The 72,089-nt window shown below is 41.9% G+C and overlaps 1 long non-coding RNA gene across 1 annotated transcript; it reads right to left on the reverse strand.

Moving 5' to 3' along the window:
• Positions 1-21,892: 21,892 nt before the first annotated feature.
• LOC128763133 (uncharacterized) lies at positions 21,893-22,459 on the reverse strand. Its single transcript, XR_008415632.1, has 3 exons — positions 22,226-22,459; positions 22,028-22,105; positions 21,893-21,950 (listed from the first exon to the last, which is right to left on the reverse strand). It is a non-coding gene; the product is annotated as an uncharacterized LOC128763133 (long non-coding RNA).
• Between the last annotated feature and the right edge of the window lie 49,630 nt (positions 22,460-72,089).

The following is a 72,089-nucleotide window of genomic DNA, read 5'->3' on the forward strand; positions in this document are numbered from 1 at the left end:
TTTAGACTGCCCAGCTATGTGTATTTTGATTGATTTGATTGTCTGAATAGCCATTCAGACCCAGCTGTGTGTAGAGGGGAAACTTTCTCTCCCTTGTTCTTGTCAGTGTTCTCATGTAGTCTCTTTGACAAACACACCAAAAATGAGCTCCAGAAGGTTTACAGTACATGCCTAACAAGCCCGCCAAGTATGGCATCAAAATATGGGTGGCCTGTGAAGCAAAATCTAGCTATGCCGGGAATATGCACGTATACAGTGGAAAGCTACCTGGAGGAGCAGCCGAGAAGAATCAGGGGATGCGTGTGGTGCTGGAGATGAATAAAGGGCTGCAATGTCATAAAATCACGTGACGTCACATTTACATTTACATCCTATCGCCTTGGAGATGAACTGCAGAATAGAAAGCTGAACAGCGGGAACAGTCAGAAAAAATAAGCCAGAACTTCCCAAGGAAATTCTGAAGGTGCAGGGCAGACCTCTGCATTGCTCAATATTTGCTCAAACGGAACCGACGTCGGCTTTTCCTGGAAGAACTTGGCAAAGCACTTGTCACTCCCAAGCTGCAGAGTCGAGCCAGGCCACCTCGATGCCCAGCAACTGCCGTCATTGAAAAGGTCAAGCTCACATCACCCAACCAATCTGCAATGGATGCATTGGATACAATTGTGAAGAAACGGAAAAGATGCCAGATCTGACAGTAAAACAAGTACCTGTTTTGTGAAATGCAAGAATAACATCTGTTACATTCTGTCCATTATGTGGAGAGCATTGAACAAGATGAACATTGAAAAATGGGGCAGATATGGTACCAGAGCATCCTGGACTGCTTTGACCTTCGCTGACATTGGATGCAGGCCTGTCCTGTCCACTTGATTACTCAAGAATGTTACTTTGTTTTCCATGAACTGACGCTTGCTCCGTTTCAACCACAGCCCTTTATCCTCCAACCTCTGCAGCACTTCGTTGAGTGTTTGCAGATGCTGTCATCTCTTCCTCTCAATATAATGTCCTCTAAATACACTGCCACATTTGCCATACCTTGAAGTACATTCTCCATGGTGCGTTGGAAAATAGCAGGACTGGAGTTTACTCCAAAAGGCAGACGTGTATATGTAAAAAGACCTTTGTGAGTGCTGACACTCACAAACTTCCTTGATTCCTCCTCAAGGACTATTTGCTGATATGCATGGCTCATATTGAGTTTTGTGAACTTCTGTCCCCCTGCCAGGCTTGACATCATATCCTCCATTCTTGGAATCGGATGCTGTTCGGTCGTGGAGACTTTGAAGTTCCATTTCCACTTTTCTTTTAATGGCAAATGAAACCGACCTGGGTTTGTAAAATAAGGGTGTGAGAGAGTAGAAGCATACACCAAAATGTCAAACCTGTATTGCTTTATGGTCCCCCGGAGGTAATAAAACCCCTCCCGGCCCTTTTTTATATAAAAAAAGAAATTAAAATAACAACCCCTCCCCCTTTTTATATCAAAAAGTAATTAAAATAATACCCCTCTCCCTTTTTTATATCAAAAGGAAATTAAAATAGTAACCACCCCGCTTGTTTTATGACAGGAAGGGGAATAATTAACCCTATCCTACCTTGTTTTATAACTGGAAGGAAAATAACGAAGGGAGGGGTTTGGACAGCTGTATAAATATCACCCTGTGTGCATAAATATATATATATATATATATATATATATATATATATATATATATATATATATATATATATATATATATATATATATACGTCGGCTTTTCCTGGAAGAACTTGGCAAAGCACTTGTCACTACCAAGCTGCAGAGTCGAGCCAGGCCACCTCGATGCCCAGCAACTGCCATCATTGAAAAGGTCAAGCTCACATCACCCAACCAATCTGCAATGGATGCATTGGATACAGTTGTGAAGAAACGGAAAAGATGCCAGATCTGACAGTAAAACAAGTACCTGTTTTGTGAAATGCAAGAAAATATATATATATATATATATATATATATATATATATATATATATATATATATATATATATATACATATTTTTATGTGTATATATGTATATATATTTAATATCTTTTTATATCTTATATCTTCGTATAGCATTACGTTCGAATGCTGACATAACCTGTTGAATAAAAAACATTAAGAAGCATATTCGGATCTCAGCTCATTCATTTCTCGTTTAACATGTCGGTGAAACACATCATTAAAAGAGTTTATTACAATCCTCTTCACCCCGGGAGCTATGGAGGGGTGGATCGCCTTCGCCTCCCGGTAGGACATGCCCCGAACACCTCCCCAGGGAAGCGTCCAGGATCAGATGCCCGAGCCACCTCAACTGGTTCCTCTCGATGTGGAGGAGCAGCGGCTCCACCCCGAGCTCCTCCCGGATGACCGAACTCCTCACCCTATCTCTAAGGGTGCGCCCAGCCACCGGGCGGAGGAAACTCATTTCAGCCGGTTGTATCCGCGATCTCATCCTTTCGGTCATTACCCAAAGCTCGTGACCATAGGTGAGGGTGGGAACGTAGATCGATCGGTAAATCGAGAGCTTCCTCTTGCGACTCAGCTCCCTCTTCACCACGACGGTCCGATACAGCGACCGCATCACTGCTGCCGCTGCATCGACCCGTTTATCAATCTCACGCTCCCCTTTTGCCTCACTCGAGAACAAGACCCCGAGATACTTAAATTCCACCACTTGGGGCAAGAACTCTCCACCAACCCGGAGAAAGCAAACCACCTTATTCCGGTCGAGAACCATGGCCTCAGACTTGGAGGTGCTGATCCTCATCCCGGCCGCTTCACACTCGGCTGCAAACCCCCCCAGTGCATGCTGAAGGTCCCGGTCCGATGAGGCCAGCAGAACAACATCGTCCGCAAATAGCAGAGATGAAATTCTGTGGTTCCCGAACCGGATCCCCTCCAACCCCTGGCTACGCCTAGAAATTCTGTCCATAAAAGTGATGAACAGAAGACATGCAGGCATTGGCTAGATATAACGACGATCAAAATTACTTGTTGACCGTTATCGATGTATTTTCAAAAAAGGCCTATGTACGCGTTTTAAAAAGAAAGACTGCGATTGAGACAGTGAAGGCGTTCGAATCAGTGCTGGAGGAGAGCGAGACGCCTGCAAAGCTACAGACGGATGACGGTAAATAATTTTTTTAAGAAGAGTTTCCGGGCTTTGATGGAAATTTTTCAACAGCGAGTGACGTTAAGGCCCCTGTGGTAAAGAGATTTAACCGCACTCTTAAAAATCTGATGTGGAGATATTTTACAGCTAAAAACATTACATTACACAAACGTTACATCGAGGTTTTACAGGATCTAGTAAAGAGTAATAATCACAGCTATCACAGTCGTATAAAAATGACACCGATGGAAGTAAGTAAATAAATTTTGCCTCCTGTCGAAATTTCTTTAGATTGGTGTTTGACAATCTTTACATTAGACCGTCAAAAGGTCGGCAGAAGCCAAATTTATGGAGGGCAATCATGTTAGGATATCAAAACTATGAGGTGTATTTGACAAAAAGTATTAGAGATATTTACAATAACTGAATGTATTCATCGCAACCCGCCTGTGTATAAATTGAAAGATTTCGATGGCAAACCCATCCAGGGGTCATTTTATGATCAAGAATTACAAAAAGTACAACTCGTAAAGGATAACGTATTTCACGTTGAAAAGATTCTCAAGGAACGCGCCGTTAAAGGAGAGAGACAAGTCTTTGTCCAGTGGAAGAACTGGCCTGAAAAATTCAACAGCTGGGTAAAAGCTTCAGATGTAAAATATATATAAGACGATCCTCCTTGACACCAGGCATCATATCATCATGTAGGGCTCAAAGAATGGGGCTTCTATGTGACTTTACCATCAAACGCCAGTGCAAAAGTTTTTAAAGACAACTCAATTGGTACTTTCCGCATTTAGCACAACATATCGATTTAAACGGAAAATGGGAGGTTGCTTTGACGGAGATTACATACCCTCACACGTGGCATAATATTCCAGAGGATACGTCGTCATTTTACTGGAAACCAAACCATAGAGGAGCTGACTCCAACACCAACACGGCTGCTCCGAGAGGATCAGATTCAGATGGTAACACGTCGCGGCTTCATAAAGATGAATTTCATAGAGCCATGGCGAGACTTTGGGCTCCGGATCCTGACGCCAGCGCCTCAGCTCAAGGAAAAAAGTCGGTTGGATATTACAGCTCACTTAATCAGATTACAACTGAGATGGAGCAAACTTTAAAAAAAAACCAATGAGAATATACGCTTCCTGTTTGACCGTGCACGGCAAAACATTGATCTTCAAGGAGACAGTCAGAACCTAGTGCTTTTTAACTCGCCTTTGGCTTACATGTTAGGTGTAGATCCTGCTAATTGCATCATTTATTGCGAGTTCAGAGCGCCCCATCCTGTTGATTTAAAAGTGGGGTTTTACCATCTCTACTGACGTTGTAAGACCGCAGCTTGTAGAGGATGCATATGCACCGCTTTTAAGAATGGTGGAAATCAAGGGTAGTTACTCAGATATAATCACACAGCATTTTAACCCTGCTTACTATTTACCGGTTGCCAAGAACCATATTGAAAATATTCAGACACAAATTAAACCAGATCTTAACAAACCAGTCAGTTTTACATTTGGAAAGGTGGTGTTGACTCTACACTTTAGACCTGTTACTTGAGAGGATATTATATAGCCCTTGCATCGACGTCTGGAAATTCATTGATCACCACAACACCAAAGGGATAACCAGCCTTTGCAGACCAAGTCAAAAACAAACACAATGGTTCATGCAGGCTTAAGAGACGACCCGCACAGAGTTGTACAATATTATGAAAAACAGGTGGGCGGAGAGCTACCCGGTTTTGACGGTGCCCCGGTTATGTACGGACGAGGCATCGGTTCCCTCTTCTCAAAAATGTTTCGGTTTATATCACCTTTGTTGAAAAGAGGTATCGCCATAGCGAAACCCCATCTCAAATCAGCAGTGGGTAACATAGCCACAGATATGTTCACCTGTACCATGAGAGGAATGAGCGATCAACAGAGACAGGAAGGGTCAGGAGGTATAGCTGTCTTATCACGAAGAACAAAGAGACGCCCTCCAGGACGACATGTAACACAGAGCTCTAATAAACGTACAAACAAAAAAAGAAAGAAGTCAGTTGACAGAAGCAAACGGGCCAAGAGGAAGTCCAGAGGGAGCTCTGATATACTTTAAAAAACCTTATATACAGTAACATGGCACTCCTACACCAGAAATCTGCTGAATGCACATTGGCAGAACTGGATTTATTCACGCCGCCGATGACACGGCTTTCCATCGAGGACAAAATTTACACTGAAATTGCTCCAGTAGCCGCGATCAGCGATTGAGTTTTTTATACCAGGAGACGGCGAAAAGTATCTAGACCTAAACGACACCCTTCTACTCGTGCGTGCAAGAATTACTAACGCCGATGGCACACCGCTGGCTAACGACGCAGCAGTCGGTCTCATCAATTATCCTCTAAACACAATCTTTGACCAGTGCGATGTGGTTCTGGGGGATCGGATGATTTCGCAGTCCAGTTCCACTCACCCGTACAGAGCTATGATCGAAACACTTCTCAACTTTTCAAGCTTTTCAGGGCTGAGTTCACGAGCAGGTCCAGAGAAGTACATCTTCTCAGTCCTCTGCACAGCGACATATTTTTCTGTGAGAGACTGTTATTAAACTCGGTCGATTTAAGAATTAAACTCACCAGGGCGAATGATGCCTTCTGCCTGACCGGACCTCGCAACTCCACCTTTCGTCTGAAAATCCTTGGCACCTCTCTGTTTGTGAAGAAAGTCACTGTTTCGCCAGCTGTGAGAATACGTCATGCAGCGGGTTTGTTAAAAGGAAATGCTCTCTACCCCCTCGCACGAGTCAACGTAAAAACATACTCCATTCCAGAGAACTCGAGAATATGTACCCAGGAGAGTTTATTTCTGGGTTCAAGACCTAAATCCGTGGTTTTAGGGATGGTGCGTCATGAGGCATTTTCCGGTAGGAAAGATCTCTGCCCGTTCAACATGAATATCTAGCCCTCTGTCAGGACGGTCGACAGATCCCCGCTAAAGCTTTTCAACCTCAGTTTAACAACGGTATGGCGGTCAAAGAGTTTTATAACATGATTCTAGCTACAGGAAGACATTTGAAGTATCTAAGCATTGACCGCGAAGGTTTTAACAGCGGATATTCGCTGTTTGCATTTAATCTCAATCCAGCCGATGACAACGACGCTCTCTCAGCTGTCTCAAAAGGGAATTTAAGACTGGAGATGAGATTCAGAGTTGCTTCACCAAACACCCTAACACTGATTGTGTACGCTTGTTATGATTCCATTCTGGAGATTGATGCAAAAAGACAAGTGCTGGTGGACTATTATTATAAAAGTTATGGATAGTCTCCAGTTACAGAGGCTGCTGAGAGGTCTCATGGGCGACACATTTTACGGTGTGTGGCCGTCGGATAAGTTGCCTCAATTGACACAACCCCTCAGACTGCCTGCATATTTCATCGTCAACACACATCCGGCACATAAACCAGAAGTGCACTGGCTGGCTTTAACTCTCAAAGAAGACGGGAGAACAACTTTCTTTGACTCGTTTGGAATGGGGCCCTACTTTGCACATTACCCTGAAAATATTTTAAAGTTCCTCAAGAAACATTCAGAGGTCATCAAGTACAACAATGGTCAACTACAGCACCCTCTATCGTTTGTATGTGGTCATCATTGCGTCTTCTACCTCTGTCATCGTGCTAGAGGGCTGTCTATCGGAGAAGTATTAAGTCTATACAGTGACGATAACTTAAAAAACGACCTCATGCTATACAACTTTGTGAAAGGACATCAACAATGTCTAAAAAGATGTGCACACTGTCCATGGAAACAACAAAACTGTTCTCTTCTGTATTTTAAAGACTATTGTAACGTGTGACTAATCTTATTGTGCGTGTGTGTATTTAAAAAAATCTGTAATCTCATAGTAATTCAATAAAACATTTCTTTGATGAAAAGACAATAACTGTGTACAAGACAATTATTCAGGAAACCCATCGAGGTGTTAGAGACAATTTCTTCCCTTTGGTCACTACACGCGTCAAGCGTCGTTGAGGTGTCACTTTAGGGTCCTTTGGGTCGGGAGACCAGCTCTCAGCTATACTTTTCTTTCGTAAGATAGAATTCGATTTAAGTCTCTGATATTGAGCCCTCGATTCAGGATTGGACAGCAGTGTGAGAGGCATTTTAGCTTTAATAATGTGACGAGAAACTCGGACCATCCCTCAGGTAACGAAGAACTTGTTTTCTTATACGGTAGGGAAAGGTACTTGAATATATCGATCACATGAGAGCCTTTTACAGCACTTCCTTCATACATAAATTCACCATTCATATTCCAACCACCACCGTCTTTGGATATCCTCTGGATAATGTATTCAGCATTTCTTCGAGCTTTTGACGGAAGGCTATTTAGAATATCCTTACCCAAGTCATCTGTTACAGTGGGTGTTTTTAGAACACTTTCGACACGACTGTCAGAGTCGTGGGGATGATCGCTGACTCCATCTCATTGTAAAGTCAGAGTTACTCTCCTTTGGTCTCTCTGATCCTCTTTAGTAAAGGTTAAATATCTCTGCAATCGAGCATTATACTTTTTTATCTTCTCATACGAGTTAGACTGAGAATCATTTAGAATGGTCCTCATCTTCTCATTCAATTCATCTTTGGCAGTTTCACGGATGTCGGTGGTTGGACGTCATAACTGGATAATTTGCTGAGGAAAGACGAGATACACTTTCTGGACAGTCTTCATCGTGTTTTACTTCTTTACAAGTCGTCCTATTGGAACAGCTGCCGATAGCAACGGCAACAGCTTTTTAAGAATCCTTCACGCTTCACGCACACTTTTTTATTAGCCAAGAGTCTGATGTTTTTCTTCTGTTTTTTCAGTTTTTTGAACTGAGCCTGCGACAATGGTACAGTCCCCTTCAAAACATTCAGGGCGATCTCACCGAGAGCTTGAATAAAGTCCCGAGAACTATGCATCAAAATGTCTTTACGTTTCTTTGAAGGAGCATGCTATAGTTCCTTAAGTAAACCCGCGTTTCTTTTTATACGCACTGACATAACTTAAGCAGACGTTTTTGGTATGGACACAGTGTGACGTTGATGAGGAAGTATCCCAGTCCTTAGTCTGTAGCGTTCTGGACATGAGGGTGTTAGATCAACAATTAAGTACCCGTGAGCGCCAGCTGTAACATCTTCAAAGATTTCTAGAAAGAAAGCTCTTTGAGACGGGTAAACCTGTTGAGCAACAACTTTTATCTACATTTTATCGCGAGGATTCTTAAACAATACAAAGTAATTGATATTCAGACTAATAGTACGACTATATTTACCACGATGAAATAAGTTTTGCGTAAGCATTATAACACTCATATTTTTATGATGGCTCTACTGTGTAAAAATGCCTCAGGGTTTTCAGAAGTTTCAAAAATAACATTGTCAAGAATAATCAAATGTTTTCTATCAGAAGGAAATAGATCTTCATTTTCAAAAGATTCAGCTAAACCTTCAATGAATTTGATATTTTTATTCATCTTTTGCAATTCACTGTACAAAGGTTGAAAAGAAGTATAAATCCGTACAATATTTACATTGACATCATCCATTACATTTTTTTCAAGTCCACACAATTTTCAAGTATACATTTTACAAAATGGGTCTTTCCTGACCCTGATGGTCCCACCACTAGACATGAAAATGGTGTTTTCAAATGTGGATCGAAATTAATTTCTTCGATAATGACCCCTCATCCACCCAAAACTCAGAACCCGAAAGGTTTGGTTGTCCCATCCGAAAATAATCGCCTCTTATCGTACACGACCCGGAGTTTTTTAATAACTGATCTGTTTTTTACTGCGATGTTCTTTTTATCCCTCTCAATGTTGTGTTGGCAGGTCTCAAGCACCCCATCAGGTGAATTCTGCAAATAGCCCTCTACAAGATCTCTGACGGAGTCAAAGTTTATCCGCTGACAAGATTCTTTTGTTTGCGTGATACCTTTAACTTTCATCACAACCATCTTCTGTCCTTTGGTCCTATAAGCATACGTCTTAGGACCCGCCGAAACAATGTCCTCGATGCTATCCCCATCGAGTTCATCAGTCAGATCACCGAGATAGTTGCCTAATTTTAAAGGTGTCTCGCCGTCTTTCACAACATATATCAAGCTGTCTGGGTCAACGTAGAGAACATTCTCCTGCAATTTCTCCATGTAACTGTACAACTTCAGACGAGCATAAGCAGTGGTAAAAGCTCAGATAAAAACATTGCTGCTTTTACCAGGAGGGTAGAGACCATTGTAACGCCACTGGATCACAACTTTTTTCTCATCCAGCACGTTAAAGTAGCTGACCTCGTATTTCCCTGAAAACATGAAACTGAAAAACTCGTTGGGGTCTGACACTACAGAAACCTGAGACATGTTCACTCTCTGACAAAACTTTCCCCAAAGGCTATTAAGACAAGCCTTAGCCACCTGTCTCTTTGCTGGGTTGTGACAAACCCTGCAACAGTCGTCACAAGTTACCGGGTCTGGGACCTCTGTAGGGCAAACAGGATCGTGAGCTTTGCATATGTGTTTTGATTTATCTTCATACCCCCTATGACAGCTGACGCAAAAGTAACGTGTTCCTAACAAACCTTTAGGGTTCTTCACCCCGTAATAGTGTCCCTGAAGTAGAAACAAGAATAAGGGCTCCGAACCATCAGCAAAACCGGTGGCATAATGCGCTAATGGCTGGTTTGCTGTCGTTTTATTAAACACAACAATTTTACGCCTCACTATCCGTTCAAACAGGGGTATATCTGTGAATATGATAGGTGCTTGAGAATCTAAACCAGCTTTGTTTAATAATTCCCTCCCCAACTCAACACAATCTTGATACGCACGGTTAGGATTAAGGAGACAAGAAAGGCTGATTGCGACGCAAAGCTGCTTGGTTCCATCACCACCAACTACATAGAGATGTCGTCTTTTTTTAACAAAAATTTCGGCATCCAGCGTCTTCTCGAGCTTGCGTTTCGCGCCTCCTCGAGGGATATGTACAATTCGGACCGTTAATTCAATTCTCTTACCCATAGCGATGACTCTGTCAGATTGCACTGTGTTGCTAAGGAGGTCCTCAAAAGCAGGGTAGATATTTCCACCGTCGCCTTCAACCACAACATTAACGTGTTCTTGAACATCTTCACCTACCACTTCAAGCTGAACCACATCCTCTCGATCTGCCAGTCTCTGCGCTTCAACAGCCAACTCCCTGACCTGTTGCATCCAACCTCTGTAGAAAGTAGCTAAATCAGGAGTGTCCGGTACAGCAGGACGTGTTAGCACCCTTCTTATCCTATCGGTGTTAAAAGGCTCTATGACTTCTGATTCAATACCGGTACCTCTAATACAACATCCTTCCTGAAGCGAATCACCGTCATCATCAACATTGTCATCGCTACAGTTAGAGTCAGACACATCTACCAGAGGGTCAAGAGCAGTTGTCCCTGAATCAGTCGTCTGCAGATTATCAACAAACCTTTCTAACCAATCGCCATTGTCTAAAGAGGTATCAGCCCTACCCTCACGAGATGATGCAGGAACCATATTTAAAATTCGGTTATCCTCTCTCTCGCCGAAAAAAATTGACTCCATGTTTTCATTTATACTCGGATCATAGACCTGCACTACATCCTCCTCAGACACATTCTCAAACAAGTGAGACAGAAACATACGTGTTGGTGAAGCACTCTGGTCAATGAGGTGTGGTGTAGTGTCCTGGTTGTGTGTGGATTCAGGGTCAGAACCGGAAGGAAAACCATCATGGTTGGCCATAGCGTAATAACAATAATAACAATAACAATAAAATAATAATTAAAAAACATTTAATAAACAAAACAACAGTCTCAAAACACAATCACCCGCGATGCAACAGCGACCTCAAAACACAATCACCCGCAGTGCAACAGCAACCTCAAACCGTAATCACCCAGCACTGCTTTTAAATAATGAGGATCCAAATGGACCTTACTGGGGTCGAACTTCAGTCAGATCAGTCCACGACGTCTGTTACCACCAGGTCCTTGTTGTTTTAGGAGTCTCAGAACTTCAGACACCAGCGCTTTATTCGTGACGTCCTTAAAGATGAGTTCTGTAACGATTATCATAATATTTAAGACACATGCATCCCTGCTGATTACTCGTTGAAATGGTTGTTAATCTTACCTTCACGTATATTTCTCGCCGAACGGCGGTATTTACGTGCTTGACGCGCTTGACGTGCTAGACGACGACTCTGTATTTCACTCTGATGAAGACGACGTTCAAGCGTACGTACTCTGAATTCAAGCTGTTGTTTTACAGCCGTTGCATCATGGAACGCTAATAGGGTCGGCGACACTGGAGCGTGGGGTCTGTCTTGGGTAGCTGTGACAGAGCGCTCGGGGGCAGGGGGTAGAGGCAGGGTTTGGTCAGGGGGTGATGCGGCGCAAGTCGACGTTGGTGTCCGGGGTGCTATCCGCGGGTTGTCTGTGGTTGCTGGCGGTGCTGATGGTGGCGGCGACGGTGGCTGTGGAGGTGCGGATTGCCCAGATGCCGACGTCGAGTCTTCAGTAGGGAACGATCCGGATAGTAGATCCAGAGGTACTGCGGAAACCAGCGTCGATGTCTCCCACAAAGGCCAAGACCCAGGAGGGAGAGCTGAAACAGAATTTTGACAACAATACAAATGTAAATACAATCTAGAAGCAAGACCTCGGATAGCAGTTAACAATAATTAATGATATTAATATAAACAGAGTAGTATGAAAATAACCCTAGTACAATATGAAAAAATACGACCTGCGGAAAAACAAAATTACGTAATCATATAACCGGTGTTGAGCCGTGTTGTTTTCTAGCGATGGCTATAATAAAACAACAACACGTGTAGCATACATATCAATACTCATGGACAAAACCATCATCACAACAGAAGCATATCCTAAAGAGCGTTAAAAATAAATAAATAAAAAACTCAATGTATGGACCTACTCAGGACCGTCATTTAAAGCATAAAAACAAATAGCAAATCACGAATCATTAGTGTATAAGAATACTATATATATATATATATATATATATATATATATATATATATATATATATATATATATATATATATATAGTATATAGTATAATACATAGTGTATATGTATTAAAGCACATTACAATTACCTCTAGTGGTCATCATCGTTAAAGCACAGTGTAAATAGCAATCGCGACCTCTAGTGACCGCCGTCGTTAAAGCATAGTGTTAATAGTAATTGCGACCTCTAGCGACCGGTGACGTTAAAGCATAGTGCAAATAGTAATCATGACCTCTAGTGGTCAACGTCGTTAAAGCATAGTGTAAATAGTAATCACGACCTCTAGTGGCCGCAGTCATTAAAGCATAGTGTTAATAGTAATTGCGACCTCTAGCGACCAGTGACGTTAAAGCATAGTGCAAATAGTAATCGTGACCTCTAGTGGTCATCGTCGTTAAAGCATAGCGTAAATAGTAATCGCGACCTCTAGTGGCCGGCGCCGTTAAAGCATAGTAGTAAAATCACAATGTTGTTTAGCAGTAACAGTTACCCAAACACCTTCAATAATAAAATTACGCTATCTAAAAGCATAAAGCCGGAACATAGATAAACCACATTACAGATAACAGGCACCTTGATGCTCTAACACAACGAATTGCAGACACATCATTAAACCACACACACACACACACACACACACACACACACACACACACACACACACACATAATAGCGAACATACAGCCATTCAGCTGATACTGAACGGTAGAGATGTGTTGAAAAAAAATTGGAGATTTACATCTTACCAAACGGTGGTGGTGGCGTTGAAGCGACAGGCAGAAGGTGTGGCGTGTATTTCTCAAACAAGTTCAAATTATCTGTTTAAAAGCATTTTGAAAAAATGGTGCATGAGTTGGGTAGCTGTGTCGTTTGAACTATTAGTGAAGACTAAAAAGTGTTTTCTTTCTACTGTTTTATCTTTAAGAAATGTTTCAAGAATGAAAAACTTCTTCATAAGATGTTAAATAACTTCAAAAATGTTTAAACCCAAAATAATATTGTAGCTACTAACGTGTTTTGATTATTTAGCCTACAATGCAGAAACAGTTCAAACATTGACTAATGCTGAAAACTAAAAGTATTTCTTTCTTTTTGTTTTGGTGTCCGGGGCGATGTCCGCGGCTTGTCTGTGGTTGCTGGCGGTGCTGATGGTGTCGGCGACGGTGGCTGTGGAGGTGCGGATAGCCCAGATGCCGACGTCGAGTCTTCAGCAGGGAACGGTCCGGATAGTAGATCCAGAGGTACTGAGGAAACCGGCGCCGATGTCTCCCACAAAGGCCATGACCCAGAGGGGAGAGCTGAAACAGAATACCGACAACAATACAAATGTAAATACAATCTAGAAGCAAGACCTCGGATAGCAGTTAATATGATATTAATATAAACAGAGTGTAAATGTAGGGATCTACTAAGGATCAACATTTAAAGCGTAAAAACAAATAGTAAATCACTAGTGTATACTGTCATTAAACCACATTACAATTAATAAAATCACGACCTCTAGTGGACGCCGTCTTTTAACCACATTACAGTTAGTAAAATCACGACCTCTAGTGGCCGCCGTCGTTAAAGCACATTACAATTAGTAAAATCACGACCTCTAGCGGCCGCCGTCGTTACAGCACATTACAGTTAGTAAAATCACGACCTCTAGCGGCCGCTGTCGTTAAAGCACATTACAATTAGTAAAATCACGACCTCTAGTGGCCGCCGTCATTAAAGCACATTACAATTAGTAAAATCACGACCTCTAGTGGACGCCGTCGTTAAACCACATTTCAATTGGTAAAATCACGACCTCTAGTGGCCGCCGTCGTTAAAGCACATTACAATTAGTAAAATCACGACCTCTAGCGGCCGCCGTCGTTAAACCACATTACAGTTAGTAAAATCACGACCTCTAGTGGACGCCGTCATTAAACCACATTACAGTTAGTAAAATCACGACCTCTAGCGGCCGCTGTCGTTAAAGCACATTACAATTGGTAAAATCACGACCTCTAGTGGCCGCCGTCGTTAAAGCACATTACAGTTAGTAAAATCACGACCTCTAGTGGCCGCCGTCGTTAAAGCACATTACAATTAGTAAAATCACGACCTCTAGCGGCCGCCGTCGTTAAAGCACATTGCAGTTAGTAAAATCACGACCTCCAGCGGCCGGCGTCGTTAAAGCTAATTACAGTTAGTAAAATCACGACCTCTAGCGGCCGCCGTCGTTAAAGCACATTACAATTAGTGAAATCACGACCTCTAGTGGCCGCCGTCGTTAAAGCACATTACAGTTAGTAAAATCACGACCTCTAGTGGCCGCCGTCGTTAAAGCATAGTGTAAATTAGTAATCCCGACCTCTAGTGGTCGCCATCGTTAAAGCATAGTGTGAAATAGTAATCGCGACCTCTAGTGTCCGTCGTCGTTAAAGCATAGTAGTAAAATCACAATGACGCTTAGCAGCAACAGTTACTCAAACACCTTCAATAGTAAAATGACACCGTCTAAAAGCACATAGCCGGAACATAGACAAACCGCATTACAGATAAAACACACAAACACACGCACACACACACCCACGCACGCACGTACGCGCACACACACACAAGTATTTCTTTCTTTTTGTTTTGGTATCCGGGGCGATGTCCGCGACTTGTCTGTGGTTGCTGGCGGTGCTGATGGTGTCGGCGACGGTTGCTGTGGAGGTGCGGATAGCCCAGATGCCGACGTCGAGTCTTCAGCAGGGAACGGTCGGGATAGTAGATCCAGAGGTACTGAGGAAACCGGCGTCGATGTCTCCCACAAAGGCCAAGACCCAGAGGGGAGAGCTGAAACAGAATACCGACAACAACACAAATGTAAATACAATCTAGAAGCAAGACCTCGGATAGCAGTTAATATGATATTAATATAAACAGAGTGTAAATGTAGGGATCTACTAAGGATCAACATTTAAAGCGTAAAAACAAATAGTAAATCACTAGTGTATACTCTCATTAAACCACTTTACAATAAGTAAAATCACGACCTCTAGTGGACGCCGTCGTTAAACCACATTACAGTTAGTAAAATCACGACCTCTAGTGGCCGCCGTCGTTAAACCACATTACAGTTAGTAAAATCACGACCTCTAGTGGACGCCGTCGTTAAACCACATTACAATTAGTAAAATCACGACCTCTAGCGGCCGCCGTCGTTAAACCACATTACAGTTAGTAAAATCACGACCTCTAGTGGACGCCGTCGTTAAACCACATTACAATTAGTAAAATCACGACCTCTAGTGGCCGCCGTCGTTAAAGCACATTACATTTAGTAAAATCACGACCTCTAGTGGCCGCCGTCGTTAAAGCACATTACAATTAGTAAAATCACGACCTCTAGTGGCCGCCGTCGTTAAAGCACATTACAATTAGTAAAATTACGACCTCTAGTGGCCGCCGTCGTTAAAGCACATTACAGTTAGTAAAATCACGACCTCTAGCGTCCGCTGTCGTTAAAGCACATTACAATTAGGAAAATCACGACCTCTAGTGGCCGCCCTCATTAAAGCACATTACAGTTAGTAAAATCACGACCTCTAGTGGCCGCCGTCGTTAAAGCACATTACAGTTAGTAAAATCACGACCTCTAGTGGCCGCCGTCGTTAAAGCACATTACAATTAGTAAAATCCCGACCTCTAGCGGCCGCCGTCGTTAAAGCACATTACAATTAGTAAAATCACGACCTCTAGTGGCCGCCGTCGTTAAAGCACATTACAGTTAGTAAAATCACGACCTCTATTGGCCGCCGTCGTTAAAGCACATTACAATTAGTAAAATCACGACCTCTAGCGGCCGCCGTCGTTAAAGCACATTACATTTAGTAAAATCACGACCTCTAGCGGCCGCCGTCGTTAAAGCACATTACAATTAGTAAAATCACGACCTCTAGTGGCCGCCGTCGTTAAAGCACATTACAGTTAGTAAAATCATGTCCTCTAGTGGCCGCCGTCGTTAAAGCATAGTGTAAAATAGTAATCCCGACCTCTAGTGGTCGCCGTCGTTAAGGCACAGTGTGAAATAGTAATCGCGACCTCTAGTGTCCGTCGTCGTTAAAGCATAGTAGTAAAATCACAATGACGCTTAGCAGCAACAGTTACTCAAACACCTTCAATAGTAAAATGACACCGTCTAAAAGCACATAGCCGAAACATAGACAAACCGCATTACAGATAAAACACACACACACGCACACACACACGCACGCACGCACGCACGCACGTACGCACGTACGCGCACACACACACACACACACACAATAGCGAACATACAACCATTCAACTGATACTGAACGGTAGAGATGTGTTGAAAAAAATTGAGATTCGTATCTTACCAAACGTTGGTGTTGGTGTTGGTGTTGAAGCGACAGGTAGAAGGTGTGGCGTGCTCGTTGTCTTTGTATCTGTTTTCATGTGAAAAAATAAATAAATAAATACAGCAGTGAAACGTAAACTATCACTCCAAAATGTTTTTTCCCACCTCCTATCAGCTGAGGCGTCTGGTGAGTTAAAGAATCAACGAGCGTGTGCCCTACTCCTTCGACCTCTGACTGATCGTCTGTTTTCATACGCACAGGCGTTGAATAAAACAAAAAACATAGGTAGTTAAATATAAAATACATCGACAGACTGTGGTTAAAATACTTTTTTTTTATTGAACTGAATGTTTTGCTCTCACCGTTGAACAGTTGGAGCGACCCGTTCAATGAATGATCAGCATCCACAGGGTCCGGATGACTTCCCGGTCGTGTCTGATTTCCGGGTTCCGGGTGATCTTTTCATGCACACACACACACACACACACAAGTATTTCTTTCTTTTTGTTTTGGTATCCGGGGCGATGTCCGCGGCTTGTCTGTGGTTGCTGGCTGTGCTGATGGTGTCGGCGACGGTGGCTGTGGAGGTGCGGATAGCCCAGATGCCGACGTCGAGTCTTCAGCAGGGAACGGTCCGGATAGTAGATCCAGAGGTACTGAGGAAACCGGCGTCGATGTCTCCCACAAAGGCCAAGACCCAGAGGGGAGAGCTGAAACAGAATACCGACAACAGTACAAATGTAAATACAATCTAGAAGCAAGACCTCGGATAGCAGTTAATATGATATTAATATAAACAGAGTGTAAATGTAGGGATCTACTAAGGATCAACATTTAAAGCGTAAAAACAAATCGTGAATCACTAGTGTATACTCTCATTAAACCACTTTACAATAAGTAAAATCACGACCTCTAGTGGACGCCGTCGTTAAACCACATTACAGTTAGTAAAAACGCGACCTCTAGTGGCCGCCGTCGTTAAAGCACATTACAGTTAGTAAAATCACGACCTTTGTGGACGCCGTCGTTAAACCACATTACAATTAGTAAAATCACGACCTCTAGCGGCCGCCGTCGTTAAACCACATTACAGTTAGTTAAATCACGACCTCTAGTGGACGCCGTCGTTAAACCACATTACAATTAGTAAAATCACGACCTCTAGTGGCCGCCGTCGTTAAAGCACATTACATTTAGTAAAATCACGACCTCTAGTGGCCGCCGTCGTTAAAGCACATTACAATTAGTAAAATCACGACCTCTAGTGGCCGCCGTCGTTAAAGCACATTAAAATTAGTAAAATCACGACCTCTAGTGGCCGCCGTCGTTAAAGCACATTACAGTTAGTAAAATCCCGACCTCTAGTGGCCGCCGTCGTTAAAGCACATTACAGTTAGTAAAATCACGACCTCTAGTGGCCGCCGTCGTTAAAGCACATTACAATTAGTAAAATCACGACCTCTAGCGGCCGCCGTCGTTAAAGCACATTACAATTAGTAAAATCACGACCTCTAGTGGCCGCCGTCGTTAAAGCACATAACAGTTAGTAAAATCACGACCTCTATTGGCCGCCGTCGTTAAAGCACATTACAATTAGTAAAATCACGACCTCTAGCGGCCGCCGTCGTTAAAGCACATTGCAGTTAGTAAAATCACGACCTCTAGCGGCCGACGTCGTTAAAGCACATTACAGTTAGTAAAATCACGACCTCTAGCGGCCGCCGTCGTTAAAGCACATTACAATTAGTAAAATCACGACCTCTAGTGGCCGCCGTCGTTAAAGCACATTACAGTTAGTAAAATCACGACCTCTAGTGGCCGCCGTCGTTAAAGCATAGTGTAAAATAGTAATCCCGACCTCTAGTGGTCGCCGTCGTTAAGGCACAGTGTGAAATAGTAATCGCGACCTCTAGTGTCCGTCGTCGTTAAAGCATAGTAGTAAAATCACAATGACGCTTAGCAGCAACAGTTACTCAAACACCTTCAATAGTAAAATGACACCGTCTAAAAGCACATAGCCGGAACATAGACAAACCGCATTACAGATAAAACACACACACACGCACACACACACGCACGCACGCACGTACGCGCACACACACACACACACACACACACAATAGCGAACATACAACCATTCAACTGATACTGAACGGTAGAGATGTGTTGAAAAAAATTGAGATTCGTATCTTACCAAACGTTGGTGTTGGTGTTGGTGTTGAAGCGACAGGTAGAAGGTGTGGCGTGCTCGTTGTCTTTGTATCTGTTTTCATGTGAAAAAATAAATAAATAAATACAGCAGTGAAACGTAAACTATCACTCCAAAATGTTTTTTCCCACCTCCTATCAGCTGAGGCGTCTGGTGAGTTAAAGAATCAACGAGCGTGTGCCCTACTCCTTCGACCTCTGACTGATCGTCTGTTTTCATACGCACAGGCGTTGAATAAAACAAAAAACATAGGTAGTTAAATATAAAATACATCGACAGACTGTGGTTAAAATACTTTTTTTTTATTGAACTGAATGTTTTGCTCTCACCGTTGAACAGTTGGAGCGACCCGTTCAATGAATGATCAGCATCCACAGGGTCCGGATGACTTCCCGGTCGTGTCTGATTTCCGGGTTCCGGGTGATCTTTTCATGCACACACACACACACACACACAAGTATTTCTTTCTTTTCGTTTTGGTATCCGGGGCGATGTCCGCGGCTTGTCTGTGGTTGCTGGCTGTGCTGATGGTGTCGGCGACGGTGGCTGTGGAGGTGCGGATAGCCCAGATGCCGACGTCGAGTCTTCAGCAGGGAACGGTCCGGATAGTAGATCCAGAGGTACTGAGGAAACCGGCGTCGATGTCTCCCACAAAGGCCAAGACCCAGAGGGGAGAGCTGAAACAGAATACCGACAACAACACAAATGTAAATACAATCTAGAAGCAAGACCTCGGATAGCAGTTAATATGATATTAATATAAACAGAGTGTAAATGTAGGGATCTACTAAGGATCAACATTTAAAGCGTAAAAACAAATAGTAAATCACTAGTGTATACTCTCATTAAACCACTTTACAATAAGTAAAATCACGACCTCTAGTGGACGCCGTCGTTAAACCACATTACAGTTAGTAAAATCGCGACCTCTAGTGGCCGCCGTCGTTAAAGCACATTACAGTTAGTAAAATCACGACCTCTAGCGGCCGCCGTCGTTAAACCACATTACAGTTAGTAAAATCACGACCTCTAGTGGACGCCGTCGTTAAACCACATTACAATTAGTAAAATCACGACCTCTAGTGGCCGCCGTCGTTAAAGCACATTACATTTAGTAAAATCACGACCTCTAGTGGCCGCCGTCGTTAAAGCACATTACAATTAGTAAAATCCCGACCTCTAGTGGCCGCCGTCGTTAAAGCACATTACAATTAGTAAAATCACGACCTCTAGTGGCCGCCGTCGTTAAAGCATAGTGTAAAATAGTAATCCCGACCTCTAGTGGTCGCCGTCGTTAAGGCACAGTGTGAAATAGTAATCGCGACCTCTAGTGTCCGTCGTCGTTAAAACATAGTAGTAAAATCACAATGACGCTTAGGAGCAACAGTTACTCAAACACCTTCAATAGTAAAATGACACCGTCTAAAAGCACATAGCCGGAACATAGACAAACCGCATTACAGATAAAACACACACACACGCACACACGCACGCACGTACGCGCACACACACACACACACAAGTATTTCTTTCTTTTTGTTTTGGTATCCGGGGCGATGTCCGCGGCTTGTCTGTGGTTGCCGGCGGTGCTGATGGTGTCGGCGACGGTGGCTGTGTAGGTGCGGATAGCCCAGATGCCGACGTCGAGTCTTCAGCAGGGAACGGTCCGGATAGTAGATCCAGAGGTACTGAGGAAACCGGCGTCGATGTCTCCCACAAAGGCCAAGACCCAGAGGGGAGAGCTGACACAGAATACCGACAACAACACAAATGTAAATACAATCTAGAAGCAAGACCTCGGATAGCAGTTAATATGATATTAATATAAACAGAGTGTAAATGTAGGGATCTACTAAGGATCAACATTTAAAGCGTAAAAACAAATAGTAAATCACTAGTGTATACTCTCATTAAACCACTTTACAATAAGTAAAATCACGACCTCTAGTGGACGCCGTCGTTAAACCGCATTACAGTTAGTAAAATCACGACCTCTAGTGGCCGCCGTCGTTAAAGCACATTACAATTAGTAAAATCACGACCTCTAGTGGCCACCGTCATTAAAGCACATTACAATTAGTAAAATTACGACCTCTAGTGGCCGCCGTCGTTAAAGCACATTACAGTTAGTAAAATCACGACCTCTAGCGGCCGCCGTCGTTAAAGCACATTACAGTTAGTGAAATCCCGACCTCTAGCGGCCGCTGTCGTTAAAGCACATTACAGTTAGTAAAATCACGACATCTAGTGGCCGCCGTCGTTAAAGCACATTACAATTAGTAAAATACCGACCTCTAGTGGCCGCCCTCATTAAAGCACATTACAGTTAGTAAAATCACGACCTCTAGCGTCCGCCGTCGTTAAAGCACATTACAATTAGTAAATTCACGACCTCTAGTGGCCGCCCTCATTAAAGCACATTACAGTTAGTAAAATCACGACCTCTAGTGGCCGCCGTCGTTAAAGCACATTACAGTTAGTAAAATCACGACCTCTAGTGGCCGCCGTCGTTAAAGCACATTACAATTAGTAAAATCACGACCTCTAGCGGCCGCCGTCGTTAAAGCAGATTGCAGTTAGTAAAATCACGACCTCTAGCGGCCGATGTCGTTAAAGCACATTACAGTTAGTAAAATCACCACCTCTAGCGGCCGCCGTCGTTAAAGCACATTACAATTAGTAAAATCACGACCTCTAGTGGCCGCCGTCGTTAAAGCACATTACAGTTAGTAAAATCCCGACCTCTAGTGGCCGCCGTCGTTAAAGCATAGTGTAAATTAGTAATCCCGACCTCTAGTGGTCGCCATCGTTAAAGCATAGTGTGAAATAGTAATCTCGACCTCTAGTGTCCGTCGTCGTTAAAGCATAGTAGTAAAATCACAATGACGCTTAGCAGCAACAGTTACTCAAACACCTTCAATAGAAAAATGACACCGTCTAAAAGCACATAGCCGGAACATAGACAAACCGCATTACAGATAAAACACACACACACACACACACACACACACACACACACACAATAGCGAACATACAACCATTCAACTGATACTGAACGGTAGAGATGTGTTGAAAAAAATTGAGATTCGTATCTTACCAAACGTTGGTGTTGGTGTTGGTGTTGAAGCGACAGGTAGAAGGTGTGGCGTGCTCGTTGTCTTTGTATCTGTTTTCATGTGAAAAAATAAATAAATAAATACAGCAGTGAAACGTAAACTATCACTCCAAAATGTTTTTTCCCACCTCCTATCAACTGAGGCATCTGGTGAGTTAAAGAATCAACGAGCGGGTGCCCTACTCCTTCGACCTCTGACTGATCGTCTGTTTTCATACGCAGAGGTGTTGAATAAAACAAAAAACATAGGTAGTTAAATATAAAATACATCGACAGACTGTGGTTAAAATACTTTTTTTTTATTGAACTGAATGTTTTGCTCTCACCGTTGAACAGTTGGAGCGACCCGTTCAATGAATGATCAGCATCCACAGGGTCCGGATGACTTCCCGGTCGTGTCTGATTTCCGGGTTCCGGGTGATCTTTTCATGCACACACACACACACACACACAAGTATTTCTTTCTTTTTGTTTTGGTATCCGGGGCGATGTCCGCGGCTTGTCTGTGGTTGCTGGCTGTGCTGATGGTGTCGGCGACGGTGGCTGTGGAGGTGCGGATAGCCCAGATGCCGACGTCGAGTCTTCAGCAGGGAACGGTCCGGATAGTAGATCCAGAGGTACTGAGGAAACCAGCGTCGATGTCTCCCACAAAGGCCGAGACCCAGAGGGGAGAGCTGAAACAGAATACCGACAACAATACAAATGTAAATACAATCTAGAAGCAAGACCTCGGATAGCAGTTAATATGATATTAATATAAACAGAGTGTAAATGTAGGGATCTACTAAGGATCAACATTTAAAGCGTAAAAACAAATAGTAAATCACTAGTGTATACTGTCATTAAACCACATTACAATTAGTAAAATCACGACCTCTAGTGGACGCCGTCGTTAAACCACATTTCAATTGGTAAAATCACCACCTCTAGTGGCCGCCGTCGTTAAAGCACATTACAATTTGTAAAATCACGACCTCTAGCGGCCGCCGTCGTTAAACCACATTACAGTTAGTAAAATCACGACCTCTAGTGGACGCCGTCATTAAACCACATTACAGTTAGTAAAATCACGACCTCTAGCGGCCGCTGTCGTTAAAGCACATTACAGTTAGTAAAATCACGACCTCTAGTGGCCGCCGTCGTTAAAGCACATTACAATTAGTAAAATCACGACCTCTAGCGGCCGCCGTCGTTAAAGCACATTGCAGTTAGTAAAATCACGACCTCTAGCGGCCGATGTCGTTAAAGCACATTACAGTTAGTAAAATCACGACCTCTAGCGGCCGCCGTCGTTAAAGCACATTACAATTAGTAAAATCACGACCTCTAGTGGCCGCTATCGTTAAAGCACATTACAGTTAGTAAAATCACGACCTCTAGTGGCCGCCGTCGTTAAAGCATAGTGTAAATTAGTAATCCCGACCTCTAGTGGTCGCCATCGTTAAGGCATAGTGTGAAATAGTAATCGCGACCTCTAGCGGCCGCCGTCGTTAAAGCACATTACAGTTAGTAAAATCACGACCTCTAGCGGCCGCTGTCGTTAAAGCACATTACAATTAGTAAAATTATGACCTCTAGTGGCCGCCGTCATTAAAGCACATTACAGTTAGTAAAATCACGACCTCTAGTGGCCGCCGTCGTTAAAGCACATTACAATTAGTAAAATCACGACCTCTAGTGGACGCCGTCGTTAAACCACATTTCAATTGGTAAAATCCCGACCTCTAGTGGCCGCCGTCGTTAAAGCACATTACAATTAGTAAAATCACGACCTCTAGCGGCCGCCGTCGTTAAACCACATTACAGTTAGTAAAATCACGACCTCTAGTGGACGCCGTCATTAAACCACATTACAGTTAGTAAAATCACGACCTCTAGCGGCCGCTGTCGTTAAAGCACATTACAATTAGTAAAATCACGACCTCTAGTGGCCGCCGTCGTTAAAGCACATTACAGTTAGTAAAATCACGACCTCTAGTGGCCGCCGTCGTTAAAGCACATTACAATTAGTAAAATCACGACCTCTAGCGGCCGCCGTCGTTAAAGCACATTGCAGTTAGTAAAATCACGACCTCCAGCGGCCGGCGTCGTTAAAGCTAATTACAGTTAGTAAAATCACGACCTCTAGCGGCCGCCGTCGTTAAAGCACATTACAATTAGTAAAATCACGACCTCTAGTGGCCGCCGTCGTTAAAGCACATTACAGTTAGTAAAATCACGACCTCTAGTGGCCGCCGTCGTTAAAGCATAGTGTAAATTAGTAATCCCGACCTCTAGTGGTCGCCATCGTTAAAGCATAGTGTGAAATAGTAATCGCGACCTCTAGTGTCCGTCGTCGTTAAAGCATAGTAGTAAAATCACAATGACGGTTAGCAGCAACAGTTACTCAAACACCTTCAATAGTAAAATGACACCGTCTAAAAGCACATAGCCGGAACATAGACAAACCGCATTACAGATAAAACACACACACACGCACACACACACGCACGCACGCACGTACGCGCACACACACACAAGTATTTCTTTCTTTTTGTTTTGGTATCCGGGGCGATGTCCGCGACTTGTCTGTGGTTGCTGGCGGTGCTGATAGCCCAGATTCCGACGTCGAGTCTTCAGCAGGGAACGGTCCGGATAGTAGATCCAGAGGTACTGAGGAAACCGGCGTCGATGTCTCCCACAAAGGCCAAGACCCAGAGGGGAGAGCTGAAACAGAATACCGACAACAACACAAATGTAAATACAATCTAGAAGCAAGACCTCGGATAGCAGTTAATATGATATTAATATAAACAGAGTGTAAATGTAGGGATCTACTAAGGATCAACATTTAAAGCGTAAAAACAAATAGTAAATCACTAGTGTATACTCTCATTAAACCACTTTACAATAAGTAAAATCACGACCTCTAGTGGACGCCGTCGTTAAAGCACATTACAATTAGTAAAATTACGACCTCTAGTGGCCGCCGTCGTTAAAGCACATTACAGTAAGTAAAATCACGACCTCTAGCGGCCGCCGTCGTTAAAGCACATTACAGTTAGTAAAATCACGACCTCTAGCGGCCGCTGTCGTTAAAGCACATTACAGTTAGTAAAATCACGACCTCTAGCGTCCGCCGTCGTTAAAGCACATTACAATTAGTAAAATCACGACCTCTAGCGGCCGGTGTCGTTAAAGCACATTACAGTTAGTAAAATCACGACCTCTAGCGGCCGCCGTCGTTAAAGCACATTACAGTTAGTAAAATCACGACCTCTAGTGGCCGCCGTCGTTAAAGCACATTACAGTTAGTAAAATCACGACCTCTAGTGGCCGCCGTCGTTAAAGCATAGTGTAAAATAGTAATCCCGACCTCTAGTGGTCGCCGTCGTTAAGGCACAGTGTGAAATAGTAATCGCGACCTCTAGTGTCCGTCGTCGTTAAAGCATAGTAGTAAAATCACAATGACGCTTAGCAGCAACAGTTACTCTAACACCTTCAATAGTAAAATGACACCGTCTAAAAGCACATAGCCGGAACATAGACAAACCGCATTACAGATAAAACACACACACACGCACACACACACACACGCACGCACGTACGCGCACACACACACACACACACACACACAATAGCGAACATACAACCATTCAACTGATACTGAACGGTAGAGATGTGTTGAAAAAAATTGAGATTCGTATCTTACCAAACGTTGGTGTTGGTGTTGGTGTTGAAGCGACAGGTAGAAGGTGTGGCGTGCTCGTTGTCTTTGTATCTGTTTTCATGTGAAAAAATAAATAAATACAGCAGTGAAACGTAAACTATCACTCCAAAATGTTTTTTCCCACCTCCTATCAGCTGAGGCGTCTGGTGAGTTAAAGAATCAACGAGCGGGTGCCCTACTCCTTCGACCTCTGACTGATCGTCTGTTTTCATACGCACAGGCGTTGAATAAAACAAAAAACATAGGTAGTTAAATATAAAAAAGTAAAATCACGACCTCTAGTGGCCGCCGTCGTTAAAGCACATTACAGTTAGTAAAATCACGACCTCTAGTGGCCGCCATCGTTAAAGCACATTACAGTTAGTAAAATCACGACCTCTAGTGGCCGCCGTCGTTAAAGCACATTACAATTAGTAAAATCACGACCTCTAGCGGCCGCCGTCGTTAAAGCACATTGCAGTTAGTAAAATCACGACCTCTAGTGGCCGCCGTCGTTAAAGCACATTACAGTTAGTAAAATCACGACCTCTAGTGGCCGCCGTCGTTAAAGCATAGTGTAAAATAGTAATCCCGACCTCTAGTGGTCGCCATCGTTAAAGCATAGTGTGAAATAGTAATCTCGACCTCCCGTGGCCGCCGTCGTTAAAGCATAGTGTGAAATAGTAATCGCGACCTCTAGTGTCCGTCGTCGTTAAAGCATAGTAGTAAAATCACAATGACGCTTAGCAGCAACAGTTACTCTAACACCTTCAATAGTAAAATGACACCGTCTAAAAGCACATAGCCGGAACATAGACAAACCGCATTACAGATAAAACACACACACACGCACGCACGCACGCACGTACGCGCACACACACACACACACACACACACAATAGCGAACATACAACCATTCAACTGATACTGAACGGTAGAGATGTGTTGAAAAAAATTGAGATTCGTATCTTACCAAACGTTGGTGTTGGTGTTGAAGCGACAGGTAGAAGGTGTGGCGTGCTCGTTGTCTTTGTATCTGTTTTCATGTGAAAAAATAAATAAATAAATACAGCAGTGAAACGTAAACTATCACTCCAAAATGTTTTTTCCCACCTCCTATCAGCTGAGGCGTCTGGTGAGTTAAAGAATCAACGAGCGGGTGCCCTACTCCTTCGACCTCTGACTGATCGTCTGTTTTCATACGCACAGGTGTTGAATAAAACAAAAAACATCGGTAGTTAAATATAAAATACATCGACAGACTGTGGTTAAAATACTTTTTTTTTATTGAACTGAATGTTTTGCTCTCACCGTTGAACAGTTGGAGCGACCCGTTCAATGAATGATCAGCATCCACAGGGTCCGGATGACTTCCCGGTCGTGTCTGATTTCCGGGTTCCAGGTGATCTTTTCATGCACACACACACACACACACACACATGTATTTCTTTCTTTTTGTTTTGGTATCCGGGGCGATGTCCGCGGCTTGTCTGTGGTTGCTGGCTGTGCTGATGGTGTCGGCGACGGTGGCTGTGGAGGTGCGGATAGCCCACATGCCGACGTCGAGTCTTCAGCAGGGAACGGTCCGGATAGTAGATCCAGAGGTACTGAGGAAACCGGCGTCGATGTCTCCCACAAAGGCCAAGACCCAGAGGGGAGAGCTGAAACAGAATACCGACAACAGTACAAATGTAAATACAATCTAGAAGCAAGACCTCGGATAGCAGTTAATATGATATTAATATAAACAGAGTGTAAATGTAGGGATCTACTAAGGATCAACATTTAAAGCGTAAAAACAAATAGTAAATCACTAGTGTATACTGTCATTAAACCACATTATAATTAGTAAAATCACGACCTCTAGTGGCCGCCGTCGTTAAAGCACATTACAGTTAGTAAAATCACGACCTCTAGTGGCCGCCGTCGTTAAAGCACATTACAATTAGTAAAATCACGACCTCTAGCGGCCGCCGTCGTTAAACCACATAACAGTTAGTAAAATCACCACCTCTAGCGGCCGCCGTCGTTAAAGCACATTACAGTTAGTAAAATCACGACCTCTAGCGGCCGACGTCATTAAAGCACATTACAGTTTAGTAAAATCACGACCTCTAGCGGCCGCCGTCGTTAAAGCACATTACAATTAGTAAAATCACGACCTCTAGTGGCCGCCGTCGTTAAACCATAGTGTGAAATAGTAATCGCGACCTCTAGTGTCCGTCGTCGTTAAAGCATAGTAGTAAAATCACAATGACGCTTAGCAGCAACAGTTACTCAAACACCTTCAATAGTAAAATGACACCGTCTAAAAGCACACAGCCGGAACATAGACAAACCGCATTACAGATAAAACACACACACACGCGCACGCACGCACGTACGCACACACACACACACACACACACACACACACACACACACACAATAGCGAACATACAACCATTCAACTGATACTGAACGGTAGAGATGTGTTGAAAAAAATTGAGATTCGTATCTTACCAAACGTTGGTGTTGGTGTTGGTGTTGAAGCGACAGGTAGAAGGTGTGGCGTGCTCGTTGTCTTTGTATCTGTTTTCATGTGAAAAAATAAATAAATAAATACAGCAGTGAAACGTAAACTATCACTCCAAAATGTTTTTTCCCACCTCCTATCAGCTGAGGCGTCTGGTGAGTTAAAGAATCAACGAGCGGGTGCCCTCCTCCTTCGACCTCTGACTGATCGTCTGTTTTCATACGCACAGGCGTTGAATAAAACAAAAAACATAGGTAGTTAAACATAAAATACATCGACAGACTGTGGTTAAAATACTTTTTTTTTATTGAACTGAATGTTTTGCTCTCACCGTTGAACAGTTGGAGCGACCCGTTCAATGAATGATCAGCATCCACAGGGTCCGGATGACTTCCCGGTCGTGTCTGATTTCCGGGTTCCGGGTGATCTTTTCATGCACACACACACACACACACACACACACACACACACACGCACACACACACATACGCATGTATATACACTTAATAAATACCGCTATTCTTTACCTAGTTATCGTAATTATGATTAGAATCGCTGTCTCCTTCTCACCAATGACTCGCGCCGGTCCTGTCTTCCGTGCCGAATTATACCGTCGCTTACGGCTCAGAGAGCGTTGGTTACTCCCCTTCGCTCGATTTCCTGTACTCGGCCCCGGACGAACTCGTCCTCGCTGTCGATTATTATAATACACGGCGTGTTCTGAGCCTCGGTGCCGCTGTCTTGAAGACTCGCTCTCGGAGTCACAGCCGACAGATCCGCACGGGCATCTCCGTCTTCAAAAGTTACACGCATTAACCGCTCAAGCTCCTCAGCGCCGATCAGTGGATCGCCGGACATCTTGAGCACCACCAATGGATGTTTTAAGTGTTGTTATAGTTAACAACTGTAATTAATCAAATCCCATACATTTAATAGCCCCACACTGTTGGTACCTGAATAAAGTTGTAGTGTGTTCCTGGTACAACAGAGTAAGGACCACATGATAACATGGCATTTGCTGTCAGTCCCCAAGGCTGGTATGACGGTTGACCAAAAGTATCATACGTAAACCTCTCCCTCGGCCTTATGGTTCGATTGGACCTTCTAGCAGGCGGATTGTCCGTCAGTGGCGTGTCCCTATCAGGTTCAACCATCTCATCTGCTTTTTCATGTGGTTCCTCAACTCCAGTTAAGTCTGTCCTTTCATGAAGTGTTTCACTTTCATCAGGCGGTGTGGTCAATATTTGTACTGGTTCCGAAGCAATCAGCGGAACACTCTCTCTTTGGTCCTCCCCTGATTCTGTTATCTGTCTAAGAGGCTGAAATTCAGGTGCCATTGCTCTAAGCTCTCTGCGAGATTCGGGTTGAGGTACCCGACGTCTAACTGTGCTTCTAGAATACAATGGTACAAGTCGTAAGCTGTACGACAACTCTTCCTCTTCAACAGAATCATCAGAATCTAGTTCTTCTGCTTCCTTACTGTTCGCTTTGGTCTTACTCATTTGTTTTAGATTCTTTCCTGCATGAGGGCGCATCTCCAGCTCAACTGGCAAATCATTCACAAGCAACAGAAGGTTACGATGCAGCACACGAGCAGTTTTGTCTCCCTTTTCAGCCTGAACCCTGTACACCGGCCCATCCCCAACCTTCTCAATAACCCTGTGAACAATCTCTTCCCAATAAGAGCGGAGTTTGCCTGGTCCACCTCTTTCTGACAGGTTTCTTACAAGCACCCTATCTCCTGGCTGCAGTGGAATCCCATTAACACCACGGTCATAATTTCTTTTTCCTCGGGCCGAACATTTCTTGCTGTTCTCTGAGGCGATCTTGTAAGCTGCCTGCATTCGAGAAGCCCACTTTTGCGCATATTCCCTTTGATTTGACATTTCCTCCTCGGTGTTCAAGCCAAAAAGCAAGTCAATGGGCAATCGTGGAGCTCTGCCATACAGGAGAAAAAACGGGGAATAACCTGTTGCTTCGTGCCTCGTACAATTGTATGCATGCACGATCTGCGGCAAGTGGTCTTTCCATTCAATCTTTCGATCCTCTTGCAGAGTGCGAAGCATTTGCAAAAGTGTTCTGTTTAGACGCTCAACAGGGTTACCCTGTGGGTGGTATGGAGTAGTTCGGGAATGAGAGATACCAGACAGTTGTTGGAGTCGCTTGAATAAACTGTTCTCCAATTCTCGACCTTGATCATGGTGGAGCCTTTCGGGATATCCAAAGTGAGGGATGAAATCACTGAATATTTTCTCAGCTGCTGTCTTACCAGACTTATTCTTCGTCGGATAGGCTTGCGCAAAGCGAGTAAAATGATCAACGATGACCAAGATATACTCAAAGCCTCCTTTGCTTGGTTCGAGGTGGAGATAGTCAATTGAAACTAGTTCAAATGGACTACTGGTTGTTTTTGAACTCATGGGAGCCTTTTGTGGTCTGGTGGGTCTCTTCTGCTTGATACAGGAGCATTGGCGAGTCACATAGTTTTCTATGTCACGCTGCATGAATGGCCAATAAAACCTTTGTCTAGCCAGATGGATCACTTTATCAGAACCCACATGACCCATGTCATCGTGCAGATGTTTTAGCACCAACGATTTCCACTTGCTTGGTAGGACAAGTTGTTTCCATTTGCCTGCCAGCCTATACAGCATGCCTTTATCAAGTTTTAACTTTTTCCACTCACGTACGAGTCTTTTCGTCTCTTCTCCCAGGTGTCTTTTCTCTTGAGGATTCCATCCACTCTTTTTCAACATTATCACTTCACTGATTGCTGCGTCATCCATCTGGGCAACTTGGATGTCCTCAGAGGTGAAAGTTGGACTTGTGATAACTGGATCATAATCACAGCCAGATGATATGTGCAGTTCTGCCATCCATGGTACCTCATTTTCCTCAATGGCTTTATTTCCTTGCCAGATGGTGGAGATCAAGTCTGGGGGTAGGATTTCAGTATACTCCCCGAGATGTCCTTCAAGTTTCACAGGATAACGTGATAGTGTGTCTGCATCAATGTTGTTTCTTCCTGGTCTGTACTTGATAGTGAAGTGGAAGTCCGCCAACTCACCCACCCAACGATAGCCAACTGCATTCAACTTAGCTGAGCTTAGCACATACGTCAATGGGTTATTGTCGGTGTAAACGGCGAATGTTGGAGCATAATAGAGATAATCTCTAAACTTGTCACAGATGGCCCACTTTAATGCCAGAAACTCAAGCTTGCCAGAATGCAGGTGGTAATTCTTTTCAGCAGGTGTAAGCGCTCTGGACCCATAAGCAATGACTCGAAGCTTACCCCCTTGATTTTGGTAAAGCACAGCTCCCAGGCCCTCACTACATGCATCTGTATTCAGAATAAAAGGTAAGTTGAAATCTGGATAGGCCAAGATGGGAGGATTTGTCAACACATCTACCAGACGAGCTACAACAGCACTGTGCTCAGATGTCCAGTTGACAGGTGGCTTCGATGGAAGTTGTCCAGATTTGTTACTTCGTCTCCTGGATTTGAATGACTTGTCTCCAACAACCCTTTGACTAGTGTCACTGCAACTCTCTTGTAGCTTATACAGTGGCCTTGCAATTCTGGAAAAGTCCTGCACGAAAGATCTGTAATAGCCAAGGAAGCCTAGCAGGGCTCTGACATCCCCCACATTCTTTGGTTCCCTGTTTTTGAGTTGCAAAACAGCTTCTATGTCTTTGGGATCAATTTGTACACCTTCACTCGTCACAAGACGACCAACATATCTCACCTGTCTTCTGAACATCTCACATTTCTTTGGACGCAACTTGATTCCATTCTCTCTTAAGCGGCTGAGTACCCGCCTCAGGTCCTCTACATGTTCATGGAATGTCTTGGAAAAACAAAGCACATCATCTAGATATGGTGAACAGCATTCATCACGCAAGCCATCTAGGACACCTTCCATACATCTTTGGAAAGCTGCCGGCGCATTGCTCAGACCAAACGGAAGACGGAGCCACTCGTATAACCCCCACGGAGTACTAAATGCAGTGACATGTCTGGAGTCCTCATCAACAAAACCCTGGTGGTAAGCGCTTCCCTGGTCAAGTATCGAGAACCAGGAATAGCCTCCCAGGTTATCCAGCAGCTCCTGAATACGTGGAAGTGGATGACGGTCAGGTCTGGTCTTGCGATTTAACTCTCTATAATCTACACACAAACGTAAGCTCTTGTCTTTCTTTCTCACACAGACAACAGGGGATGAGTATGACGATGTTGATTTTCTTATCCAACCATGGTCCAGTAAGTTCTGCACATAGTCTTTGACCTCTTTATACAAAGGTTTCGGTATTGAGTTGTAACGCTTTTGGACTGGCGTCTCATCACTGAGCTGTATCTTGAGTTGCAGGTTTGGAATGCAACCAATGTCTGAATCATTTTGAGCAAATACGTCTGATTCATCATATAGCATTTCTCTTGCTATTTGTTGCTCATCCTCTTCGAGGTGTGACAAATCGACAGGTGGATGCCACTTTTCTCTGGTCACATCCGCAGGTTGTTGACTTCTAAACTGAGCTGAACAAGTCTGCACAACAGGACGCAGCTTGGACTTTGGGTTTTCACCAGTGTGACTGAGAGATTTGATTTGAGTGACTTCCATAAGTGTGCCCAGAATCGTTCTCTGTGCCAGGTAAATGTCACGTTGAGTAAAATTCTGAACAGGGATTCTGACAATTTTGGAAGCACCTCGGCCAACATCTACAAGAGTAGGAAAACAATCTAACCCATCCGGACAGCTGTTCTCCATCGCAGGCTCAAACAACACAGTTCCCCCTTCTGGGCATTCTCTGACTCTACAACGAACCTCAAAGATTTGACCAGCTGGTACTTTCACTCCTTTCCTCCCAACTCGCACACTACACTGAAGAGGTGTTTCCTCAGAAGTTTGCATCTGAAGGGCAGTAGTTAAAGATTCAACTGTACTCTCACTGGCACTCATTGCTTCCTTGAGTATGGCAGTAACATCAACTTTATCACCATGCTCTTTGTTTTCTTTGAGAATCTCAGTGATGACGTTGCTCCCAAGAATAGCACAGTTAACACCATTACGACTAATCAAAAGAGGCACCTGAATTTCAGCATGTCCATGGTTCTCACTGCGTATTTGGAGTTCGACAATAGCCCACCCGTCAAAGGGAACCTCTGTGCCATTAGCGGCTGATATCTTCAGTGGCTGTTCTGTAAGCAGAGATTCAAGTGACAGAATTTCAATGTTGGGCAATGCGTTCCTGACAAACTCCCTCCCCACCATAGTAACCTGAGCCCCTGAGTCTAACAGCATCTGTATTGGCACCCCATTAATGGCACATGAGACCATGCATCGCTTACCAATTAGCTGTGCCACACGCTTCTTCTGTATAGGTTGACATCCTTTGTTGGATTTAACAGGTGTAATGTTCCTAAATGAGTCAACCTGTTCCTGAGGCTTCTTACGGGAGTCGGTCACTGGCAGCCTCGCTCCAGTGACCTCTTCGTGTTTCCCGAAATGTTTCTTTGCAAACATCCAACTGCTCTATGACCAGCTTGGCCACAAATGAAACAGTGAGGACAATTTAAATTGTTTGCTTGAATGCAGTCAGGACACCTGCCCCTTGTTTCCTTTGTGGGTGTCTGGGTCCTACCTGGGGGAGGACAAGGTCTCATCGAACTCACTGGTTCACTTGGTCTTACTACTTGAGCTAAATGTTGAGTCAATGATGTCACTTGGGCAGTCAGTTCCAGAATAGCAGCACGATTAGCTTGAAGCTCAGAATCAACTCTGGAGTGCTTATTCTGATCAGCCTTGGGCTGCTTAGTTTGATCAATCTGCTCAACAGTGTCATGTTGAATGGTACTTACTGTTATCGGTCGGGTTTTGACTACTGTAGTAAGGCGTCGTAATCTCTCAGTTTCCTCATTGGTGGACTTGGTGATCTGCTCCAAAAGGAAGTCGTCACTGACCGGCAGGTCTGACAGGAAACGTTTGATATCACGACGAACATGGGTGTTTTTTTCATTCAAACCTTGGTAAAGAGTATGAAGGAAAGTTCCCTGTACAAGCTTTCGGTCATAACAAAACTCTGCACTAGGTTGCTGTGATTCGAACAAAACTCGCTGCTTTAGACCCATCAGTCTGTACAGAAACTGCTGTGGGCTTTCTCTGTCATGCTGTCTTGCAGTACTAAGTTCCTGAAAGAGCTCAGTGCTGCTCTTGTCTCCTATATGTGAACGAAGAAACCGTTTTAGTTCATCCAGGGTCAAGTCATCTTTGTTGGCCAACATCTCTCTGAAGGTACCAGGTTTTGTGATCTTAATTACAGTGCGTAGTATCTCTCTCTCACTAAACCCTTCTTGCAATCCTTCGTCCATCTGTTTACAAAGACAACTGAATGACACTTCAGACCCTGTGTCAGAAATCTGACCACCATGAATTTTAAACTCTCTGCGTGGAAGCAGAGCTGTCACATCCGTAAATCTCACCAACTGTTCCCCAGCATGAGAAGGGTTGGCACTATCGAACCGAACACCGTTGGCACCATTACCGTCCAGATGCACTGGCGATGTGATGAGGTGGCTCCGATGTGGTGGTGAATGAGAGTTGTTGTCCGTTGTAGGTGTTGATATCTGGACGTCTCTATTCTTGGCTGATGATGCCGAAGCGGCTGGTTGGCCAGTAGATGTCGTCTTTTCCACCTGGTGAGTTGGCACCTCTTCTGTCATTCTGGATCCTTCATCTCTGTCGAACAGCAGGTGATTCTGTAGGTCTTCGAGATAGAGGAGTTGAGCCATGCCTTCATCTTCGAGGTCTCTCAATCTTTCCCCTCTGAGGTAATCAACAATCATGTCATAAAGTTCTAGCTCAGTCAGATTAGCCAGAGTTTCCCTTTCTTCACCATCATCCATTGCACTTGCAAAAGCTTGAAGCTGGCTCAATCTCAATTCAGAGAGTCTCTTTTGGATCTTGAAAACCAGCATTCGCCGTGGGGTTGTAGTAGCCATCTTAGCGTAGAATCTATGTCCTCTACTCTCTGGATGACGCAGACTTTGCAGCCTTCCCTGAAGTGTCAGCCACTAGATCTCGGCGATGCTTACTTCTTCCCCACACCGACGATGCAACACGATCCCGGACGAGCCCCCAAATGTTACCGGCCTCAGATCTAGGGGTATCTGGTCGGCAACAATAGATTTCCGCGATATACGATGCAGAAAATCTGTGAAGCACATGAGAAGTCAGACACGGTTTCGTTCAGCTCAGTTGTTTACTGAGCTGCGCATGCGTCACTCATGTGCCTCACGGCGCATGTGCACCACCTCCTGGATAAATAACAATCCAACGTTTTCAAATGAACAAATGGTGTTACTTTGAAAAATAGGGGGTGAATGTTTTTTTCTTCTTTTTCCTTACTAATTTTCTGGGCATTTTCTAACCCACAACATATACTTATATGTATACTGTATAGATATAGATAGATGCATAGATAGACAGATAAATATTCACCTACGACGTGCAGAGGAAGAGGCATCCATGGGTAGTCTGGAGTCCTTTTGGAAAGGAGGATGAAGTTCTGGAAGGTCTGGTCAGCAGCGAAGGTTACCCCGGAACTGATGTAAAATGTGGTCTGAATCGGGTCACCTAAATACTCCGTCCGTGTGGGTAGGTCCTAGGTGACGTCTTTGTTGATTTGGATCGGGTCACCCACTCTGCCATTGTCGCCAATTAAAGACAGATGTATAAATATTCTAAAGGTGTTTCCAGATGTGGTGGAGACAGCACAAGATCTGGAATTTGACCCATGACGACCTGGACCATAAGAAGACCAGGATCAATGTCTGCTAGGTAGCTCAGAGGTATGAACCGCGGCGAGGTAAAACAAATAATCAGATGGAGAACGGACATGGTGACAGAAGCAGGATGCCAAAAAAACAATGGCTTGGGTCATCTGCTCTGCCATTGTCGCCAATTAAAGACAGATGTATAAATATTCGAAAGGTGTTTCCAGATGTGGTGGAGACGGCACAAGATCTGGAATTTGACCCATGACGACCTGGACCGTAAGAAGACCAGGATCAATCAGTGGAGACTGCAACTCCAAAATGAACTGAAATGTGTAATAAAAGGGGTCAGGGCCTGAGATAGTCTTTGTCACTCTACACCATCGGAGCTGAGGCAAAGCCAGGTGGAGTTGCGGGCCCAGAGCTCTGTTAGGGTAATTAGACGCCTCTGTCAGGGTGTAAATTCTTTTGGATTTTAAGTTGGGGTGTTTTTGGTTGTCATTCTCACGAGAAAACGAACACGTGGAAGGTACAGAAGTGTATTTCCTACAGCCTAAACAATGTTGTCTGAAGACAATGAGGTCCGCCTTCAGACTGTCTCTTTTGAAGATTCAACCGTCCAGGAAAGAACTCGCGTCTCCGCAGCAAATTAACTGGTTATCACAGACTCTAAAAATGCATCGTTTCAAACTCACACAGGGTGTAAAATTAAATAGACTGATTCAACAGAAACTCATATGAGTTGAATAGCTGTGTCATTTGAACTAATGCTGAAAACTAAAGTATTTCTTTCTTTTTTGTTTTATCCTTGTTCACTCAACCTTATTTTCTGAAAACTAAAAGTATTTCTTTCTTTTGTTCTATTCTGAAAACTAAAAGTATTTCTCAAACAAGTTCAAATTATCTGTTTAAAAGCATTTTGAAAAAATGGTGCATGAGTTGGGTAGCAGTGACGTTTGAACTATTAGTGAAGACTAAAAAGTGTTTTCTTTCTACTGTTTTATCTTGAAGAAATATTTCAAGAATGAAAAACTTCTTCATAAGATGTTAAATAACTTCTAAAATGTTTAAACCCGAAATAATATTGTAGCTACTAACGTGTTTTGATTATTTAGCCTACAATGCAGAAACAGTTCAAACATTGACTAATGCTGAAAACGAAAAGTATTTCTTTCTTTTTGTTTTGGTATCTGGGGCGATGTCCGCGGCTTGTCTGTGGTTGCTGGCGGTGCTGATGGTGTCGGCGACGGTGGCTGTGGAGGTGCGGATAGCCCAGATGCCGACGTCGAGTCTTCAGCAGGGAACGGTCCGGATAGTAGATCCAGAGGTACTGAGGAAACCGGCGTCGATGTCTCCCACAAAGGCCAAGACCCAGAGGGGAGAGCTGAAACAGAATACCGACAACACAAATGTAAATACAATCTAGAAGCAAGACCTCGGATAGCAGTTAATATGATATTAATATAAACAGAGTGTAAATGTAGGGATCTACTAAGGATCAACATTTAAAGCGTAAAAACAAATAGTAAATCACTAGTGTATACTCTCATTAAACCACTTTACAATAAGTAAAATCACGACCTCTAGTGGACGCCGTCGTTAAACCACATTACAGTTAGTAAAATCACGACCTCTAGTGGCCGCCGTCGTTAAACCACATTACAGTTAGTAAAATCACGACCTCTAGTGGACGCCGTCGTTAAACCACATTACAATTAGAAAAATCACGACCTCTGGTGGTCGCCGTCGTTAAAGCACATTACAGTTAGTAAAATCACGACCTCTAGTGGCCGCCGTCGTTAAAGCACATTACAATTAGTAAAATCACGACCTCTAGTGGCCGCCGTCGTTAAAGCACATAACAGTTAGTAAAATCACGACCTCTAGTGGCCGCCGTCGTTAAAGCACATTACAATTAGTAAAATCACGACCTTCGTATCTTACCAAACGTTGGTGTTGGTGTTGGTGTTGAAGCGACAGGTAGAAGGTGTGGCGTGCTCGTTGTCTTTGTATCTGTTTTCATGTGAAAAAATAAATAAATAAATACAGCAGTGAAATGTAAACTATCACTCCAAAATGTTTTTTCCCACCTCCTATCAGCTGAGGCGTCTGGTGAGTTAAAGAATCAACGAGCGGGTGCCCTACTCCTTCGACCTCTGACTGATCGTCTGTTTTCATACGCACAGGCGTTGAATAAAACAAAAACATAGGTAGTTAAATATAAAATACATCGACAGACTGTGCTTAAAATATTTTTTTTTTATTGAACTGAATGTTTTGCTCTCACCGTTGAACAGTTGGAGCGACCCGTTCAATGAATGATCAGCATCCACAGGGTCCGGATGACTTCCCGGTCGTGTCTGATTTCCGGGTTCCGGGTGACCTTTTCATGCACACACACACACACACACACACACACACACACACACACACACACACACACACACACACACACACATACGCATGTATATACACTTAATAAATACCGCTATTCTTTACCTAGTTATCGTAATTATGATTAGAATCGCTGTCTCCTTCTCACCAATGACTCGCGCCGGTCCTGTCTTCCGTGCCGAATTAACCGTCGCTTACGGCTCAGAGAGCGTTGGTTACTCCCCTTCGATCGATTTCCTGTACTCGGCCCCGGACGAACTCGTCCTCGCTGTCGATTATTATAATTCACGGCGTGTTCTGAGCCTCGGTGCCGCTGACTTGAAGACTCGCTCTCGGATTCACAGCCGACAGATCCGCACGGGCATCTCCGTCTTCAAAAGTTACACGCATTAACCGCTCAAGCTCCTCAGCGCCGATCAGCGTCTCCGGGAAGTTATTCGCGGAGGCGATAATATCTGAAAAATAGAAGTGCGGCTGTTGTAACACATAATAGAGATATTAACAACGAATTACAAAATAATTCAATATTTTTACCAGTATCACTCTGCGTTAAATGAACGTCACACAGATGAGTGACGACGTCTGTCAATGAAAAGAGACATGGTACGTGATAAACATGGCGTAACGTTTTTATTATACTTATATATGTAAATGTAAATACATAGATACACATATATGTATATACTTATATGTATACTGTATAGATATAGATAGATGGATAGATAGATAAATATTCACCTACGACGTGCAGAGGAAGAGGCATCCATGGGTAGTCTGGAGTCCTTTTCGAAAGGAGGATGAAGTTCTGGAAGGTCTGGTCAACAGCGAAGGTTACCCCGGAACTGATGTAAAATGTGGTATGTTTCGGTGTCTGAGAAAGAGTCAGGCATAATGCCTGTTGTCACACCGCTGTTTACCCCTTTTTTAAGTATTTCCTGAGTAAGTAAAATTGCATCGTTTAAAACTCACACAGGGTGTAAAATTAAATAGACTGATTCAACAGAAACTCATATGAGTTGAATAGCTGTGTTATTTGAACTAATGCTGAAAACTAAAGTATTTCTTTCTTTTGTTTTATCCTTGTTCACTCAACCTTATTTTCTGAAAACTAAAAGTATTTCTTTCTTTTGTTTTATCCTTGTTCACTCAACCTTATTTTCTGAAAACTAAAAGTATTTCTTTCTTTTGTTCTATTCTGAAAACTAAAAGTATTTCTCAAACAAGTACAAATTATCTGTTTAAACGCATTTTGAAAAATGGTGCATGAGTTGGGTAGCTGCGTCGTTTGAACTATTAGTGAAGACTAAGAAGTGTTTTCTTTCTACTGTTTTATCTTTAAGAAATATTTCAAGAATGAAATACTTCTTCATAAGATGTTAAATAACTTCTAAAATGTTTAAACCCGAAATAATATTGTAGCTACTAATGTGTTTTGATTATTTAGCCTGCAATGCAGAAACAGTTCAAACATTGACTAATGCTGAAAACTAAAAGTATTTCTTTCTTTTTGTTTTACCCCTTTTTTTTTACCCACACCCCTAAGGTAATCCTCCCGGTGTCTCATCACACACCCACCCTCCCGCTGACCCTGCCTGACCCTTGCGTCTGTGAGGATGTAGCTGACCCCCACCCCCTGCATCACACAAGGGTGAAGCTACCCCTTGGACCTTCATTATTTTAATTTCCTGTTGATATAAAAATGGGGAGGGTAATTATTTTAATTTCTTTTTGATATAAAAAGGGGTGGGGTTTATTACTTCCGGAAGGGGAGGGTTTTATTACTCCCGGGGGACCATCAATCATACAGATTTGACATATAGTGGTCTCCTTCATCTCTCTGTCTATTTATAGAATCCCAAATCAAAAAATGCAGAGGAAAACATGAACTCAGCGGCAGATGGTTCCTGTGAGCATGTTTACAAATCAGGTTTCAGCACAGTCTGAGGTGCAAGAGAGACAAGGTTTCCCACCTCCCTGCCTGTTACCATCTGCAGCTCTCTGTACTCTCTGGGCACCGAGCGAGCAACACGCGCCAAAACTGCACACATTAAAAACGCAGCTCAAGATTGCATGACGCTTATTGACTCAGTGCTTGAAACAGACCCAACTCAAAGGAGGTTTCAGAACACAGTGATGGGCCCTGGTATGTTGTGTTTCATTTGAACGAAACAGTAAATAGAGCCGTGCTTGTTGTTCAGTATAAAATAAGGAAAGACAGTCCCCACGAAGTGGATTCAAGATCATTGCCATTGCAATCACACACACAGTCAAAGAGCCTCTGGGAGGAGGAAATGCTTTTCTGCGAGATTTCACTAAATAGCTTCACGATTGCTTTCATTGCTACTTCCTGCCACTGCATATGTTTGATTTCCCTTAAGTTTCTCAGATAAATGTCTCATAAATGTCACAAGATGCAGATCAGTCAATTCAGTCAATAGAAGCTGTGAAATCCTACAGTATATTAACTTCCTGTCCACTTTTCCATGACCACCTGAACTTACTCCCAGGTTGTCCCACGACTTTTGACTTCCATACTTAGCAAAGATGACCACACAAAAATGCTACGCTGATTCGACATTAGCATCATGAATAATAACCGTTTTATAGCACAGTACCCTTGTAATGCTCTTTCGTGGCAACAGCTCTTACACTTCTGTGTTCTCATAACTACGATCTACATATGTCTGTTATTAGCATTATCATTAGCATATTATAAACAGAATGTATAAACAAGGAAACCAAAGGGAAAATGTAAATTATGCACTAATAAAACATGTTTTTTGATTATACATCATTACATATACATTATTATTACATATTTAAGTACATTATAACGGGTGATTCTTAATGTTCTGTACGTTATAAATATTGGAGGGTCTTCATAAGAGGTATTATGGAAACCACTTGGGCATTAAGTCTTTAGCAGAGTCACACAGAGCTCATCTCTAGGGTTTAAAGGCATCATGCATAACAATAGTGAATTATTATTCATGTTTTCAGGATATAGGGTCAAAAATGAGAAAAGCATATGTCATCCAATTAAAAGGGGTAGGCTTCAAGAACCTGCACTTTGATTTAAAGAATCTTGTTTTAAATCTCTCTGCGTTCATGTGGCTGCACATTTCAATCCTTGATATGTAATGCATATGGCAGAATTGACAATAAATCCTCTACCTTTACCTTCACGCACGACTCTAGTCAAATCTGACCTTCAGAGGTGGAGAAATTTAAAAAGAAAAAAAAAAAAAAAATCATTGATAAACTACAGCAAGTGATTTTGTTTGGAGTGGGAAGTCTCCTCGGGTCAGCAGATCGTTACTCCATAAGTGTAAATTCAAAACAGTTTTATTATTGAGCCTCTTATATTCATAAAATCTGCTGTCTTACTGATGTTTACCTTAGTCCAAACTGGAAATGTTTTCATGCTCATCCTCTATTAATGCTCCGGTGTATTCCTCACTGCCTATGAAAAGACCTACCAATGTCAAGAATCCCAAGGTTACGTTCCATGCTATTAAAGTTTGCTCCCAATTTCAGAAGCGCTGTAAATATAATTCAGCCACTCAGAATTCTGGCCCAAAAAGAGAATCGTGTGTTTCCTCCCTCTTACTTGGAGAAATGCTTGTCACGCTCGTACAATAGTCTCTCAAAACAATATCAAATCATATATTTTGTCTAAAATAAATAAAAAAATAAAAACTTTCACAGGTTTCCTTCTCTACCTCCTGACTCAGCAACAATCTACTCAGCCCTAGAAGAGAATTGTTTCTGAAATATATTAATGAGATTGAGGTCAAAAACGAGAGGAGCATACAACAGGGAATCAGGTTTTCAAATAGATGAAAGTTGGTGGGAGAAAACGGTCACTGAATTTCAGTAAGTTACATCATGCGCATGCCCGATCCTTATTCATTTCAAGGTCATATGTGGGGTCTCCTTCAGCAAAGATAAAAATAAACATTTCAATATTACTATTAATAGCTATGGGAGAAGGAAAACACGCCTAAAATTTCCCTTTATGCCTTTACCATCAATAAAATTTGTCAAACGCCTTGTTTTTCTGCGCTTAAATTGGCCGCAGATACAAAGATGGTGACGTGTGATCCAGTTACACCTGATTCAGCTGGACACTGGCAGTGCATCTCCATTCACAGAAACACTGCTGTGACATCAAATATGAGCTGGACAGTGAGGCAGCTGCCAGGACAGCAACTCCAGCTGGACGGGTGAGATGTTTCTCCAAGGAAGTTATCGCTAAATTATTAATTATCCTGGCTCAGCATCAACCAAATGACCTGCTGATGATTGTCTAAATGCATCCACCAGTGCGTATGTTGGATGCGTTTATTCAGCAAGCTACAGTCAAGTTTAAAGGGCGTTTCTTTTCTCTTGTTTTTATTAAATGCAGTAATTTCAAGTGACGGTGCAAGCAAGCCGAGGTCAAGCACCAGCATGTTAGTGACGTGCAGGTGCAAAAGACGATGTGATTCAAATGTTAGGATCAGGACGTTGGTCCTTCAGGGCCATCCATAAAGTATCAACAGGAGTCACAGGTGAAGAAGAAGAAGATTTCGTCCTGGAGTATATTAATTCCGATTGTGGTGTTTTTCGTACTCTGTTAACCATACCGATGGATGCTTGGAGTGAGACAATCCAGGAGATTTCTCCAAAAATCGACGGTCTCTTCTACCATAGCCGCTTATGGAATGATGCCCTTGTGTTGAAAAAAGCACTGGCCTTTTAGGACCGCCCCACCCTGGACCGCCTACTTGTTGATGGCTGTTATAAAGAGGATTTTTTCCAGAGCAACACCATGCAGACGTACCTGTTGGAACAAGACCGTCCAAGACAACAATGAGGCCAGAAGGTGTTCCGAGACGTATCGTCACTACCTTCCTCGGAGCTGCTACAGGCGGCCCCGGGTACGGGATGAACAACTCCTCGCCGTCACCTCTACATCCTGCGGTAGAACACGTTGCGGCTGACGGTCATAAGTACGAGGGTTCTAACAACGACACGACAGACGGAGCCCGTCCTTCATTGGACGTCAAAGACGACACAGACGACTCTGTTGCAACTGAAATGCAAGATGTGGATGACGAGGAGGAACCTGTAGGGAAGGCAGCAACCGCCTGCCCCGGGAACGAATCTGTCGACGTGCATCCGCCTGCTTTATCCACTGCTTCTCAAGACCAAGAACCAGCAGCTAATGATGACACGGATGGATGGATAAGCGGTTTCTTCTTGAAAGCTTTAAAGACAGTTGTATTTCATCTACTAGGTAAAACCATACGCAGGTATTGGAGGGAGATCTGCTACGGTTGCCAAGTAGACCATCCCAGCCAACTACAACACAGCTGTCTTGAAGAGATGGAGGATGATTTCTACCGCCTTAATTTCCACCCGTTGATGAAGAGACTCTGTAACAAGAACTTTCTGCCTGCTGTACAACACTACTTGACCCTGAATGACGTACAACCGGGGAAAATGAGAACGAAGGCTACGGCTGAGACAGTCTTGCTCGAAATGAGGTGTCGAAAATCAACTGTCTGGAATGAATACATCAAACATGAGCCTGAGGATCTTCTAATTGAACGTCTGGAATCAGCAAGTAGAATCTGGAATAGAACGCCGGTCCTGGGCGATGTCACAAACACGAGATTCCCTCGTATGTGATGTTTATTTTTTTTTACTCTTTTACTGTCTTTGTATAACATTACGTTTGAATCCTTACATAACCTGTGGAATAAAAAACATTAAGAAGTATATTTGGATCTCAGCTCATTCATTTCTCGTTTAACATGACGGTGAAACACATCATTAAAAGAGTTTATTACAATCCTCTTCACCCCGGGACCTCTGGAGGTGTGAGTCGCCTTCGTCCAGGGGTGCAGGTTGAGACTGGAAAACCAGTCAGTTCTAAATCTATTAAATATTTTTTTTATCAAAACAGGATGCCTACACCCTGCATAAACCAGCCAGAGTAAACTTTCCGAGATACAGAGTATTTGTTCACAGGCCTCTTCAACAATTCCAGGCCGACCTATGCGACATACAGGCGTTGGCTAGATATAACGACGATCAAAATTACTTGTTGACCGTTATAGATGTATTTTCAAAGAGGGCCTATGTACGCGTTTTAAAAAGAAAGACTCCGATCGAGAGAATGAAGGCGTTCAAAACAGTGCTGGAGGAGTGCGGGACGCCTGCAAAGCTACAGACGGATGATGGGAAAGATTTTTTTAACAAGAGTTTCAGGGCTTTGATGGAAAGGAAGGGTATTAATCATTTTTCAACAGCGAGTGACGTTAAGGCCTCTGTGGTTGAGAGATTTAACCTCACTCTTAAAAGTCGGATGTGGAGATATTTCACGGCTAAAAACACATTACGTTACATCGAGGTTTTACAGGATCTAGTAAAGAGTTATAATCACAGCTATCACAGTAGTATAAAAATGACACCGATGGAAGTAACTAAAGAAAATACTCTGCAATTTTTACATTAGACCATCGAAAGATCTGCAGAAGGCAAAATTTAAGGAGGGCGATCATGTTAGGATATCAAAACTACGAGGTGTATTTGACAAAAAGTATGAGCAGAGTTTTACAGATGAGATATTTACGATAACTGAATGTATTCATCGCACCCCGCCTGTGTATAAATTGAAAGATTTCGACGGCGAGACCATCCAGGGGTCATTTTATGATCAAGAATTACAAAAAGTACAACTCGTAAAGGATAAAGTATTTCACGTTGAAAAGATTCTCATGGAACGCTGCGTTAAAGGAGAGAGGCAGGTCTTTGTCCAGTGGAAGAACTGGCCTGAAAAATTCAACAGCTGGGTAAAAGCTTCGGATATAAAAAATTATATAAGAATGTCCTTCTTTACACCAGGCATCATATCACCATGTACGACTCAAAGAACGCAGGCTTCTATGTGACTTTACCATCAAACGCCAGCGCAAATGTTTTTAAAGACAACTCCATTGGTACTTTCCGCGTTGATTTAGCACAACATATCGATTTAAACGGAAAATGGGAGGTCGCTTTGACGGAGATTACATACCCTCACACGTGGCATAATATTCCAGAGGATACAGCATCATTTTCCTGGAAACCGAACCATAGAGTACTTGATTCCAACACAAACACGGCTCCCCCTAGAGGATCAGATTCGGAGGCTAACACAACACGACGGTATAAAGATGAATTTCATAGAGCCATGGCTCGTCTTAGGGCTCCAGATCCCGATGCCAGCGCCTCTGCTCAGAGGAAAAAAGACGAATCACGAGGGGTTGATCGACATTTCAAAACGGCGGGAACAGATATTTCCAAACTGAAGTTTAAGGGAGGATATTACAGCTCTATTAATCAGATTACAACCGAGTTGGAGCAAACCTTTAAAAAAACCAATAACGACATACGCTTCCTGTTTAACAGTGCACGGCAAAAAATTGATCTTCAAGGAGACGGGCAGAACCTAGTGCTTTTTAACTCGCCTTTGGCTTACATGCTAGGTGTAGAGCCTGGTAATTGGATAAATTTTTGCGACTACAGAGCGCCCCATCCAGTTGATTTAAAAGTGGGGTTTTATCATCTCTACTGTTACAGCGACGTTGTAAGACCGCAGCTTGTAGGGGATGCATATGCACCGCTTTTAAGAACTGTGGAAATGAAGGGTAGCTACTCAGATATAATCACACAACATTTTAACCCTGCTTACTATTTACCGGTGGCCAAGAACCATATTGAAAATATTCAGATACAAATTAAATCGAATCTTAACAAACCCGTCAATTTTACCTTTGGAAAGGTCGTGGTGACTCTATACTTTAGACCTGTTACTTGAGAGGATATTATATAACCCTTGTATCGTCATGTGGAAATTCATTCACCATCACAACGCCGGAGAGAGATATTAGAATTTTTCAGATCCCACTATCGGAGAAAGGGTTTTTCTAGTAGTTGCACTTCAAATCTAAACTGTCTGAAGCGTTTTTTCAAAGTTATCAACATTTTTATGTTTGGCGTTCGGAAACCCACCGTATCTCAGGCTGAAAATGAGTTTCCTGCTTTGTGCCATAACTTTGCAGGGAAGCTTCAGACCATGAAATTTTAACCTCCCACTATAGCAGAAAGGGTTTTTCTAGTAGTTGCACATTAAATCTAAGCTGTCTAAAGTGTTTTTCCAAAGTTATCAACACTTTTATGTTTACCGTTCCGAAATCGACCTTATCTCAGGCTCAAAATGCGTTTTCTGCATTGTGCTATAACTTTGCAGAGAAGCTTCTTAACATTAAATTTTAACCTCCCACTATAGCACAAAGGGTCTTTCTCGTAGTTGCACATCAAATCTCAGGTGTTTGAAGTGTTTTCCCAAAGTTATCAACATTTTTATGTTTGGCGTTCCGGAACCCACCTTATCTCAGGCTGAAAATGCGTTTTCTGCATTGTGCCATAACTTTGCAGAGAAGCTTCAGAAAATGAAAATTTCACCTCCCACTATAGCAGAAAGGGTCTTTCTAGTAGTTGCACATGAAATTTAAGCTGACTGAAGTGTTTTTCCAAAGTCATCAACATTTTTATGTTTGGCGTTCCGGAACAAACCTTATCTAAGGCTGAAAACTCGTTTTCTGCTTAGTGCCATAATTTGCTTGGAAGCTTCAGAACATGAATTTTTCACATTCCACTATAGCAAACAGAGTTTTTTCTAGTATTTGCACATTAAATCGAAGCTGTCTGAAGTGTTTTTCCAAAGTTATCAACATTTTTATCTTTGGCGTTCCGAAACCCACCTTATCTCAGGCTGAAAAGCGTTTTTCTGCATTGTGCCATAACTTTGGAGGGAAGCTTCAGAACATGAAATTTTTTCCTCCCACTATAGCAGAAAGGGTCTTTCTAGTCGTTGCACATCAAATCTAAGCTGTCTGAAGTGTTTCGTCAAAGTTATCACAATTTTTATGTTTGGCGTTTCCGGCACCGACCTTATCTCAGGCTGCCAACACGTTTTCTGCATTGTGCCATAACTTTGCAGGGAAGCTTCAGAACATGACATTTTTACTTCCCACTATAGCAGAAAGGGTCTTTCTCGTAGTTGCACATCAAATCTAAGCTGTCTGAAGTGTTTTTCCAAAGTTATCAACATTTTTATGTTTGCCGTTCCGAAACCCACCTTATCTCAGGCTGAAAACGTGTTTTCTACATTGTGCAATAACTTTGCAGGGAAGCTTCAGAACATGACATTTTTACTTCCCACTATAGCAGAAAGGGTCTTTCTCGTAGTAGCACATCAAATCTAAGCTGTCTGAAGTGTTTTCCCAAAGTTATCAACATTTTTTTGTTTTGCGTTCCGGAACCCACCTTATCTCAGGCTGAAAATGTGTTTCCTGCTTTGTGCCTTAACTTTGCAGGGAAGCTTCAGAACATGGAAATTTAACCTCCCACTATAGCAGAAAGGGTCTTTCTAGTAGTTGCACATCAAATCTAAGCTGTCTGAAGAGCTTTTCCAAAGTTATCAACACTTTCAAGTTTGCCGTTCCGAAATCGACCTTATCTCAGGCTCAAAATGCGTTTTCTGCTTTGTGCTATAACTTTGCAGAGAAGCTTCTTAACATTAAATTTTCACCTGCCACTGTCGCAGAAAGGGTCTTTCTAGTAGTTGCACATCAAATTTTAGCTGACTGAAGTGTTTTTCCAAAGTCATCAACATTTTTATGTTTGTCGTTCCGGAATCGACCTAATCTCAGTTTGAAAACGCGTTTTCTGCATTGCGCAATACCTTTACAGGGAAGCTTCAGAACATGAAATTTTCACCTCCCACTATAGCAGAAAGCATCTTTCTAGTCGATGCACATCAAATCTAAGCTGTATGAGTGTTTTGTCAAAGTTATCACAATTTTTATGTTTGGCGTTCCGGAATCGACCTTATCTCAGGCTGAAATCGCGTTTTACGCTTTGTGCCATAACTTTGGAGGGAACCTTCAGAACATGAAAATTTTACCTCCCACTATAGCAGAAAGGGTCTTTATAGTACTTGCACTTCAAATCTAAGCTGTCTGAAGTGTTTTTCCAAAGTTATCAACATTTTTATGTTTGGCGTTCTGGAATCGACCTTATCTCAGTTTGAAAACGCGTTTTCTGCATTGAGCAATAACTTCGCAGGGAAGCTTCAGAACATGAAAATTTCACCTCCCACTATAGCAGAAAGGGTCTTTCAAGTAGTTGCATATCAAATCTATGCTGTCTGATGTGTTTTTGCTAAGTTATCAACATTTTTATGTTTGGCGTTCCGGAATCGACCTTATCTCAGGCTGAAAACGCATTTTTCGCATTGTCCCATAACTTTGCAGGGAAGCTTCAGAACATGACATTTTCACCTCCCACTATATCAGAAAGGGTCTTTCTCGTAGTTGGACATTAAATCTAAGCTGTCAGAAGTGATTTTCCAAAGTTACCAACATTTTTATGTTTGGCGTTCCGGAATCGACCTAATCTCAGTTTGAAAACGCGTTTTCTGCATTGTGCAATAACTGTGCAGGGAAGCTTCAGATCATGAAATTTTCACCTCCCACAATAGCAGAAAGGGTCTTTCTCGTAGATGCTCATCAAATCTAAGCTGTCTGAAGTGTTTTTCCAAAGTTATCAACATTTTTATGTTTGGCGTTCCGGAATCGAACTTATCTCAGTTTGAAATCGCGTTTTCTGCATTGTGCAATAACTTTGCAGGGAAGCTTCAGAACATGAAATTTTCACCTCCCACTATAGCAGAAAGGGTCTTTCTTGTAGATGCACATCAAATCTAAGCTGTCTGAAGTGTGTTGTCAAAGTAATCACAATTTTTATGTTTGGCGTTCCGGAATCGACCTTATCTCAGGCTGAAAACGCGTTTTGCGCATTGTGCTATAACTTTGGAGGGAACCTTCAGAACATGAAAATTTCACCTCCCACTATAGCAGAAACTGTCTTTCTAGTACTTGCACTTCAAATCTAAGCTGTCTGAAGTGTTTTTCCAAAGTTATCAACATTTTTATGTTTGGCGTTCCGGAATCGACCTTATCTCAGGCTGAAATCGCGTTTTACGCATTGTGCCATAACTTTGCAGGGAACCTTCAGAACATGAAATTTTCACCTCCCACTATAGCAGAAAGGGTCTTTCTCGTAGTTGCCCATCAAATCTAAGCTGCCTGAAGTGTTTTTCCAAAGTTATCAACATTTTTATTTTTGGCGTTCCGGAATCGACCTAATCTCAGTTTGAAATCGCGTTTTCTGCATTGTGCAATAACTTTGCAGGGAAGCTTCAGAACATGAAATTTTCAGCTCCCACTATAGCAGAAAGGGTCTTTCTAGTAGATGCACATCAAATCTAAGCTGTCTGAAGTGTTTTATCAAAGTTATCACAATTTTTATGTTTGGCGTTCCGGAATCGACCTTATCTCAGGTGAAAACGCGTTTTACGCATTTTGCCATGACTTTCCAGGGAAGCTTCAGAACATGAAAATTTCACCTCCCACTATAGCAGAAAGGGTCTTTCTAGTAGTTGCACATCAAATCTAAGCTGTCTGGAGTGTTTTTCCAAAGTTATCAATATTTTTATGTTTGACGTTCCGAAACCCACCTTATCTCAGGCTGAAAACGCGTTTTCTGCTTTGTGCCATAACTTTGCAGGGAAGCTTCAGAACATGAAATTTTCACCTCCCACTATAGCAGAAAGGGTCTTTCTCGTTGTTGCACATCAAATCTAAGCTGCCTGAAGTGTTTTTCCAAAGTTATCAACATTTTTATGTTTGGCGTTCCGGAATCGACCTAATCTCAGTTTGAAATCGCGTTTTCTGCATTGTGCAATAACTTTGCAGGGAAGCTTCAGAACATGACATTTTCACCTCCCATGACAGTAGAAAGGGTTTTTCTAGTAGTTGCACATCAAATCTAATCTGTCAGAAGTGTTTTTTCAAAGTTATCAACATTTTTATGTTTGGCGTTCCGGAACCCACCAGGTCTCAGGCTGAAAATGCGTTTTCTGCATTGTGCCATAACTTTGCAGAGAAGCTTCAGAAAATGAAATTTTCACCTCCCACTATAGCACAAAGGGTTTTTCTAGTAGTTGCACATCAAATCTAAGCTGTCTGAAGTGTTTTCCCATAGTTATCAACATTTTTATGTTTGGCGTTCGACAATTGACCTTATCTCAGGCTGAAAACGCGTTTTCTGCATTGTGCCATAACTTTGCAGGGAAGCTTCAGAACATGAAATTTTAACCACCCACTATAGCAGAAAGGGTCTTTCTCGTAGTTGTACATCAAATCTAAGCTGTCTGAAGTGTTTTTCGAAAGTTATCAACATTTTTATGTTTGGCGTTCCGGAGCCCGCCTTATCTCAGGCTGAAAACGCGTTTTCTGCATTGTGCAATAACTTTGCAGAGAAGCTTCAGAAGATGAATTTTTCAGATCCCACTATCGGAGAAAGGGTTTTTCTAGTAGTTGCACTTCAAATATAATCTGTCTGAAGCGTTTTTTCAAAGTTATCAACATGTTTATGTTGGCCGTTCCGGAACCCACCTTATCTCAGGCTGAAAATGAGTTTCCTGCTTTGTGCCATAACTTTGCAGGGAAGCTTCAGACCATGAAATTTGAACCTCCCACTATAGCAGAAAGGGATTTTCTAGTAGTTGCACATTAAATCTAAGCTGTCTAAAGTGTTTTTCCAAAGTTATCAACACTTTTATGTTTACTGTTCCGAAATCGACCTTATCTCAGGCTCAAAATGCGTTTTCTGCATTGTGCTATAACTTCGCAGAGAAGCTTCTTAACATTAAATTTTAACCTCCCACTATAGCACAAAGGGTCTTTCTCGTAGTTGCACATCAAATCTAAGGTGTTTGAAGTGTTTTCCCAAAGTTATCAACATTTTTATGTTTGGCGTTCCGGAACCCACCTTATCTCAGGCTGAAAATGCGTTTTCTGCATTGTGCCATAACTTTGCAGAGAAGCTTCAGAAAATGAAAATTTCACCTCCCACTATAGCAGAAAGGGTCTTTCTAGTAGTTGCACATGAAATTTACGCTGACTGAAGTGTTTTTCCTAAGTTATCAACATTTTTTTGTTTTGCGTTCCGGAACCCACCGTTTCTCAGGCTGAAAACGAGTTTTCTGCATTGTGCAATAACTTTGCAGGGAAGCTTCAGAACATGATTTTTTCAGATCCCACTATAGCAGAAAGGGTTTTTCTAGTAGTTGCACAACAAATCCAACCTGTCTGAAGTGTTTTTCCAAAGTTATCAAGATTTTTACGTTTGGCGTTCCGGAAATCACCTTATCTCAGTCTGAAAACGTGTTTTCTGCATTGTGCCATAACTTTGCAGGGAAGCTTCAGAACATGAAATTTTCTCCTCCCACTGTATCAGAAAGGGTATTTCTAGTCGTTGCACATCAAATCTAAGCTGTCTGAAGTGTTTTTGCAAAGTTTTCACCATTTTTATGTTTGGCGTTCTGGAATCGGCCTTATCTCAGGCTGAAAACGTGTTTTCTGCATTGTGCCATAACTTTGCAGGGAAGCTTCAGAACATGAAATTTTCACCTCCCACTATAGCAGAAAGGGTCTTTCTCGTAGTTGCACATCAAATCTAAGCTGTCTGAAGTGTATTTCCAAAGTTATCAACATTTTTATGATTGGCGTTGTGGAACCCACCTTATCTCAGGCTGAAAACGCGTTTTCTGCATTGTGCCATAACTTTGCAGGGAAGCTTCAGAACATGAAATTTTCACCTCCCACTATAGCAGAAAGGGTTTTTCTAGTAGTTGCACATCAAATCTAAGCTGTCTGAAGTGTTTTTCCAAAGTTATCAACATTTTTATGTTTGGCGTTCCGGAACCCACCTTATCTCAGGCTGTAAAAGCGTTTTCTGCATTGTGCCATAACTTTGGAGGGAAGCTTCAGAACATGAAATTTTAACTTGCCACTATAGCAGAAAGGGTCGTTCGAGTAGTTGCACATCAAATCTAACCTGTCTGAAGTGTTTTTCCAAAGTTATCAACATTCTTATGTTTGGCGTTCCAGAATCAACCTTATCTCAGGCTGAAAACGCGTTTTCTGCATTGTGCCGTAACTTTGCAGGGAACCTTCAGGACATGAAATTTTTTCCTCCCACTATAGCAGAAAGGGTATTTCCAATAGTTGCACATCAAATCTAAGCTGTCTGAAGTGTTTTTCCAAAGTTGTCAACATTTTTATGTTTGGCTTTCCGGAATCGACCTTATCTCAGGCTGAAAACGCGTTTCCTGCATTGTGGCATAACTTTGCAGGGATGCTTCAGAACATGAAATTTTCACCTCCCACTATAGCAGAAAGGGTCTTTCTAGTAGTTGCACATCAAATCTAAGCTGTCTGAAGTGTTTTTCCAAAGTTATCAACATTTTTATGTTTGGCGTTCTGGAACCCACCTTATCTCAGGCTGAAAACGCGTTTTCTGCATTGTGCCATAGCTTTTCAGGGAAGCTTCAGAACATGAAATCTTCGCCTACCACTATAGCGGATAGGGTCTTTCTAGTAGTTGCACATCAAATCTAAGCTGTCTGAAGTGTTTTTCCAAAGTTATCAACATTTTTATGTTTGGCGTTCCGGAATCGACCTTATCTCAGGCTTAAAACGCGTTTTACGCATTGTGCCATAACTTTGCAGGGAACCTTTAGAACATGAAATTTTCACCTCCCACTATAGCAGAAAGGGACTTTCTAGTAGTTGCACATCAAATCTAATCTGTCTGAAATGTTGTTCCAAAGTTAGCAACATTTTTAAGTTTGGCGTTTCGGAACCCACCTTATCTCAGGCTGAAAACGCATTTTCTGCATTGTGCCATAACTTCTCAGGGAAGCTGCAGAACATGAAATGTTCACCTCCCACTATAGCAGAAAGGGTCTTTCTAGTAGTTGCACATCAAATCTAAGCTGTCTAAAGTGTTTTTCCAAAGTTATCAACATTTTTAAGCTTGGCGTTCCAGAATCGACCTTATCTGAGGCTGGAAACGCGTTTTCTGCATTGTGCCAAAACTTTGCAAGGAAGCTTCAGAACATGAAATTTTCACATCCCACTATAGCATAAAGGGTCTTTCTAGTAGTTGCACTTCAAATCTAAGCTGTCTGAAATGTTTTTCCCAAAGTTATCAACATTTTTATGTTTGGCGTTCCGGAATCGACCTTATCTCAGACTGAAAACGCGTTTTCTGCATTGTGCCATAACTTTGCAGGGATGCTTCAGAACATGAAAGTTTCAACTCCCACTATAACAGACAGGGTCTATCTAGTAATTGCACATCAAATCTAAGTTGTCTGAAGTGTTTTTCGAAAGCTATCAACATTTTTATGTTTGGCGTTCCGGAACCCACCTTATCTCAGGCTGAAAACGCGTTTTCCGCATTGTGCCATAACTTTGCAGGGAAGCTTCAGAACATGAAATTTTAACCTCCCACTGTAGCAGAAAGGGTCTTTCTAGTAGTTGCACATCAAATCTAAGCTGTCTGAAATGTTTTTTCCAAAGTTATCAACATTTTTATGTTTGGCATTCCGGAACCCACCTTATCTCAGGCTGAAAACGCGTTTTCTGCATTGTGCCATAACTTTGCAGGGAAGCTTCAGAACATGACATTTTCAACTCCCACTATGACAGACAGGGTCTTTGTAGTAGTTGCACATCAAATCTAAGCTGTCTGAAGTGTTTTTCGAAAGTTATCAACATTTTTATGTTTGGCGTTCCGGAACCCACCTTGTCTCAGGCTGAAAACGCGTTTTTTGCATTGTGCCATAACTTTGAAGGAAAGCTTCAGAACATGAAAGTTTCACCTCCCACTATAGCAGTAAGGTTCTTTCCAGTAGTTACACATCAAATCTAAGCTGTCTGAAATGTTTTTTCCAAAGTTATCAACATTTTTATGTTTGACGTTTCGGAACCCACCTTATCTCAGGCTGAAAACGCGTTTTCTGCATTGTTCCTCAACTTTGCAGGGAACCTTAAGAACATGAAATTTTCAACTCCCACTATAGCAGAAAGGGTTTTTCTAGTAGTTGCACATCAAATATAAGCTGTCTGATGTGTTTTTCCAAAGTTATCAACATTTTTATTTTTGGCGTTCCGGAAAACATCTTATCTCAGGCTGAAAACGCGTTTTCTGTATTGTGCCATAACTTTGAAGGAAAGCTTCAGAACTCGAAAGTTTCACCTACCACTATAGCAGTAAGGTTCTTTCCAGTAGTTACACATCAAATCTAAGCTGTCTGAAATGTTTTTTCCAAAGTTATCAACATTTTTATGTTTGACGTTTCGGAACCCACCTTATCTCAGGCTGAAAACGCGTTTTCTGCATTGTTCCTCAACTTTGCAGGGAACCTTAAGAACATGAAAGTTTCAACTCCCACTATAACAGACAGGGTCTATCTAGTAATTGCACATCAAATCTAAGTTGTCTGAAGTGTTTTTCGAAAGCTATCAACATTTTTATGTTTGGCGTTCCGGAACCCACCTTATCTCAGGCTGAAAACGCGTTTTCCGCATTGTGCCATAACGTTGCAGGGAAGCTTCAGAACATGAAATTTTAACCTCCCACTGTAGCAGAAAGGGTCTTTCTAGTAGTTGCACATCAAATCTAAGCTGTCTGAAATGTTTTTTCCAAAGTTATCAACATTTTTATGTTTGGCATTCCGGAACCCACCTTATCTCAGGCTGAAAACGCGTTTTCTGCATTGTGCCATAACTTTGCAGGGAAGCTTCAGAACATGACATTTTCAACTCCCACTATGACAGACAGGGTCTTTGTAGTAGTTGCACATCAAATCTAAGCTGTCTGAAGTGTTTTTCGAAAGTTATCAACATTTTTATGTTTGGCGTTCCGGAACCCACCTTGTCTCAGGCTGAAAACGCGTTTTTTGCATTGTGCCATAACTTTGAAGGAAAGCTTCAGAACATGAAAGTTTCACCTCCCACTATAGCAGTAAGGTTCTTTCCAGTAGTTACACATCAAATCTAAGCTGTCTGAAATGTTTTTTCCAAAGTTATCAACATTTTTATGTTTGACGTTTCGGAACCCACCTTATCTCAGGCTGAAAACGCGTTTTCTGCATTGTTCCTCAACTTTGCAGGGAACCTTAAGAACATGAAATTTTCAACTCCCACTATAGCAGAAAGGGTTTTTCTAGTAGTTGCACATCAAATATAAGCTGTCTGATGTGTTTTTCCAAAGTTATCAACATTTTTATTTTTGGCGTTCCGGAAAACATCTTATCTCAGGCTGAAAACGCGTTTTCTGTATTGTGCCATAACTTTGAAGGAAAGCTTCAGAACTCGAAAGTTTCACCTACCACTATAGCAGAAAGGGTCTTTCTAGTAGTTGCACATCAAATCTAAGCTGTCTGAAATGTTTTCCGAAAGTTATCAACATTTTTATGTTTGGCGTTCCGGAATCGACCTTATCTCAGGATGAAAAATCGTTTTCTGCATTGTCCCATAACTTTGCAGGGAAACTTCAGAACATGAAATGTTCACGTCCAACTATAGCAGAAAGGGTCTTTCTAGTAGTTGCACATCAAATCTAAGCTGTCTGAAGTGTTATTCCAAAGTGATCAACATTTTTACGTTTTGCGTTTCGGGACCCACCTTATCTCAGGCTGAAAACGCGTTTTCTGCATTGTGCCATAACTTCTCAGGGAAGCTTCAGAACATGAAATGTTCACCTCCCACTATAGCAGAAAGGGTCTTTCTAGTAGTTGCACATCAAATCTAAGCTGTCTGAAGTGTTTTTCCAAAGTTATCAACATTTTTATGTATGGCGTTCCGGAATCGACCTTATCTCAGGCTGAAAACGCGTTTTACGCATTGTGCCATAACTTTGCAGAGAAGCTTCAGAACATGAAATGTTCACCTCCCACTATAGTAGAAAGGGTATTTCTAGTAGTTGCACATCAAATCTAAGCTGCCTGAAGTGTTTTTCCAAAGTTATCAACATTTTTATGTTTGGCGTTCCGGAATCGACCTTATCTCAGGCTGACAACGCGTTTTACGCATTGTGCCATAACTTTGCAGAGAAGCTTCAGAACATGAAATTTTCACCTCCCACTATAGTAGAAAGGGTATTTCTAGTAGTTTCACATCAAATCGAAGCTGTCTGAAGTGTATTTCAAAAGTTATCAACTTTTTTATGTTTGGCGTTCCGGAATCGACCTTATCTCAGGCTGAAAACGTGTTTTACGCATTGGGCCATAACTTTCCAGGGAAGATTCAGAACATCGAATTTTCTCCACCCACTATAGCAGAAAGGGTCTTTCGAGCAGTTGCACATCAAATCTATGCTGTCTGAAGTGTTTTTCCAAAGTTATCAACATTTTTATGTTTGGCGTTCCGGAATCGACCTTATCTCAGGCTGAAAACGCATTTTACGCATTGTGCCATAACTTTGCAGGGAAGCTTCAGAACATGAAATTTTCACCTCCCAGTATAGCAGAAAGGGTCTTTCTAGTAGTTGCACATCAAATCTATGCTATCTGAAGTGTTTTTCCAAAGTTGTCAATATTTTTATGTTTGGCGTTCTGGAACCCACCTTATCTCAGTCTGAAAACGTGTTTTTTGCATTGTGCCATAACTTTGCAGGGAAGCCTCAGAACATGAAATTTTCACCTGCCGCTATAGTAGAAAGGGTCTTTCTAGTAGTTGCACATCAAATCTAAGCTGTCTGAAGTGTTTTTACAAAGTTATCAACTTTTTTATGTTTCCCATTCCGGAATCGACCTTATGTCAGGCTGAAAACGCGTTTTACGCATTGTGCCATAACTTTGCAAGGAAGCTTCAGAACATAAAAATTTCACATCCCACTATAGCAGAAAGGGTATTTCTAGTAGTTACACTTCAAATCTAAGCTGTCTGAAGTGTTTTTCCAAAGTTATCAACATTCTTATGTTTGGCGTTCCGGAATCGACCTTATCTCAGGCTGAAAACGCGTTTTACGCATTGTGCCATAACTTTGCAAGGAAGCTTCAGAACATAAAAATTTCACATCCCACTATAGCAGAAAGGGTATTTCTAGTAGTTACACTTCAAATCTAAGCTGTCTGAAGTGTTTTTCCAAAGTTATCAACATTCTTATGTTTGGCGTTCCGGAATCGACCTTATCTCAGGCTGAAAACGCGTTTTACGCATTGTGCCATAACTTTGCAAGGAAGCTTCAGAACATAAAAATTTCACATCCCACTATAGCAGAAAGGGTATTTCTAGTAGTTACACTTCAAATCTAAGCTGTCTGAAGTGTTTTTCCAAAGTTATCAACATTTTTATGTATGGCGTTCCGGAATCGACCTTATCTCAGGCTGAAAACGCGTTTTACGCATTGTGCCATAACTTTGCAGAGAAGCTTCAGAACATGAAATGTTCACCTCCCACTATAGTAGAAAGGGTATTTCTAGTAGTTGCACATCAAATCTAAGCTGCCTGAAGTGTTTTTCCAAAGTTATCAACATTTTTATGTTTGGCGTTCCGGAATCGACCTTATCTCAGGCTGACAACGCGTTTTACGCATTGTGCCATAAGTTCTCAGGGAAGCTTCAGAACATGAAATGTTCACCTCTGACTATAGCAGAAAAGGTCTTTCTAGTAGTTGCACATCAAATCTAAGCTGTCTGAAGTGTTTTTCCAAAGTTATCAACATTTTTATGTTTGGCGTTCCGGAATCGACCTTATCTCAGGCCGAAAACGCGTTTTACGCATTGTACCATAACTTTCCAGGGAAGCTTAAGAGCATCGAATTTTCACCACCCACTATAGCAGAAAGGGTCTTTCTAGTAGTTTCACATCAAAATGAAGCTGTCTGAAGTGTATTTCAAAAGTTATCAACTTTTTTATGTTTGGCGTTCCGGAATCGACCTTATCTCAGGCTGAAAACGTGTTTTACGCATTGGGCCATAACTTTCCAGGGAAGATTCAGAACATCAAATTTTCTCCACCCACTATAGCAGAAAGGGTCTTTCGAGCAGTTGCACATCAAATCTATGCTGTCTGAAGTGTTTTTCCAAAGTTATCAACATTTTTATGTTTGGCGTTCCGGAATCGACCTTATCTCAGGCTGAAAACGCATTTTACGCATTGTGCCATAACTTTGCAGGGAAGCTTCAGAACATGAAATTTTCACCTCCCAGTATAGCAGAAAGGGTCTTTCTAGTAGTTGCACATCAAATCTAAGCTGTCTGAAGTGTTTTTACAAAGTTATCAACTTTTTTATGTTTCCCATTCCGGAATCGACCTTATGTCAGGCTGAAAACGCGTTTTACGCATTGTGCCATCACTTTGCTGGGAAGCTTCAGAACATGAAATTTTCACCTCCCACTATAGCAGAAAGGTTCTTTCTAGTAGTTGCACATCAAATCTAAGCTGTTTGAAGTGTTTTTCCAAAGTTATCACCATTTTTATGTTTGGCGTTCCAGAAACAACCTTATCTCAGCCTGAAAACGCGTTTAACATATTTTGCCATAACTTTGCAGGGAAGCTTCAGAACATGAAATTTTCAACTCCCACTATAGCAGAAAGGGTCTTTCTAGTAGTTGCACATCAAATCTAAGCTGTCTGAAGTGTTTTTCCAAAGTTATCAACATTCTTATGTTTGGCGTTCCGGAATCAACCTTATGTCTGGCTGAAAACGCGTTTTACGCATTGTGCCATAACTTTGCAGGAAAGCTTCAGAACATGAAATTTTCAACTCCCACAATAGCAGAAAGGGTCTTTCTAGTAGTTGCACATCAAATCTAAGCTGTCTGAAGTGTTTTTCCAAAGTTATCAACATTTTTATGTTTGGCGTTCTGGAACCCACCTTATCTCAGGCTGAAAACGCGTTTTCTGCATTGTGCCGTAACTTTGCAGGGAACCTTCAGGACATGAAATTTTTTCCTCCCACTATAGCAGAAAGGGTATTTCCAATAGTTGCACATCAAATCTAAGCTGTCTGAAGTGTTTTTCCAAAGTTGTCAACATTTTTATGTTTGGCTTTCCGGAATCGACCTTATCTCAGGCTGAAAACGCGTTTCCTGCATTGTGGCATAACTTCTCAGGGAAGCTTCAGAACATGAAATGTTCACCTCCCACTATAGCAGAAAGGGTCTTTCTAGTAGTTGCACATCAAATCTAAGCTGTCTAAAGTGTTTTTCCAAAGTTATCAACATTTTTAAGTTTGGCGTTCCAGAATCGACCTTATCTGAGGCTGGAAACGCGTTTTCTGCATTGTGCCAAAACTTTGCAAGGAAGCTTCAGAACATGAAATTTTCACATCCCACTATAGCATAAAGGGTCTTTCTAGTAGTTGCACTTCAAATCTAAGCTGTCTGAAATGTTTTTCCCAAAGTTATCAACATTTTTATGTTTGGCGTTCCGGAATCGACCTTATCTCAGACTGAAAACGCGTTTTCTGCATTGTGCCATAACTTTGCAGGGAAGCTTCAAAACATGAAATTTTATCCTCCCACTGTAGCAGAAAGGGTCTTTCTAGTAGTTGCACATCAAATCTAAGCTGTCTGAAGTGTTTTTCCAAAGTTATTAACATTTTTATGTTTGGCGTTCCGGAACCCACCTTACCTCAGGCTGAAAACGCGTTTTCCGCATTGTGCCATAACTTTGCAGGGAAGCTTCAGAACATGACATTTTCAACTCCCACTATGACAGACAGGGTCTTTGTAGTAGTTGCACATCAAATCTAAGCTGTCTGAAGTGTTTTTCGAAAGTTATCAACATTTTTATGTTTGGCGTTCCGGAACCCACCTTGTCTCAGGCTGAAAACGCGTTTTTTGCATTGTGCCATAACTTTGAAGGAAAGCTTCAGAACATGAAAGTTTCACCTCCCACTATAGCAGTAAGGTTCTTTCCAGTAGTTACACATCAAATCTAAGCTCTCTGAAGTGTTTTTCCAAAGTTATCAACATTTTTATGTTTGGCGTTCCGAAACCCATATTATCTCAGGCTGTAAACGCGTTTTCTGCTTTGTGCCATAACTTTGATGGGAATCTTCAGAACATGGAATTTTCACCTCCCACTATAGCAGAAAGGGTCTTTCTAGTAGTTGCACATCAAATCTAAGCTGTCTGAAATGTTTTTTCCAAAGTTATCAACATTTTTATGTTTGACGTTTCGGAACCCACCTTATCTCAGGCTGAAAACGCGTTTTCTGCATTGTTCCTCAACTTTGCAGGGAAGCTTAAGAACATGAAATTTTCAACTCCCACTATAGCAGAAAGGGTTTTTCTAGTAGTTGCACATCAAATATAAGCTGTCTGATGTGTTTTTCCAAAGTTATCAACATTTTTATTTTTGGCGTTCCGGAAAACATCTTATCTAAGGCTGAAAACGCGTTTTCTGTATTGTGCCATAACTTTGAAGGAAAGCTTCAGAACTCGAAAGTTTCACCTACCACTATAGCAGAAAGGGTCTTTCTAGTAGTTGCACATCAAATCTAAGCTGTCTGAAATGTTTTCCGAAAGTTATCAACATTTTTATGTTTGGCGTTCCGGAATCGACCTTATCTCAGGATGAAAAATCGTTTTCTGCATTGTCCCATAACTTTGCAGGGAAACTTCAGAACATGAAATGTTCACGTCCAACTATAGCAGAAAGGGTCTTTCTAGTAGTTGCACATCAAATCTAAGCTGTCTGAAGTGTTTTTCCAAAGTTATAAACATTTTAATGTTTGGCGTTCCGGAATCGACCTTATCTCAGCCTGAAAACGCGTTTTACGCATTGTGCCATAACTTCTCAGGGAAGCTTCAGAACATGAAATGTTCACCTCCCACTATAGCAGAAAGGGTTTTTCTAGTAGTTGCACATCAAATCTAAGCTGTCTGAAGTGTTTTTCCAAAGTTATCAACATTTTTATGTTTGGCGTTCCGGAATCAACCTTATCTCAGGCTGAAAACGCATTTTCTGCATTGTGCCATAACTTTGTAAGGAAGCTTCAGAACATGAAATTTTCACCTCCCACTATAGCAGAAATGGTCTTTCTAGTAGTTGCACATCAAATCTAAGCTGTCTGAAGTGTTATTCCAAAGTGATCAACATTTTTACGTTTTGCGTTTCGGAACCCACCTTATCTCAGGCTGAAAACGCGTTTTCTGCATTGTGCCATAACTTCTCAGGGAAGCTTCAGAACATGAAATGTTCACCTCCCACTATAGCAGAAAGGGTCTTTCTAGTAGTTGCACATCAAATCTAAGCTGTCTGAAGTGTTTTTCCAAAGTTATCAACATTTTTATGTATGGCGTTCCGGAATCGACTTTATCTCAGGCTGAAAACGCGTTTTACGCATTGTGCCATAACTTTGCAGAGAAGCTTCAGAACATGAAATGTTCACCTCCCACTATAGTAGAAAGGGTATTTCTAGTAGTTGCACATCAAATCTAAGCTGCCTGAAGTGTTTTTCCAAAGTTATCAACATTTTTATGTTTGGCGTTCCGGAATCGACCTTATCTCAGGCCGAAAACGCGTTTTACGCATTGTACCATAACTTTCCAGGGAAGCTTAAGAGCATCGAATTTTCACCACCCACTATAGCAGAAAGGGTCTTTCTAGTAGTTTCACATCAAATCGAAGCTGTCTGAAGTGTATTTCAAAAGTTATCAACTTTTTTATGTTTGGCGTTCCGGAATCGACCTTATCTCAGGCTGAAAACGTGTTTTACGCATTGGGCCATAACTTTCCAGGGAAGATTCAGAACATCGAATTTTCTCCACCCACTATAGCAGAAAGGGTCTTTCGAGCAGTTGCACATCAAATCTATGCTGTCTGAAGTGTTTTTCCAAAGTTATCAACATTTTTATGTTTGGCGTTCCGGAATCGACCTTATCTCAGGCTGAAAACGCATTTTACGCATTGTGCCATAACTTTGCAGGGAAGCTTCAGAACATGAAATTTTCACCTCCCAGTATAGCAGAAAGGGTCTTTCTAGTAGTTGCACATCAAATCTATGCTATCTGAAGTGTTTTTCCAAAGTTGTCAATATTTTTATGTTTGGCGTTCTGGAACCCACCTTATCTCAGTCTGAAAACGTGTTTTTTGCATTGTGCCATAACTTTGCAGGGAAGCCTCAGAACATGAAATTTTCACCTGCCGCTATAGTAGAAAGGGTGTTTCTAGTAGTTGCACATCAAATCTAAGCTGTCTGAAGTGTTTTTACAAAGTTATCAACTTTTTTATGTTTCCCATTCCGGAATCGACCTTATGTCAGGCTGAAAACGCGTTTTACGCATTGTGCCATAACTTTGCAAGGAAGCTTCAGAACATAAAAATTTCACATCCCACTATAGCAGAAAGGGTATTTCTAGTAGTTACACTTCAAATCTAAGCTGTCTGAAGTGTTTTTCCAAAGTTATCAACATTCTTATGTTTGGCGTTCCGGAATCGACCTTATCTCAGGCTGAAAACGCGTTTTACGCATTGTGCCATAACTTTGCAAGGAAGCTTCAGAACATAAAAATTTCACATCCCACTATAGCAGAAAGGGTATTTCTAGTAGTTACACTTCAAATCTAAGCTGTCTGAAGTGTTTTTCCAAAGTTATCAACATTCTTATGTTTGGCGTTCCGGAATCGACCTTATCTCAGGCTGAAAACGCGTTTTACGCATTGTGCCATAACTTTGCAAGGAAGCTTCAGAACATAAAAATTTCACATCCCACTATAGCAGAAAGGGTATTTCTAGTAGTTACACTTCAAATCTAAGCTGTCTGAAGTGTTTTTCCAAAGTTATCAACATTTTTATATATGGCGTTCCGGAATCGACCTTATCTCAGGCTGAAAACGCGTTTTACGCATTGTGCCATAACTTTGCAGAGAAGCTTCAGAACATGAAATGTTCACCTCCCACTATAGTAGAAAGGGTATTTCTAGTAGTTGCACATCAAATCTAAGCTGCCTGAAGTGTTTTTCCAAAGCTATCAACATTTTTATGTTTGGCGTTCCGGAATCGACCTTATCTCAGGCTGACAACGCGTTTTACGCATTGTGCCATAACTTCTCAGGGAAGCTTCAGAACATGAAATGTTCACCTCTGACTATAGCAGAAAAGGTCTTTCTAGTAGTTGCACATCAAATCTAAGCTGTCTGAAGTGTTTTTCCAAAGTTATCAACATTTTTATGTTTGGCGTTCCGGAATCGACCTTATCTCAGGCCGAAAACGCGTTTTACGCATTGTACCATAACTTTCCAGGGAAGCTTAAGAGCATCGAATTTTCACCAACCGCTATAGCAGAAAGGGTCTTTCTAGTAGTTTCACATCAAATCGAAGCTGTCTGAAGTGTATTTCAAAAGTTATCAACTTTTTTATGTTTGGCGTTCCGGAATCGACCTTATCTCAGGCTGAAAACGTGTTTTACGCATTGGGCCATAACTTTCCAGGGAAGATTCAGAACATCGAATTTTCTCCACCCACTATAGCAGAAAGGGTCTTTCGAGCAGTTGCACATCAAATCTATGCTGTCTGAAGTGTTTTTCCAAAGTTATCAACATTTTTATGTTTGGCGTTCCGGAATTGACCTTATCTCAGGCTGAAAACGCATTTTACGCATTGTGCCATAACTTTGCAGGGAAGCTTCAGAACATGAAATTTTCACCTCCCAGTATAGCAGAAAGGGTCTTTCTAGTAGTTGCACATCAAATCTATGCTATCTGAAGTGTTTTTCCAAAGTTGTCAATATTTTTATGTTTGGCGTTCTGGAACCCACCTTATCTCAGTCTGAAAACGTGTTTTTTGCATTGTGCCATAACTTTGCAGGGAAGCCTCAGAACATGAAATTTTCACCTGCCGCTATAGTAGAAAGGGTCTTTCTAGTAGTTGCACATCAAATCTAAGCTGTCTGAAGTGTTTTTACAAAGTTATCAACTTTTTTATGTTTCCCATTCCGGAATCGACCTTATGTCAGGCTGAAAACGCGTTTTACGCATTGTGCCATAACTTTGCAAGGAAGCTTCAGAACATAAAAATTTCACATCCCACTATAGCAGAAAGGGTATTTCTAGTAGTTACACTTCAAATCTAAGCTGTCTGAAGTGTTTTTCCAAAGTTATCAACATTCTTATGTTTGGCGTTCCGGAATCAACCTTATCTCAGGCTGAAAACGCGTTTTACGCATTGTGCCATAACTTTGCAAGGAAGCTTCAGAACATAAAAATTTCACATCCCACTATAGCAGAAAGGGTATTTCTAGTAGTTACACTTCAAATCTAAGCTGTCTGAAGTGTTTTTCCAAAGTTATCAACATTCTTATGTTTGGCGTTCCGGAATCGACCTTATCTCAGGCTGAAAACACGATTTACGCATTCTGCCATAACTTTGCAGGGAATCTTCAGAACATGAAATTTACACCTCCCACTATAGCATAAAGGGTCTCTCTAGTAGTTGCACATAAAAATCTAACCTGTCTGAAGTGTTTTTCCAAAGTTATCAACATTTTTATGTTTGGCGTTCCGGAATCGACCTTATGTGAGGCTGAAAACGCGTTTTCTGCATTGTGCCATAACTTTGCAGGGAAGCTTCAGAACAAAATTTTTCCACCTCCCAATATAGCAGAAAGGGTCTTTCTAGTAGTTGCACATCAAATCTAAGCTGTTTGAAGTGTTTTGCCAAAGTTATCAACATTTTTTTGTTTGGCGTTCCGGAATCAACCTTATCTCATGCTGAAAACGCGTTTTCTGCATTGTGCCATAACTTTGCAGGGAAGCTTCAGAACATGACATTTTCACATCCCACTATAGCATAAAGGGTCTCTCTAGTAGTTGCACATCAAATCTAAGCTGTCTGAAGTGTTTTTCCAAAGTTATCAACATTTTTATGTTTGGCGTCCTAGAACCCACCTTTTGACAGGCTGAAAATGTGTTTTCTGCATTGTGCCACAACTTTGCAGGGAAGCTTCAGAACATGAAATTTAAACCTCCCACTATAGCAGAAAGGTTCTTTCTAGTAGTTGCACATCAAATCTAAGCTGTCTGAAGTGTTTTTCCAAAGTTATCAACATTTTTATGTTTGCCGTTCTGAAATCAACCTCATCTCAGGCTGAAAACGAGTTTTACGCATTGTGCCATAACTTTGCAGCGAAGCTTCAGAACATGAAATTTTCACCTCCCACTATAGCAGAAAGGGTCTTTCTCGTAGTTGCACATCAAATCTAAGCTGTCTGAAGTGTTTTTCGAAAGTTTTCAACAGTTTTATGTTTGGTGTTCGTGAATCGACCTTTTCTCAGGCTGAAAACGCGTTTTCTGAATTGTGCCTTAACTTTGCAGGGAAGCTTCAGAACATGACATTTTCACCTCCCACTATAGCATAACGGGTCTCTCTGGTTGTTGCAAATCAAACCTAAGCTGTCTGAAGTGTTTTTCCAGAATTATGAACCTTTTTATGTTTGGCGTTCCGGAATCGACCTTATCTCTGGCTGAAAACGCGTTATACGCATTGTGCCATAACTTTGCAGGAAAGCTTCAGAACATGAAATTTTAACCTCCCACGATAGCAGAAAGGGTCTTTCTAGTACTTGTACATCAAATCCTAGCTGTCTGAAGTGTTTTTCCGAAGTTATGAACATTTTTATGTTTGGCGTTCCGGAATTGACCTTATGTGAGGCTGAAAACGCGTTTTCTGCATTGTGACATAACTTTGCAGGGAAGCTTCAGAACATGAAATTTTAACCTCCCACGATAGCAGAAAGGGTCTTTCTAGTAGTTGCACATCAAATCTAAGCAGTACGAAGTGTTTTTTCAAAGTTATCAACACTTTTATGTTTGGCGTTCCGGAATCAACCTTATCTCAGGCTGAAAACGCGTTTTACGCATTGTGCCATAACTTCTCAGGAAAGCTTCAGAACATGAAATTTTCACCTCCCCCTATGGCAGAAATGGTCTTTCTAGTGCTTGCACATCACATCTAAGCTGTCTGAAGTGTTTTTCCGAAGTTATTAACATTTTTATGTTTGGCGTTCCGGAATTGACCTTATGTGAGGCTGAAAACCCGTTTTCTGCATTATGACATAACTTTGCAGGGAAGCTTCAGAACATGAAATTTTCACCTCCCACGATAGCAGAAAGGGTGTTTCTAGTAGTTGCACATCAAATCGAAGCTGTTTGAATTGTTTTTCCAAAGTTATCAACATTTTTATGTTTGGCGTTCTGGAACCCACCTTATCTCAGGCTGAAAACGCGTTTTCTGCATTGTGCCATAACTTTGCAGGGAAGCTTCAGAACATGAAATTTCTACATCCCACTATAGCAGAAAGGGTCTTTCTAGTAGTTGCACATCAAATCTAAGCTGTTTGAAGTGTTTTTCCATAGTAATCAACATTTTTATGTTTGGCGTTCCGGAATCAACCTTATCTGAGCCTGAAAACGCGTTTTACGCATTGTGCCATAACTTTGGTGGGAAGCTTCAGATCATCGAATATTCACCACCCACTATAGCAGAAACGGTCTTTCTAGTAGTTGCACATCAAATCTAAGCTGTCTAAAGAGTTTTTCCAAAGTTATCAACATTTTTATGTTTGGCGTTCCGGAATCGACCTTCTCTCAGGCTGAAAACGCGTTTCCTGCATTGTCGCATAACTTTGCAGGGAAGCTTCAGAACATCGAAATTTCACCTCCCACTATAGCAGAAAGGGTCTTTCTAGTAGTTGCACATCAAATCTAAGCTGTTTGAAGTGTTTTTCCATAGCAATCAACATTTTTAAGTTTGGCGTTCCGGAATCAACCTTATCTGAGCCTGAAAACGCGTTTTACGCATTGTGCCATAAATTTGCATAAAGCTTCAGAACATGAAATTTTCACCTCCCACTATAGCAGAAAGGGTATTTCAAGGAGTTGCAAATAAAATCTAAGCTGTCTGAAATGTTTTTCTAAAGTTATCAACATTTTTTTGTTTGGCGTTCTGGAACCCACCTTATCTAAGTCTGAAAATGTGTTTTCTGCATTGTGCCGTAACTTTGCAGGGAAGCCTCAGAACATGAAATTTTCACCTCCCGCAATAGCAGTAAGGGTCTTTCTAGTAGTTGCACATCGAATCTAAGCTGTCTGAAGTGTCTTTTCAAAGTTATCAACATTCTTATGTTTGCCGTTCCGGAATCGACCTTATCTCAGGCTGAAAACGCGTTTTGCGCATGGTGCCATAACTTTGCAAGGAAGCTTCAGAACATGAATTTTTCACCTCCCACAATGGCAGAAAGGGTCTTTATAGTAGTTGCACATCACATCTAAGCTGTCTGAAGTGTTTTTCCAAAGTTATCTACATTTTTATGTTTGGCGTTCCGGAATCGACTTTATCTCAGGCTGAAAACGTGTTTTCCGCATTGTGCCATAACTTTGCAAGGGAGCTTCAGAACATGAAATTTTAAACTTCCACTATTGCAGAAAGGGTCTGTCTTGTAGTTGCACATCAAATCTAAGCTGTCTGAAGTGTTTTTCCAAAGTTATCAACATTTTCATGTTTGGCGTTCCGGAATCGACCTTATCTCAGGCTGAAAACGCGTTTTACGCATTGTGCCATAACTTTGCATAAAGCCTCAGGACATGAAATTTTCACCTCCCACTATAGCAGAAAGGGTCTTTTTAGTAGTTGCAGATCAATTCTAAGCTGTCTGAAATGTTTTTCCAAAGTTATCAAAATTTTTATGTTTGGCGTTCTGGAACCCACCGAATCTCAGTCTGAAAATGTGTTTTCTGCATTGTGCCGTAACTTTGCAGGGAAGCCTCAGAACATGAAATTTTCACCTCCCGCTATAGTAGAAAGGGTCTTTCTAGTAGTTGCACATCGAATCTAAGCTGTCTGAAGTGTCTTTTCAAAGTGATCAACACTTTTATGTTTGGCGTTCCGGAATCGACCTTATCTCAGGCTGAAAACGCTTTTTACGCATGGTGCCATAACTTTGCAGGGAAGCTTCAGAACATTAATTTTTCACCTCCCACAATGGCAGAAAGGGTCTTTCTAGTAGTTGCACGTGAAATCTAAGCTGTCTGAAGTGTTTTTCCAAAGTTGTCAACATTTTCATGTTTGGCGTTCCAGAATCGACCTTCTCTCAGGCTGAAAACGCGTTTTACGCATTGTGCCATAACTTAGCATAAAGCTTCAGAACATGAAATTTTCACCTCCCACTATAGCAGAAAGGGTCTTTCTAGTAGTTGCAGATCAAATCTAAGATGTCTGAAATGTTTTTCCAAAGTTTTCAAAATTTTTATGTTAGGCGTTCCGGAATCGACCATATCTCAGGCTGAAAACGTGTTTTCTGCATTATGCCATAACTTTGCAGGGAAGCTTTAGAACATGAAATTTTCACCTCCCACTAGAGCAGAAAGGGTATATCTAGTAGTTGCACATCAAATCTAAGCTGTCTGTAGAGTTTTTCCTGAGTTATCAACATTTTTATGTTTGGCGTTCCGGAATCGACCTTATCTCTGGCTGAAAACGTGTTTTCTGCATTGTGCCATAATTTTGCAGGGAAGCTTTAGAACATGAAATTTTCACCTCCCACTAGAGCAGAAAGGGTATTTCTAGTAGTTGCACATCAAATCTAAGCTGTCTGTAGAGTTTTTCCTGAGTTATCAACATTTTTATGTTTGGCGTTCTGAAATCAACCTCATCTCAGGCTGAAAACGCGTTTTACGCATTGTGCCATAACTTCGCAGGGAAGCTTCAGAACATGATATTTTCACCTCCCACTATAGCAGAAAGGGTCTTTCTCGTACTTGCACATCAAATCTAAGCTGTCTGAAGTGTTTGTCCAAAGTTTTCAAGATTTTTATGTTTGGTGTTCCTGAATCGACCTTATCTCAGGCCGAAAACGCGTTTTCTGTATTGTGCCATAACTTTGCAGGGAAGCTTCAGAAAATGAAATGTTCGCCTCCCACTATAGCAGAAAGGGTCTTTCTAGTAGTTGCACGTCAAATCTAAGCTGGTTGAAGTGTTTTTCCAAAGTTATCACCATTTTTATGTTTGGCGTTCCAGAAAGAACCTTGTCTCAGGCTGAAAACGCGTTTTACGCAATTTGCCATGACTTTGCAGGAAAGCCTCAGAACATGAAATGTTCACCTCCGACTTTAGCTGAAAGGGTCTTTCTCGTAGTTGCAGATCAAATCTGAGCTGTCTGTAGAGTTTTTCATGAGTTATCAACATTTTTATGTTCGGCGTTCTGAAATCAACCTCATCTCAGGCTGAAAACGCGTTTTACGCATTGTGCCATAACTTTGCAGGGAAGCTTCAGAACATGATATTTTCACCTCCCACTATAGCAGAAAGGGTCTTTCTCGTAGTTGCACATCAAATCTAAGCTGTCTGAAGTGTTTTTCCAAAGTTTTCAACATTCTTTTGTTTGGCGTTCCTGAATCGACCTTATCTCAGGCCGAAAACGCGTTTTCTGCATTGTGCCATAACTTTGCAGGGAAGTTTCAGAGCATGAAATTTTAACCTGCCACTATAGCAGAAAAGGTCTTTCTAGTAGTTGCACATCAAATCTAAGCTGTCTGAAGTGTTTGTCCAAAGTTATCAACATTCTTATGTTTGGCGTTCCGGAATCAACCATATCTCAGGCTGAAAACGTGTTTTCTGCATTGTGCCATAACTTTGCAGGGAAGCTTCAGAACATGAAATTTCCACATCCCAGTATAGCAGAAAGGGTCTTTCTAGTAGTTGCACATCAAATCTGAGCTGTTTGAAGTGTTCTTCGTAAGTTCTCAACATTTTTATGTTTGGTGTTCTGAAATCAACCTCATCTCTGGTTGAAAACGCGTTTTACGCATTGTGCCAAAACTTTGCAGGGAAGCTTCAGAACATGATATTTTCACCTCCCACTATAGCAGAAAGGGTCTTTCTCGTAGTTGCACATCAAATCTATGCTGTCTGAAGTGTTTTTCCAAAGTTTTCAACATTTTTATGTTTGGTGTTCCTGAATAGACCTTATCTCAGGCTGAAAACGTGTTTTCTGCATTGTGCCATAACTTTGGAGGGAAACTTCAGAACATGAAATTTTCACCCCCAACTATAGCAGAAAGGTTCTTTCTAGTAGTTGCACATCAAATCTAAGCTGTTTGAAGTGTTTTTCCAAAGTTAACACCATTTTTATGTTTGGCATTCCAGAAACAACCTTATCTCAGCCTGAAAACGCGTTTTACATATTTTGCCATAACTTTGCAGGGAAGCTTCAGAACATGAAATTTTAACATCCCACTATAGCAGAAAGGGTCTTTTTAGTAGTTGCACATCAAATCTAAGCTGTCTGAAGTGTTTTTCCAAAGTAATCAACATTCTTATGTTTGGCGTTCCGGAATCAACCTTATCTCAGGCTGAAAACGCGTTTTACGCATTGTGCCATAACTTTGCAGGAAAGCTTCAGAACATGAAATTTTCAACTCCCACAATAGCAGAAAGGGTCTTTCTAGTAGTTGCACATCAAATCTAAGCTGTCTGAAGTGTTTTTCCAAAGTTGTCAACATTTTTATGTTTGGCTTTCCGGAATCGACCTTATCTCAGGCTGAAAACGCGTTTCCTGCATTGTGGCATAACTTTGCAGGGATGCTTCAGAACATGAAATTTTCACCTCCCACTATAGCGGAAAGGGTCTTTCTAGTAGTTGCACATCAAATCTAAGCTGTCTGAAGTGTTTTTCCAAAGTTATCAACATTTTTATGTTTGGCGTTCTGGAAATCACCTTATCTGAGGCTGAAAACGCGTTTTCTGCATTGTGCCGTAACTTTGCAGTATAGCGTCAGAACATGAATTTTCACCTCCCACTATAGCAGAAATGGTCTTTCTAGTAGTTGCACATCAAATCTAAGCTGTCTGAAGTGTTTTTCCAAAGTTATCAACATTCTTATGTTTGGCGTTCCGGAATCAACCTTATCTCAGGCTGAAAACGCGTTTTCTGCATTGTGCCATCACTTTGCAGGAAAGCTGCAGAATATGAAATTTTCACCTCCCACTATAGCAGAAAGGGTCTTTCTAGTAGTTGCACATCAAATCTAAGCTGTCTGAAGTGTTTTTCCAAAGTTATCAACATTTTTATGTTTGGAGTTCTGGAACCCACCTTATCTCAGGCTGAAAACGCATTTTACACATTGTGCCATAACTTTGCAGGGAAGCTTCAGAACATCGAATTTTCACCACCCACTACAGCAGAAAGGGTCTCTCTCGTAATGGCTCATCAAATCTAAGCTGTCTGAAGTGTTTTTCCAAAGTTAACAACATTTTTATGTTTGGCGTTCCGGAACCCACCTTATCTCAGGCTGAAAACGCGTTTTCTGCATTGTGCCATAACAATTAAGGAAAGCTTCAGAACATAAAAGTTTCACATCCCACTATAGCAGAAAGGGTCTTTCTAGTAGTTGCACATCAAATCTAAGCTGTCTGGTGTTTTTCCAAAGTTATCAACATTTTTATGTTTCTCCTTCCTGAACCCACCTTATATCAGGCTGAAAATGCGTTTTCTGCATTGTGCCATAACTTTGCAGGCAAGCTTCAGAACATGAAATATTCACATGTGACTATAGCAGAAAGGGTCTTTCTAGAAGTTGCACATCAAATCTAATCTGTCTGAAGTGTTTTTCCAAAGTTATCAACATTTTTATGTTTGGCGTTCCGGAATCGACCATATCTCAGGCTGAAAACGCCTTTTCTGCATTGTGCCATAACTTTGCAGGGAAGCTTCAGAACATGAAATTTTAAACTCCCACTATAGCAGAAATTGTCTTTCTAGTAGTTGCACGTCAAATCTAAGCTGTCTGAAGTGTTTTTCCAAAGTTTTAAATATTTTTATGTTTGGCGTTCCCGAACCCACCTCATCTCAGGCTGAAAA

This window comes from Synchiropus splendidus, chromosome 7, assembly GCF_027744825.2.
Source record: "Synchiropus splendidus isolate RoL2022-P1 chromosome 7, RoL_Sspl_1.0, whole genome shotgun sequence".
Lineage (NCBI taxonomy): Eukaryota > Metazoa > Chordata > Actinopteri > Syngnathiformes > Callionymidae > Synchiropus > Synchiropus splendidus.